The 72089-nt window shown below is 42.5% G+C and overlaps 1 protein-coding gene across 1 annotated transcript; it reads right to left on the bottom strand.

Moving 5' to 3' along the window:
* Positions 1-41598: 41598 nt before the first annotated feature.
* Positions 41599-53706, bottom strand: LOC118558122. Its single transcript, XM_036128587.1, has 2 exons — positions 50609-53706; positions 41599-44261 (listed from the first exon to the last, which is right to left on the bottom strand). The coding sequence occupies exons 1-2, from the start codon at positions 53153-53155 to the stop codon at positions 42177-42179; spliced, it is 4632 nt and encodes a 1543-aa protein (XP_035984480.1). The 5' UTR covers positions 53156-53706; the 3' UTR covers positions 41599-42176.
* Between the last annotated feature and the right edge of the window lie 18383 nt (positions 53707-72089).

The raw sequence follows: 72089 nt of genomic DNA, 5'->3' as shown, positions 1-72089 counted from the left end.
ATGGTTTCTTTATTGATGCACTTAAAGAGCTAGCACAGCTAGCAACAGGATGCACCGTAGACCACCGTAGAACTACAAACAGACAATAAACAAAACAATGAATTTACATCCACACAGTCAGTGGATAAAAACTAAAATAAAGCTGTAGAATTATAGTCTAATTACCACTTTGCCCGCTTGCAGCTCCGAATGGGAGGGGGATCACTTTAGCTTAGAAATAACTTGCCTTTCAACCAACCACGGTAACAACAGCTTCAGTATGTATCATGAAGAGAAAAAAAAGGAAGTCCAAAAGACCAATAACAAAAATGTCAAAAGAAAAGAGGGAGGCCTCAAGTGGTCAAACTAGGTACAGCTGCATTACACAAAAAACTAAATCCACAGCATTTACATTGGTAATAAAAAAAGTTCAACTAGAGTCCAGCTGTCCTCTTTTTACTAGTTCTAGAACTTTCCAATCCCCATACTCTCATCAACATATTTTCAAGGTTTCGAAAGATGGAACATAAATATTTAATCATTGCTTTTTGTTTCTGCTGCTGATTTATTCAACTTCAGAAATAAAAGTCAGTGTTGAGATAAAAACAAAAAAGTGTTTTATTGAAATAAGCAGTTTATTTTTCACAAAAAAAACAAAGTAGAACAGCAGCAAATGTTCAAAAGAAACATTTTACATTTTAATGTAAAAATTCTTTAAAATATAGAAGCCACCAGAAACAGATAATGTTCAACGCTGGAGAAAAACTGGCAACATTTCAATAAAATTTGAGTCATGAAAGTAAAAAACCAAGATAGAAAGTCAACATCCTGATATTCAGAGTGAAGCTTTGACTGGAAACAGGGAGAAAAACATGTGGATCCTTTAAGAGTTTTTCACTGGTCTTTTTTCTCTCCTACTAAGCTGTTTTTTTAAACCCTACTCAGAAGGTAGTAGAGTGGTTGTCAAGTAGAGTAGAAGCCATTCTTGAGCAGACTGCTAGTCAGTGATTGGCCGTGGGTGTGGGCAGTCAGTCAGCCGACAGTGGAGCGAGGGGAGAGGGAAACACCGGATTCAATACATTGAAAGCTGTGAAGTTTTTTCTATAAAGACTGTGGATAAAAAAAGTTCTTTACAGCTGCTAATCTAACCAGTTTTTTGTGTGCGGTAGAGGTCAGAGCTGCTGCTGCTGCCACCTTCTGGTGAGAGAAGCGGCGTAGAATAAGCACAAGCGGTGGTGTGGGGGCAGCTGGTAGACTGATTTACACGGGGCATAAATCAGTCTGGAAAGGATCCATTTCCTCCGGCTTAAAACAGACCGGACCAATCACAGCACGGGAGGTGGGACTTTGCAATGTGTCACTCTCAGTGGCAGAATTACCCATAATCCAGCAGCACTTTTCTGCTACCATAACAGTCAAGATATATTTGGAGATGCCTTGGATGATTAAGAAAGTGAATGTGAGTACAACATTTATCCTATGATTTTTAGACAAAAGTGTGAAAAAATTGCTTATTGGAGAGTTTGTTCGATGGCATGACAGGTTTCACGGACGACAAATTGAAAAACAGAAAATGGTGCTTGGAGTTATTTGGGTCTCATCAGAGACTATAGGATATACCCTTCTGCCACTTTTTAATCGATGGGTGATTAATGACCGTAATCATTTCCGGTCTCCATTGATTTCCGGTCCCCTCTCCCCATTTCCGGTCCCCTCCCCCACTTCCGGAATCCATACCCCTCCCCTATTTCCGGTCCCCTCCCCACTCTAGGAATTTGAAACTGACACAGATTCAACAAATAGGATCTTCTCACCAACATGACAATCAAAAACGGGGCTTACCGCGCAAGTCTGAGATAAGCTCAATATAAAACAACTCCGGTTATTTTTCTGCTTGACGCATGGCGTGACAAGATGATAGCAGAACGGATCTCAATGCTGTTCTGCAACTGTTGCAACTGGAGAGATGTTTTGGGGATCAAGAAAGTGATAGCTTTTTAGACCCGCCCTCCTCACAACAGCCGATACCGCCCCCCCCTTCAACGTTAACCACACCCCTTCTCAGTATTAAAAAAAAAAAACAGGCAGACCTATCGGGACCTCTATCTTCACTGACCAGACTTTTAGCATCTGAAACCATGAACAACTACGCGGTTGAAAGAACTACTCCTTCAGCATCACCGCAGCATGGCTCTCCGGACAGCGACAAATTCTTTCCGGGACCGTACCACCCTCCTTCACCCTCGCCAACCCCTGAATCATCTCACGAAAGTGACAGCGACAGCGAGAGTCTCCTCACATCGCTGCAGAGGCGTATTGACGACTGGGCCAATGCCCCCGGAGGCGTGCAGGTACGGCCCGAGTACTTTGTTTTACGGGATGAGAATTCCACGCTTCCAACCACACTTCCAGCCAGGCTTCTGGCCATGCCATCTCTGTCAGAGACCCAGGAGGAAGATTCACAAGTGCTGAATCTTCCACCCTCCCCTTACTGTTCTCAGTCTGAGTACTCACAGCTCTAGGACTCGCAACTACCCTCCGGCCAAGGAGATCCAGCCTCCCCAGACCCTTCTCAACCCGAGGATACGCAGATTCCATCCGGGGAACCAGACGCTGACACCGGCGCCGATGAATACGACGGATGGATTCGTTTCGGCTTCATCAAAGCTGTAAAAACTGTGGTGCATGCATGATAAGTGGAACGGATGTAGCACGGGCCGTCCTAGTTTGAGTGACCCTGAACGTTGGGAGGATCTTGAGGACGGGTTCTTTGAAAGAAATTACTATCGTGTAATGCCAGTGCTTTGTAACGCACGTTTCATCGATGCCGTACAACAGTTTCTAGCCGCTCGCAACATCCATCAAGACAACGACACAGTCAGCGCGGTTGCACAAGCTTACTTGTACGAATTGACGCTGGTCAAGCAGGTGTATGACCCTATCAATAAGGTGTTTGATCAGGTGATTCAAGAAAGCTCTGAATTCAGAGATCAGCTTCTAGCCGCCTCGCAGTACTGGAGGGGATGCTGAAAACCAGTGCATGCATGTTTTGTCATATCTTTCTCTAAATATATATTAAAGTAGCATTTTCTACAATTAGTTTGTGATATATTAAATGATTGTTTTCTACAACTAGATTGTGATATATTAAATGAGTGTTTTCTACAATTAGTTTGTGACATCGTAACAAAATTAATCTCTTTCTCTAAATATGAAATGAACTTTCTCTACAATTAGTTTGTGATATAATAAATGCATATTAATAATAAAATATATAAAAACATATACAAATACAATACAGACGTCTTTTCCTTCATTTAGCATCACTACGTGCGTGGGAAGGTATGGCTGAAGAAAAGTTAATGAAGCGGGTATATTACACGCCTTCGCACCCCGGCTCTTTCGGCGGGGTAGATAGACTACAGAGAGCTTTGGAAAGTGAAACCGGTGAGAAGGTACCGTTTGAAAAGGTCCGAGACTTTTTATCGGAACAAGATGCTTATTCTTTGCATAAACCCGCAAGAATAAGATTTCCTAGAAATAGAGTGTTTGTCACCGGGCCTCTGAAACAGTTCCAAGCCGATCTTTGTGATATGCAGAGCTTGTCCGAAGAAAACGACGGTTACAATTATTTATTAACCGTTATCGACGTATTTTCCAAAAGAGCCTATGCCAGGGCTTTAAAAAGGAAAACAGCCTCTGACGTCGTAAAAGCTTTTGAATCCATTTTAAAAGAGAGTCAGATTCCAAAGAAACTGCAAACTGATGACGGAAAAGAATTTTTCAACAAATCATTCAAAGCGCTGATGGATAAAAACGGTATTAAACATTTTTCCACGGCTAGTGAAATAAAAGCGTCGGTGGTTGAGAGGTTTAACCGTACGTTAAAATCAAGAATGTGGAGATATTTCACCGCAAACAACACTCTCCGATATCTAAACGTGCTTCAGGATCTGGTCAAAAGCTACAACCACGGTTATCATTCAAGTATTAAAATGGCACCTATCCAAGTCACCGCTAGTAACGCTTGTCAAGTGTTTCAAAATCTGTACGGGACCAATTCCGAACACAGTACAAAAGTCAAGACCACATTTAAACCAGGTGACCATGTCAGAATCTCCAAGCTACGTGGAGTGTTTGACAAGAAATATGAACAGAGTTTCACGGACGAAATCTTTACAGTTACAGAAGTGATACAACGATCTCCACCCATCATCAAACTGAAAGATTTAGACGGGGAGCCCGTCCAAGGTTCTTTTTACGCTGAGGAGCTTCAAAAGGTGAAAATATCAAAACACAAAATGTATCAAGTGGGTGAGATATTAGACAAACGCACCGTGCGGGGGGTCAAACAGGTCTTAGTACGTTGGAAAAACTGGACGGAGAAATTCAACAGCGAGACGTATAAAAGAATACATTGCTCTCTGACGGTTGACAGTGCAACATGGACCACTTAACTCAGGACGAAGGATTTTACCTGACGCTACCCTCCAACGGGGCTGCACAGGGCTGCACAGTGGCGCAGTGGGTAGCGCTGTTGCCTTGCAGCAAGAAGGTCCTGGGTTCAAGTACACCCCTGGGTCTTTCTGCATGGAGTTTGCATGTTCTCCCTGTGCATGCGTGGGTTCTCTCCGGGTACTCCGGCTTCCTCCCACAGTCCAAAAACATGACTGTTAGGTTAATTGGCTTCTCCAAATTGTCCTTAGGTGTAAGTGTGTGTGTGAATGGTTGTTTGTCCTGTTTGTCTCTCTGTGTTGCCCTGCGACAGACTGGCGACCTGTCCAGGGTGTACCCCGCCTCTCGCCCAGTGAACGCTGGAGATAGGCACCAGCACCCCCCGCGACCCCATGAGGGAGTAAGCAGTTTAGAAAATGGATGGATACCCTCCAACGCTAGCCTGGATGTCTTTAAGGATAATAACATATCGAGTTTCCGCGTGGATTTAGCCGAGCATATCAATTTACAAGGAGAATGGCAAGTGGCATTGACGGAGGTTTCTTATCCACACACATGGCATAACGTCCCCTCAGAAAATGCTTTTTTCGAATGGCGGAAAGCGAGCGAGGAACAAGTCCATCGCATACAGATTCGAAACGGATACTACAGTAATATGAATCAGCTTATCAAAGAGATCGAAGCTCATCTGAGAAAGATAGATTCAGATATTTATTTCAAGGTTAACAAACTCGCAAACATACTCACCTACCAGGCCGGCGCTCAGTACCATCTACGTTTTCACGCTCCACTGGCCTACATGCTCGGCGCGGAACCCGGAGAATGGATTAAATTCGACCACTGGCACGCCCCTCACCCTATAGATTATAAAGCAGGTTTCTACCACCTCTATTTTTACAGTGACATATTTACGCCGCAGATAGTGGGGGACGCATACGCACCCCTCTTGCGAACAGTTCAGGTTCAGGGCGTGTTTGGAGATATTATCACGCAAACCTTCCATAACCCCTACTATCTCCCTGTTGCCAAGAAACATATTGAAAATATACAAGTTGAAATTAAAACGGATCAAAACACCCCGGTGAAATTTACATACGGAAAGTGCATCGTGAAACTACATTTCAGACCCGTTGCTTCACGCAGAGCGTTCAGGTGAAACGGCTCATGCTTATAAAAACACACGATTGTGACCGGAATCATTCATAGCTGTGCAACCAGTCACACCGACAACGTTGCAGCGTTCTAAAAACGTGAGGAAGAAGCGACGACAATCAAGAAAACATGGTTTTCTTGAGAGAGGACCCACACCGTTTTATCCCTTACTACCAGAACCAGGTCGGGGGCACTTTACCCGGCTTCTATGGTGCCCCTGTTATGTACGGCCGCGGGATAGGATCCATATTTTCAAAATTATTTCGTTTCGTATCACCCTTATTTAAATCCGGCTTCGCTATTGCTAAACCGCATCTGAAAAAGGCTGCCACAAACATCGCCTCGGACGTCATAGGTAAAGCTATGACGAAAATAAGCGGCTCGCACGAGGGTGTGAATAACCAGGAGGGGTCGGGGGTTATGGTTTTGTCAAGAAGAGCTAGAAAGAGACCTCCGGGGCAACGTGTTGGGCGTTCACAAATAGTTGTGCCGCGCAAAAAGAAGAAATCAGTCGGCAGGAGCAAAGCAAGAGGGAGGAGGTCCGCTGCACGCAAGGATATATTTAGCTGAATTATTATTTTTCAATAACAATAAAACATGGCTCTTTTACACCGCAAATCATCAGAATGTACGCTGGCGGAACTCGACTTATTTTCAGCCCCCATGACATGGTAAATTAATTTACTTGGGTACATACACAGCCGGCCACTGACCAGGGAACATTCCCGTTCTCAGTCTGAAACGATCTGGGCAAGTGGGAGTCAGATCGACGATTAAATACCCGTGAGGTTCTCTGGTGGCGTCTTGAAAACTCTCAATAAAGAACGTTTTCTCTGACGGGAACATCTGACGAGCTAATATATTCAGCTGCAGTTTATCTCTGGGGTTCTTAAACAACACCATATAATTAGTGTTTAAACTGATGGTGCGGCTGTACTTGCCTTGATGAAACACATTCTGAGTCAGCATCATCATGCTCATATTTCTGTGATGTCTGTATTGCGTAAAAATCTTGACCACTTCTGGATGCTCCGAAGCCTGGAAAATTACATCGTCCAATATAACCAGATGATTCTGATCAGGAGGAAACAGATTTTCATCATCAAAAGAATCAGGTAGTCCTTCGATGAATTTAATTTTTTTATTCATTCTCTGCAATTCAGCGTACATGGGTTGAAGAGATGTATAAATCCATACAATATTTACAGGTACAACATCCATAACATGGTTACAATTCTGCAAAACACGTTTAACAAAAAAAGATTTTCCACAACCACTCGGACCCACTATCAGACATGAAAAAGGGGTTTTGAATCTAGGGTCAAATTCAATCTCCTGTGTTTCACCTGAGAGCGACATTGTTCTCGGTTAACCTTTTTAGTAACCAAAAGGGAGAGTTGTTCCGTCAGGAAAAAGCCTTCTCTTGTCATACACCACGCGGAACTTTTACTGAAATGTGGCATTGTTAAGTTGGAAGTTTCTTTTATCCCTCCTGATGGTATGCTGCGGAGCTTCTAAAACCTCCCCTGTAGACCCCTGCAGATAACCTTCTACCAACTCTTTTAAGCTGTCAAAATTCACCCTCTCACTGCATTCCTGAGTTTGAGTGATGCCTTTACATCGCATCAAAACTTTTTTCTGGTTTCTTGTCTGGTAAGCGTAGCTTTTGGGGCCTGTTGAAACAAATTGCTGTATGGTATCACCTCCCAGCTCATCCGTTAAATCCCCCAAATAATTTCCCAGCTCGAGGGAGGTCTGACCCGGTTTAACCACGTAGATCAGGCTGTCTGTGTCAATGTACAAAACGCGCTCCTTAAGTGGTTCGAGACAGGTGAATAAATTCAACCGCGCGTGTGCCGTGGTGAACGCCGCGATAAACACATTATTCACCTTATTGGGTGGAGAGATGCACCGTTTGTTGTATTTCCACTGAATCATACACATGTCGTCGTTCAGAAAGTGAAAGTAACTCACCGTGTATTTACCTGAAAACAGGAAGTTAAAAAACTCATCGGACTCTCTCATAATGGTAGTTTGAGCCAGATCATTTCTCTGCGCAAATTTTCCCCAAAAACTGTTCAAACACAGTTTAGCCACTTGCCTTTTAGCAGGATTGACCTCGATCTTCCGTACATCTAGCTGGATGCCCTGGTTCAGTTTGTAGTCTGCCACATACTTTAACCTGCTCTCCTCATCCGTTGCTTCAGCCGGGAAACCTGAAGCTTCCTGCTCACCCTTGAAAAAAGTGTGAATATACGGTTTAAAGATTGAACTACTCTGGTTCTCAAAATGCCAAACCTCGGTGATGAGTTCCAGAGCTTTGTTGAATTTGAGGGTTACCTATACCCCCGTCAACGCCCTCTCTTTGTCAAAGTGGCTGCAGGGACCTGCCTGGTAGTTCATTTCGGCGCAAGCACGGCAGAGAGTAAACACAAGTTTACCGGTAGATGTCTTGTACGGCAAAATGGGAAAAAACAGACCGCGGGGTGGAAACACAGTCGCCCTGATGAACCCGAAATAGTTACATGGATCGTCAAAATCTTTGCAGATGATTTTGGGGTGGCCGAGAGGATAGGGACAGTTTGCATTCACGTACGGGTACAATGAGGTGAAATCTACATAATGCACCGATTCCTCCTCCCCCGCCGTGTACCGGAGTGTGACGGGGTTCTTAGTTCCTCAAGAATCCAGGCTCAGTCGTGCTAGCGGTGATGGTGCTTTATTGTGCTCCTCAAACCAAAAAAAGGGTGCCAAAGCAAATATATACATATATACAAAGTCCTCTGGAACTCAGCCTCCCTCCAGTTACCAGCCATGTAACAAGGAAAAAGAAATACAAAATGGCCGCCGTTCTTCCCACAGCCCTCATTAAATAGCTTAGGCTCCTCCTCTCAGGCTTAATTAACCCTAATTTCCCCATATAAATCAGTTTTACTCCAATATTATTTCTACATCATACAAATTAATACAGATAAACCACATACATTTTACACTTTCAATCCTTTTCATAGATTAATAGAATCATTCATATACAACCAACTTTTAAACATAAAATAAAAAAAAACATCTGGCAAACATTTCGCAAGTCACATGTTGGTGACGTCACTTCCACCCATTGACAGACCTGGCGTTTTAACTGATGACTGGGCGTTGCCTCGGGTTTGAACACAGCAATGACGCCAACACTGGCAAAATGGTAAGGCACCACAGCGTGCGCACACACGCAAGTACACACACAGACACACACATACACACACACCCACACAAACACCCACAGTATACCCCACTGAAATATTAAGTGTGCACCCTCAATACCCCAGCAGGTAACCAGGCAGCGCTTATGTGTGTCTTATTGAGGAAACTTAACTAGGGCTTTACCGCGAGTGCAACGGTCCTCACAAGAATAGCTCTACGGGCATGTGTGTGTGTGCACGCAAAGTCCGCAAGGTGGCTTTCAGTGACGAGACGGCTTCGTCACACGGAGTCTGAGAGCACAAGTCCTCCCGCCGTACAAAGCTTCTCGCGGGGAAAGAGGCTCCGGTGCGTTGAAAGCCTGTAGAAACCTTTTGAGACCCGGGTGCGACTCCAGTCGTGTTCCCATATAACTTCTAATTGCACGCCGTAAACCGATTGCAATAACCTCGCTCTCTCCATGGTAGCAGAGTGGAATGTTTCAAAGCAAACCTCCCTGAGAGGACAGGTCTGGTCGGGTGGAAAGCAAGTGGGATACCCATGAAAAAAAACACCCGTTGAACTCAAACGCGATTTTCACCCGTTCAACCTCAGGGTATCCATCGACGTGATAAGGGCCGATTTTCTTTTCACCTTTATTGAGCGCATGCTGAATGAAAATGCCACGTTCCTAAGCTACCCATTCTAACCATTGAATAGACGCGTTCGAAAACGTCTTACATTGTCGTCGGTAATCCACCGGGGAGGGGATCGCGAGAGTGTTAGGAGGGAGGAAATTGGATGTGAAAACCTTCATACAAGCTGACGCAATGGTGATTGACTTTAAAGGATCCACGGTTGTCTCTTTAAAGAACTCTTCTCTGAATTTCACACAAGCCTTGAAAAGAATCTCCACATCATTTTGACAATAATAAAGAGCTTCTTTCTGAAAGTCAAAGGGTTGTTTACAAGCCTCGTTGTACCAAATGTAAAACCGTTCCTGTTCGGCGGGATTCATGCGGTCTACCGTGTAGAAGCAAGGGGGAGGAAGCGGACCCACGTAGTTTAAAGTCTTCTCAGAGGAGAACAAGTGAGGGAAAAACCCTTTACAGTGATCGGTGAAGCCTAATGCTTTTGGCATTTGGCTGAGTTTCATAGTATGGAATGAAAGACTGTTGGTGAATTTCAGATCGTAATCAGGCTCTGTAAAACAGAGAACTTTACTTCCCTGTGTTATTAAATGTGGTTTAATGCCCAATTCAACCATCACACTCAGAACCAAGTAAGAGTCAAACCCACGACTGTTGTGAGCTAGGAAAGTGAAACCTCTGTAACGACGTTTTCTGAAATGGAGCAGAAAATCCCTGACACAGTTCAGCCCGTAAGAGTACCAAACATCTCCCGCCAAAGTTTTTGTGTAGACAAGGAATGGGATGTGTCTCCCGGTTTGATCTGTAAAAGTTTCACAATCGTAAAAAAACTGTTTATTTCCGAGTTCAGGGTCTGTCAGTGTGGGTTGAATGTAACACTGATGCTCGTTTAACATTACATCAACACCGCTAGGGACTTTCTGACGACAGACCGTGCATTTTATTGAATACTCGTGAGGCTTGCTACTCCCACCTGCTGCTAGATCATATAGCCTTTTACACACAGAACAGAATTTAGTCGTTTCGCAGTTACTCACATGCTTTCCGAGGTTAGGTCTCAATCTGGGCTGTTTGTGCCTATCGAGGCAGAATGTATTACGACAGATTCGTTTACAATCTGTGCATTGTACAGAGTTGTACTGCTGCAGAGTACATTTCGGATCGAAACAGACTGAACAACGACCCTCACAGTTATGCCTGTTGATGTTTTGGAAACCGGTAAAGCAGTAGCTGCAAATGTAGTTAGAACCGGTGAACCCTGCCAGGCTTTTAATGCCGTAATAATGGTTTTTGAACAGAAGCAGAAAAAGCGGATTTGAACGATCGGAAAAGTCAGTCTGGAATTTACGAAGCATTGCGTTCTTGCCGTCTTTATAGAAAACGACAATTTTTCTGTTGACAATCTTTTCAAATTTTTGCACATCGCTGAAAGTGACGGGGGTTTGCTCTGTGAGGCCCGCTGTGCGTTGCCAAAGTACAGCTTGCTGCACGGCTTGGGCATCTGTAAAAACAGGGTTACACAGGTGGGCAAGACTGATTGAAAAACAAAGCTGATCAGAACGATTGGCGACGATATACAAATGTTGACGTTTTTTACGAATCAGTTCACAGTCCAATGATTTTTCGGCTTTACGTTTGACACCTCCATGAGGGTTTCTTACAACCTGAACAATCATTTCTAAGTTGTTTGGATCCGGCAATTCTGCGTTTGACTGTGTTAGCTCCTCTAAAAATTCCTGAAATGCAGGCAGAATTGAATCACGTTCATCATTTACCTGAACGATGGCGTGATGAGAAAATCCTTCTCCGCTCAATTCTAGCTGAATAATATCGCTACGAGAGGCACGGCGAGCAGCTGACACTGCGAGCTCGGTGAGAATATGATACACTTGTGTGTAAAATTCGGCGGGGTTGGGAGCGTCGCCAGCTCGCGAGGCAATGACGTTGAAAGGACGTCTTATTTCTGTAACACTGAAACCTTCTCGCTCTCTCTGAGTTTGTTGGGTATGTTCAGAGCTGTTTACAACTCGCTCTCCATGACTAGTGCAGGGTTGATTTGCTCGATTGAGTGTGGGGAGGTTGGGTGCAGTGAGGCTTGGCTGAAGAGGCTGGTTGGATGAGGGATTTTGTGAAGCAGGATTCAAAGAACCTGAGAGATTATGTCCACCGTTTGTAGAATTAGGGCTAAATGTTTGAGAGAGAGAAACATTTAATTGATGGATCGCTTGTTCTAACCTGGATGGTGAATGTGGAGCTACATTGAAAGAACCAGGCACATGCTGAACAGGAAGATTTTGAAGATCATTAACCATTTGTGTGATTTCGTGTACAGCGTTTGTAACTTGCTGTTGAAACTCTAAGGAATTATGTTCAAGCGAGTATGGTTGAGAGAAAGAATCGTTTAATCGTTCATCGGCTTGTTCTACAGATAGTAAACGTTCAAGATTCAAATCTGGACCCTGACTTCTGACGGGGGAATTTGGGGTTAGATTGGGAAATTCTGTTGCAGGGTATACAGGGAGATTACAGAGTTCATTCACAGCTTCAACAATTTCATACAATGCATTTCTCATTAGTTGGCTATCCATTTTTACAGAGGTCACGATTTAAAAGGTTAACTGTAGCGTCGAGGCCTTGGCGATTTCGTCCAGCAGACACTTGCAGCTTCTCAGAAGTTCAGAGAATTTCCGGATGCGGAACCCTTCTTTGCGACCGGAAAGTGGAATTTTCTGAACACTCTCCACCGTTTCTGTAATATGAGAAAATAATTATAATTAGGAGAGAATACAACATTGATTTATTATACGCGAAACCAAATTGTAGAACAATAATAATTATAATAATGATAATAATATTAATAATAATAAGTAATAATGATAATAAAAGAAAAGAAAACAGTCATTGATTTATTCCGTCATACACTAACTGTACATACAGGTTTTTAATAAAGAAGGAGGCTGTTTTTTTAATTCATTTTATTAAAGGAAACATAGTTCTTTGAAAGCTTTGAGATTCAGATTTACCTCTGATAATCTTTCGGGCTTTAATTATTGTGGATACGTTTTTGTTGATGACTTCTTGAAACCTCAGGGTGGTAGAATGTAGCTTCACCAAACCGGATAGATGCCTCTTACGTTTTAAAGAGAGTGTTCCCCGTCTGGCAGTTGGGGCTGCAAAAATAAAAAAATATAAATGTATATAGATATAAATAAGTAAATACAGTTAAATAAATTAGTAAAAACAGCATATGGGTGAAAAGTGAGGAGAGGCCTGATTCAAACACACACACACACACACACACACACACACACACACACACACACACACACACACACACACACACACACAAGGAATGGTTAACACTGCAATACTTTGTAAAATGTCCCGATTCCAAAGGTTTAAAACATGTGATGGTCCCCACTAAGACGGTAGAACACGCACACACACACACACACACACACACACAAGGAATGGTTAACACTGCCATACTTTGCAAAATATCCTGACTGGAAAGGTTAAAAACATGTGATGGTCCCCACTAAGATGGTAGAACACGCACACATACACACACATACACACACACAGAGGGAAGGAGGCCTTAGATATTTTTGAACCGTGCAGAAAACTGGTTTAAACTTTAAGACTGTAAATAAAGAAATAATAAATTAATTATGAACTTAATTAATGAAAAAAACTGTATTACTCACCAACTGAAGAGGTTGCTGGCAGATCAGTTTGAGGTGCGTTCGCGGGTTGTATCTCTGTACCTTCAGCACCGTTTTCCCTTAGGAGGGCTGCTTCTGTTAAGAGAGACGGAGCTTTTTAATGGAGCGAATTACACGCATACAATGATTGCAGCAGAAATAAACACACACACACACACACACACACACACACACACACACACACACACACACACACACACTGAAAGAGTGACAAACTGAAACATACATACAGAGGGAGGGAGACACAGATATTTTTGAACCGTGCAAAACAGTAGTTTAAACTTTAAGACTGTAAATAAAGAAATAATAAATTAATTATTAAGTTAATTAATGAAAAAAACTGTATTACTCACCGTCTGAAGAGGTTGCTGGCAGATCAGTTTGAGGTGCGTTAGCGGGTTGTATCTCTGTACCTTCAGCACCGTTTTCCCTCAGGAGGGCTGCTTCTGTTAAGAGAGACAGAGCTTTTAAATGGAGCAAATTACACGCATACAATGATTGCAGCAGAAATAAATACATAAAAAAAGAAAAAAAATGCATCACACCGGGCAATCGAACCCACGTAAAACTAGAGCGGAAACTGTGTGTTAACGTAGCACGCCACATGAATGTCCCACAAATTACCTACCGTATGATGTATTGTCCTGCTCGTCTTGAACTGTCTGAACTAAAGTTTCAACGCTCAATGTGACTGTGAATGGCATACAATGAGAACATGAAACAGGGCTAGTTGAGAAACATAAAATCGATAGTTTCAGAGTTATAAAGAAACTTACGATGCGTATGGTTTGCTGGTGGAATCGTTGCTTGTGGTACATCCGTTTGGACTTGGTTGTTTTGCAAGGTGGGCGTTTGTGCTACAAACAGCTGGCGAGGTTGAATGCCCGCTACCGCCGAGTGGAGGAAGAGAGGTTGGCGAACCGGCGCTGGTGTACGCAGATCAATGACTTTATCTGTTTCTTGTTTAGGGGTAGACGTATTTTGCGAGGCAAAGTCCTGGCGGGTTTTGCTCCGGGACGGGCGGTTTTTCAGTGTAAGTTTGTTCTCTGGCCGAGTTCTTTGCGGCTGAGCCTGGTGAACACCGTGCTGTAGGTATGAATTACCACTCGTCTCATCAAAAAAACCTAAAACAATAAAAATAAAATGGTTAAAACAACGTATTAGTATCTTTAAATACTTTAGATACTTTATCTTTATGAAAGTAAATCCTACCGTAGTTCAACGGTGTTAAAAGTACATTTTCTTGCTCCACACCTGTGAGGTCTGAAAAATAATTAAACATATATTGCTACACCGCCGAAAAGCGTAAGGGGGGATTCCCCAAGTGACATTACTACGGTATCACATGATCAGTAGCGTCATGGGGGGGATTCCCCCACTGTATATTCAACATATAACTTAAAAATCGTTAGAATATATTCATTAGAACTTACCGAAGAAGCGTATGCCATGTTGTGGGTTGGGGCGTGCGTTCTGACCCTCGGGATGGATCTGAGCGTTAGTGAGGACCGAAGCTGAAGAGGTTTCTGGCATGATGCCGAGTGATGATTACCTTGCACCTAATGAGCATCTTTATACATTTCTGGTACTGAGAGGATGCGTTTACCGAGAGAATTGTGACTTCCAGCGGTATACTAAGTTTTACCGAGGCCGGATACCCCGACCTGCGCGGAGCAGTGTCTTATTGAGATAAGTTGAAACGCTTCCTGTTCTGCTGACTAACAATGGCCTGGTGTGTGGCGCACTGAGCGGCGATGGTCACTGGTTTATTGAGATAAGAGGGAGGTTTCCTGTTCGGCTCCCTAGCTGACCAGGAAGTGTAGTGTCCATCCACTGATCTGCGCTGACCAGAAACTCTGTTGATGAAAGTAACAGAGAGGCTTGGTGTTTTTGTTTATTACCTAACAATGAAAGGATGTCATGCTCGTTGAAAGGACGGTTTTGCTGTTGTGTAAAAAATTATAAGATAACACTCTGCACGAATTTGCTGACTGCAAATGCCTGATCGATATTGCTTCCCCCTCCTGCAGTGCCACACATGTGTTTGATACAGCTCCTCCTCTCCTCTACAGATCTCGTGAAACTTGGGTCGTGATCCAAAAACCTGTGGTCAGTAAGAGAGTGAGCAGCTGCATTATGAAGACGCTTTTTGTCGTGCTTCCAAACTGAATTAATCTTTATATCAGGATTAAAGATTAAGGATTCTCTATTTCAGTGCAATCACAACGGTGCGGGACGGAGGTTTTTTCACGTAGGAATCGGTATTCGGCAAAGCTTACGTAGAGTGTGGCTGGTATGCTGCTGAGCGTTAGATTGAGTGCGTATAAGATACATTAATTGCATGTGTATGTAGCATATTTGTAAATATAATATAGTACATTTTAAATCAATGTAAGTGAATAGTGATCATTTGGGTCAATAGGCTAGTTGGATCAGAAACTAGATTCGACTCATGAAGGAGCAGACAGACTGGAAGGTTGCAGTTGCGAGTGCCTTTGTATTTATAGTGTAGAAAGTTATATACATATTTACAACAGTGAAACATTCAAATGGCCATATAAAATGCGCAAAAGAGAAAAACAAAATAAACAGAAAAAAACATTAATCAATTCTACAATTAATGAACCCACACCCTTCAGTTCATTCACCCCAAGCTGGGGTTGGTTAAAGGTCCCAAGCAAGTTCTTTTAAAGTGCTTGGTGCAGTGCAGGTCCTAACTGACGCAAGTCAGATCAGGGTAGAACAGAATTGTTCGTTGGCTGCAAGGAGCCTCCTACCAGCCTGGCAGGAGATCAACAAGTCTTCACGCACGCACGCCAAAGTGCAAATCTTTCTTGGGCTCTAGGCCTGGATCTTCAGCTCGCCATCAAACCTGGCCTGAATAATAAAACAGGAACATTTTCTTAATATATAAATCAAACATTCTAGTGTGCACACAAATTCAATAAATGGCACTCTTTGCACTATAAATAATTCCAATTTTCAGTCAATATGCATATTCAATATAAATATAAAGTTCAATATAAATTACATCCATGAAATCCAATAAATAGGCACTATATAAATTAGTTGACATGAAATGTAAAGAAAACCTTATATAAACAAGTGCTCAAACAAACATTTTAGGCACCCAATTGTTTACATGTGGTTTGTATAAATCTAAAATGGTCGTCCGTTTGTTTAGCTGCTAAACTACTGAGTATACAAACAATGACATCAATGACACTAAGCCACACACAGAAACACTCACCAATTCCAAAGTTTATGCCTCACACAACAGGTTTTTCTCCCCATCTCATCCTGGCAAAGTAGTTAGCTCCTGCAGCTCTGCTTCTCCCAACATGTCCTTATTTTCCTACTTCCTTACTCCAGCTAATATACCTAGCTGATAGGCTGTGGAAGTACAGGTGACCTTGATGCTTGACAGTGATTGGCTATGAAGTAGTGAGGGGATGGAAGTTGAATTTTACACAGGCTTGATCACTGAGATTTACACCCGGGTTACACGTACAACTGAAATAAATAGATATAATTATAAAGTGAATTGTATTATAATTAATATCATGATTTAATAATTTAATATGGGTGGTATGCTGCTGCTAAGCATCAGATTGAGTGTGTATAAAAATTAAATAACTGAATGTGGATAAAAATTAAATCATTGGATGTGTATAAGATAAATTAAATAACTGGATGTGGATAAACTGAATTAAGTAGTTGGATGTGTATTAAAGGAATCATTAGACATACTTAAATAATTACGATAATAAAGTTTATAACTATATTAATAATAATAATATCATATTAATGATAATAATATAATAAGGGTAAGGCAGGAAATCAAGGAGGGGCCGGAAATCAAGAGGGGCCAGAAATCGAGGGAGGCCGGAAATCAAGGGAGGCCGGAAATGGGGAGGGGGGCCGGAAATCAAAGGGGAGACCGGAAATCAATGGGGACCGGAAATGATTAGGGTAATTAATCACCCATCGATTAAAAAGTGGCAGAAGGGTATATCCTATGGTCTCTCTCATCCGTAGTTATCTACTGGGTTCTAACCTTATGACGCTGACCCTGTGAGTCTCGTCTTTGAAATCAAGCTCTACCAGCTCCTTACCAGACAGAGTCCAGGCTAGAATTTAATGTTTTGAGCAGATAAGTCTGTCCTCCCTCTCTGATTTTTATCTCTTTCTCTCACACAGAGACATCAGAGCCTGATCTATGACCTAGATGTTTATCCAATGCATTATTTTATCCTTAAAAACCTTAAAGACTTCAATTCAATTCAATTCAATTTTATTTATATAGCGCCAAATCATGAAACATGTCATCTCAAGGCACTTTACAAAGTCAAGTTCAATCATATTATACAGATTGGGTCAGATTATACAGATTGGTCAAAAATGTCCTATATAAGGAAACCAGTTGATTGCATCAAAGTCCCGACAAGCAGCATTCACTCCTGGGGAAGCGTAGAGCCACAGGAAGAGTCATCTGCATTGTACATGGCTTTGCTGCAATCCCTCATACTGAGCAAGCATGAAGCGACAGTGGGAAGAAAAACCACCCATTAACGGGAAGGAAAAACCTCCGGCAGAACCGGGCTCAGTATGAACGGTCATCTGCCTCGACCGACTGGGGTTACAGAAGACAGAACAGAGACACAACAATAGAAACAAAAAAGCACAGAAGCACACATTGATCTAGTAATCTGTTCTACATTAGATGGTAGTAGCGGGTGAGCCGTCTTCTCTGGATGATGTCACAGTTAACAGAATGCCAGACCAGGTGTACCTACTATGAAGAAAAAGAGAGAGAGCAAAAAGTTAAAAGCTGAAATGACAACAGTCATTTCAATGTAATACAATGCAAAACTGGAGAACAGTAGACTGAAGAACAGTAGAAATCAGTAGAGTGAGAAAATTAGACCCTGATGTCCTCCAGCAGCCTAGGCCTATCACAGCACAACTATAGAGATAGCTCAGGGTATGAGCCACTCTAACTATAAGCTTTGTCAAAAAGGAAAGTTTTAACATTAGTCTTAAAAATAGATAGGGTGTCTGCCTCACGGACCAAAACTGGGAGTTGGTTCCACAGGAGAGGAGCCTGATAGCTAAAGGATCTGCCTCCCATTCTACTTTTAGAGACTCTAGGAACCACCAGCAGACCTGCAGTCTGAGAGCGAAGTGCTCTGTTAGGAACATACGGGGTAATCAGAGCTCTGATATATGATGGAGCTTGATTATTAAGGGCTTTATACGTTAGAAGGAGAATTTTAAATTCTATTCTTGATTTAACAGGAAGCCAATGAAGGGAAGCTAAAATTGGAGACATATGATCCCTCTTGTTGATTTTCATCAGAACTCTTGCCGCAGCATTTTGAATCAGCTGAAGACTTCGAACTGCATTTTGTGGACTTCCTGATAGTAAAGAATTACAATAGTCCAGCCTTGAAGTAACAAATGCATGGACTAGTTTTTCAGCATCACTCCTGGACAGAATGTTTCTAATTTTGGCGATATTCCGGAGGTGAAAAAAGGAAACTCTGGAAACCTGTTTAATATGGGATTTAAATGACATGTCTTGGTCGAAAACAACACCAAGATTTTTAACTTTATTACCAGAGGCCAAGTTAATGCCATCCAGATTAGGGGATTGATTAAAAACTTTATTTTTTGAAGACTCTGGCCCAAAGATTACAACTTCTGTCTTGTCAGAATTTAAAGTCATCCAGCTTTTGATGTCATCAAGACATGACTGCAGTCGAAGTAACTGATTGGATTCATCAGGATTTATGGATAAATATAGCTGAGTGTCATCAGCATAACAGTGGAAATTAATCCCATGCTGTCTGATAATTTTGCCGATCGGAAGCATGTATATAGTAAATAGAATTGGTCCAAGGACTGAACCCTGTGGTACTCCACAAGTGACCCTAGAGTTTGAGGAAGATTTATTATTAACATGAACAAACTGGAGTCTGTCCGACAGATAAGATTTAAACCAGCCTAATGCTTTTCCCTTAATCCCTACAGTATGCTCAAGTCTTTGTAGGAGAGTATTGTGATCAACTGTATCAAATGCAGCACTGAGATCTAGCAGGACAAGTACAGACACAAGTCCATTATCTGAGGCCATGAGAATATCATTGGTGACCTTCACCAGAGCTGTTTCAGTGCTATGATGAGCTCTGAAGCCTGACTGAAACTCCTCAAGTAGGTCATTACTTTGTAAATGTTCACATAGTTGATTAGCAACTACTTTCTCAAGAATTTTAGATAAGAAAAGAAGATTAGATATAGGTCTGTAATTTACTAACTCATCTTGATCAAGAGATCAAGATGAGTCTGGTCCTTCCTTTTTATGAGACCTCTCACCCCTATGTGAACCCCTTCCGGACCCCCCTTCCTGACCCCCCTTCCTGACCCCCACCCTGCACACACACACACACACACACACACACACACACACACACACACACACACACACACACACAAACACACACACACACACACTTCCGGCAGAAACCCCACCCCCGGAAGTCCCCTTCAACCCCGCCCACGACCGCTTCTCTCATGATATAAACCCCTTTTCTCCAGCGTCTATAGTGAATGAATACTTTTCAACATGGCGTCCGGAAGAAGCACCTATGAACCCGTTATCGCTGAGACACCCGTCACGATCTGCCATGATCAGACCGATTTTTGGCGAGCTCAGCATACTCCTCACAAGGCTACGCTGTTTTTATGCAGAACTCAGATGCCTCCGAGCCATCGTCTGCAAGAACAATGGTCTTTGGAGCCCTATGGAGCCCGCGGTAAATGGGGGTACGTCTTCAAATATGAATCTGGGGAAATGTACCTCTATCAAATGGATGATGAAGGTGACGAGCTGCAAACTATCCACTCCTTGGGGATGCTGACATCAAACGATTGGGCTGTTCTGAAACTCATTATGCTTCGGAGACTAGGCCCTGAAGAAGTGAATACGGCAGCAGGCCCTTCGGTGAGACGAAAAACCAGCTTCATTTGACTAAATCCCCAAGAACCTATTCCTGCAGGGTCCTCTGTGAGAGAAGAAGCCGAGGATGGAATCAAGGTCTCCCCCATAGCTAGACGGGGCAAACGGTCACATCAGCAAGCCGAGGAAGGAATCACAGATTCACCCCCTGCTAAACGGGGCAAATGGTCACATCAGCAAGCTGAGGACAGAATCAAGGCCTCACCCGCAGCTAAACGGGGCAAGGGGGCGCGTCAACAAGTCGAGGAAGGAATCAATGATTCACCCGCCGCTAAGCGCTGCAAATGAGTGCTGACCGACCTGAATGAAATTGACAATGATTCAGGAAATAGGATCTTCTCAGCTACTTGGCAGTCGAAGACGGGGGTTAACGGTCGATGGTTTTTCCGTGCAAGTCTCAAAAAGGCTCAAGATAAAACACAGACCGTTATGTTCATGCTGGATTATTATAATTCAGAATGTGGGGTCTTCAGGACATTGCTAACCATCCCCTTTGATGCCTGGCGTGACAAGATGATCGGAATAGCAGACCGGATTTCAACGCTGTTTCGCGACTGCCGCAACTGGAAAGACATTTTGGGGGTCAAGAAAGCGCTAGCTTTTTAGAGCCAGACGGATCAGGCCTCAGCGCCCCCATGGCCACCTGAGGATGACTCAGAGCTCCCCTGCGGTCAGGGAGATCCAGCCTCACCGCCCGCATCGCCATCTGAGAGCCAGGTGGATGCGACCTCAGCACCCCCATCGCAACCTAAGGACACCCAGCCAGACGGTGAGAGCGGTGCCGATGAAAACGATGGGTGGATTCGCTTCGGTTTCATCAGAGCGGTGAAAACTGTGGTGTACCATCTTTTGTACCAAGCCAACAAGTTCATGCATGATAAATGTTATGGGTGTGCTCACGATCGTCCTAGTCAAAAAGAGCATGAATGCTTAGACGATACTGAGGATGGATTCTTTGAAAGCAACTACTATCGTATAATGCCGCTGCTTTGTAATGAGCGTTTCATCGGAGCCATTCAACACTTTCTAGCCGCACGCAACATTCATCAAGACAACGATGCAGTTAATGCTGTCGCACAGGCATATCTGTATGAATTGACGCTGGTCAAGCAGGTGTATGACCCCCGCAATGTTGCATTTGCTCACGCCATTGAAGAAAGCTCAGAATATAGAGATCAGCTTCTAGCCGCCTTTGATTACTGGCTAGGGTCTTGAAACCAATGCATACATGTTTTCTCTTGTCTTTCTCTTTATATATATTAAATTAGCTAGTGACATTGTATAAAAAAAAAGACTGTTTTATTTTCTACATCTTTTCTTTCTTTCTTATATGAAATCAAATGATTGTTTTACAATTAGTTTGTGGTATAATAAATGAGTGTAATTTCTTTCCTGATTATGTTAATAAAATATATAAAAACTTGAATACAGATGTCTTCTCCTTCATTTAGCATCACTACGTGTGTGGAAAGGTATGGCTGAAGCAAAGTTAATGAAGCATGTATATTACACACCTGCTCACCCAGGTTCTTTTGGTGGAGTAGATAGATTACAGAGGGCTATGCAGAGTGAAACCGGGAAAAGGGTTCCGATTGAAATGGTCCGAGACTTTTTATCAGAACAAGATGCATATTCTTTACATAAACCAGCAAGAATAAGATTTCCTAGAAATAGAGTGTTTGTCACCAGGCCTCTGAGACAGTTTCAAGCAGATCTTTGTGATATGCAGAGTTTATCCAAAGAAAACGACGGCTACAATTATTTCTTAACCGTTATCGACGTATTCTCCAAAAGAGCCTACGTCAGAGTTTTAAAAAGGAAAACAGCGTCAGATGTCGTAACAGCTTTCGAGTCTGTTTTAAAGGAGAGTGGGGTTCCAAAGAGACTTCAAACTGACGATGGTAAAGAATTTTTCAACAAATCATTCAAAGCGTTAATGGATAAAAACGGAATTGAACATTTTTCCACAGCTAGTGAAATAAAAGCCTCGGTGGTTGAGAGGTTTAATTGTACGTTAAAATCAAGAATGTGGAGGTATTTCACAGCAAACAACACTTTCCGATATGTAAACGTGCTTCAGGATCTGGTCAAAAGTTACAACCACAGCTATCATTCGAGTATTAAAATGGCCCCTGTGGAAGTCATCGCTACTAACGTTTTTCAGGTATTTCAGAATTTGTACGGGACTAATTCCAAACGCTGCACAAAACTCAAGATGGCGTTTAAGCAGGGTGATCATGTCAGAATATGGAAAGTGTTTGACAAAAAATATGAACAGAGTTTCACAGATGAAATCTTTACAGTTACAGAGGTGATACAGCGATCTCCACCGTCTTCAAGCTGAAAGATTTAGATGGAGAGCCCGTCCGAGGTTCTTTTTATGCTGTGGAGCTTCAAAAGGTGAAAATGTCAAAAAACAAAATGCATCAAGTGGGTGAAATATTAGACAAACGCACAGTCCGGGGGGTCAGACAGGTCTTAGTACGTTGGAAAAATTGGCCGGAGAAATTCAACAGCTGGCTGAGAGCCGATGACCTCCGTGATGTATAAAACGAGGCGCTGCTCTCCGGAGTGGTGACATTGCAACATGGATCGCTTAACTGAGAACCAGGGGTTTTATCTGACGCTGCCGTCCAACGCTAGCCTCAATGTTTTTAAGGATAATAGCATATCGAGTTTCCGTGTGGATTTAGCCAAACCTATTAACTTACAAGGTCAGTGGCAAGTGGCTTTGACGGAGGTTTCTTATCCACATACATGGCATAATGTCCCCTCAGAAAACGCCTATTTCGAATCGCGGAAAGCAGGCCAGGAAAAAGTCCAGCGTGTACAGATAGGAAACGGATACTACACTAATTTGAATCAGCTTATCACAGAGATTGAAGCCCATCTGAGAAAGATAGATTCAGATATTTATTTCAAAGTTAACCGCACTGCTAACATGCTAACTTTTCAAGCAGGTGGCCAGAACCACCTATGTTTTTACGCTCCAATCGCCTTTATGTTAGGCACGGAACCTGGAGAATGGGTCAAATTCGACCACTGGCACGCCCCTTGACCTATAGACTTTAAGGCAGGGTTCTACCATCTGTATTTCTACAGCGACGTTGTTGCCTCTCAAATGGTGGGTGACATTCACGCACCGCTATTGCGAACCGTCCAGGTCCAAGGTGTTTTTGGGGATGTTATAATGGAAACTTTCCATAATCCTTACTATTTACCTGTTGCTAAGAAACACATTGAAAATATACAAGTTGAAATAAAAAAGGTTCAAAACACCCCTGTGAAATTTATCCCCCTAGGGCCAAAACCAAAATTTCCAGGGCGGGCGGGCGAAACGAGACCCTCCATTTCCGTACAGCCCCGTACAGCCCCAATGCCCAGGTATGCGCGGCGGCGTTCCGAAGCTCGCCGCGGCCGGGCCGGCCCCCTTAAAAATCGGCGGGCGGGCCGGGCAGGTGCAGAGCGGATCCCCGCCCGCCACGCCGCCGCCGCCGTCCCGCCGCCGCGCACGGCGGCCGTGCGGCGGCCCCCCAAAGAAGGCCCTTCTCCGCTCGCAGCGCGGGCTCCATCCACAGTGTGGCGCCCGGGGGTAGGGTCGCGAACCGTACGCAGGCGGAGGGTGGGGGGCCGTACAGCCCCGCATTGGCCGAGCCCGCGCGTCCGTCGAAGTGGCGCGATTTTGGGAGGGGCCAGGCGGCCGAAACGTGGACCGGCCGTACAGGACCCACAGATTCCCTTTGCTGCTGGCGTCGGGCCTTCGGCGCCACCAACCTGTCGGAGCGGGGATGGCGCCAGCGTGGCAGGGGGCGGGAAGGGAAAAACGGGAAAGGTTCACGCATTGGCCGAGCCCGCACGTCCGTCAAAGTGGCGCATTTTTGGGAGGGCCAAGCGTCCCAAATGTGGACCGGCCGTACAGGACCCATAGATTCCCTTTGCCGCTGCCGTTGGGCCAGAACTAAAAAAAAATACGCCACTTATTTTAATATAATGTTAAAATTATTATTTAACCCGTTTGCAAATATAGATTCCAGACCCCTAATGTGAAATAAAAAATTAATCTCCCACTTCCAGGCTGGGGGGGTCTTAGTCACAGACCTCTCCCCAGGAAGAGGGCCTTTTGCTGGGTAAGAGTGCTGGAACGATGACCCCCCTGCTGGAGCTCTGACATGCATAAGGCAACATCTCTAAATGTTTGGTAGGACAGGTTACAGTTTGTAACAGTGGTAGCCACATGCTGAACTTCATAAGACAATGTTATATTTATTAAAAATAACCTACCGCGATATGTACACTTTAGATGTACGTACGCTACCGCGTTATGTACACTTTATATGTACGTACGCTACCGCGTTATGTACACTTTATATGTACGTACGCTCCCGCGTTATGTACACTTTATATGTACGTACGCTACCGCGTTATGTACACTTTATATGTACGTACGCTACCGCGTTATGTACACTTTATATGTACGTACGCTAATGCGTTATGTACACTTTATATGTACGTACGCTACCGCGTTATGTACATTTTAGATGTAGGGCAGCTACCGCGTTATGTACGCTTTAGATGTACGGCAGCTACCGCGTTATGTACGCTTTAGATATTACGGCAGCTACCGCGTTATGTACGCTTTAGATGTACGTACGCTACCGCGTTATGTACGCTTTAGATGTACGGCAGCTACCACATTATGTACACTTTATATGTACGTACGCTACCGCGTTATGTACAATTTATATGTACGTACGCTACCGCGTTATGTACACTTTATATGTACGTACGCTACCGCGTTATGTACACTTTATATGTACGTACGCTACCGCGTTATGTACATTTTATATGTACGTACGCTACCGCGTTATGTACATTTTATATGTACGTACGCTACCGCGTTATGTACATTTTAGATGTAGGGCAGCTACCGCGTTATGTACACTTTATATGTACGTACGCTACCGCGTTATGTACAATTTAGATGTACGTACGCTACCGCGTTATGTACATTTTATATGTACGTACGCTACCGCGTTATGTACATTTTAGATGTAGGGCAGCTACCGCGTTATGTACACTTTATATGTACGTACGCTACCGCGTTATGTACACTTTATATGTACGTACGCTACCGCGTTATGTACAATTTAGATGTACGTACACTACCGCGTTAAGTACACTTTAGATGTATGTACGCTACCGCGTTATGTACAATTTAGATGTAGGGCAGCTACCGCGTTATGTACACTTTATATGTACGTACGCTACCGCGTTATGTACAATTTAGATGTACGTACACTACCGCGTTATGTACACTTTAGATGTATGTACGCTACCGCGTTATGTACAATTTAGATGTAGGGCAGCTACCGCGTTATGTACACTTTATATGTACGTACGCTACCGCGTTATGTACATTTAGGACCTAAAAAAAACGCCACTTTTTAAAAGATAATGTTCAAATTATTATTAAATCTGTTAGCAAATATAGCTTCCAGACCCCTAATGTGAAATTAAAAAAAAATTAATCTCCCACTTCCAGGCTGGGGGGGGTCTCAGTCAGAGACCTCTCCCCACGAAGAGTGCCTCTCGCTGGGCTAGAGTGCTTGACTGGACCCCCCTTCTGGAAGTCTGCCTTACCATAGGCATAATTTGAGCTACTCCTGTTAAATTCGTATCCACGCCATGCTGGAGACAGAACTCAAAAAAAAATACGCCACTTATTTTAATATAATGTTAAAATTATTATTTAACCTGTTTGCAAATATAGCTTCCAGACCCCTAATGTGAAATAAAAAAAAAAAAAAATTAATCTCCCACTTCCAGGCAGGGGGGGTCTCAGTCAGAGACCTCTCCCCAGAAAGAGTGCCTCTCGCTGGGCTAGAGTGCTTGACTGGACCCCCCTTCTGGAAGTCTGCCTTACCATAGGCATAATTTGAGCTACTCCTGTTAAATTCGTATCCACGCCATGCTGGAGACAGAACTCAAAAAAACACGCCACTTATTTTAATATAATGTTAAAATTATTATTTAACCCGTTTGCAAATATAGCTTCCAGACCCCTAATGTGAAATTTAAAAAAAAAAAATTAATCTCCCACTTCCAGGCTGGGGGGGTCTCTGTCACACACCTCTCCCCAGGAAGAGTGCCTCTCGCTGGGCTAGAGTGCTGGAACGATGACCCCCCCTGCTGGAGCTCATTCCAGTGAGATGCTGACCGATCTTTGCCCCGGGGCCAGGTGTTGGCAGCATCTCATCCACAAAACCTGCGCTGTTTTGAGAAAACTGTAGGAAATAAATGAGTGATAAGCTAAGTTAAGCTCTTACCACTACTCACAGACATTTTGACACATATTTAAAAATTCCACCTCCAGGCTTGGGGTGGTCTCAGTCACACACCTCTCCCCAGGAAGAGTGCCTCTCGCTGGGCTAGAGTGCTGGAACGATGACCCCCCCCTGCTGGAGCTCATTCCAGTGAGATGCTGACCGATCTTTGCCCCGGGGCCAGGTTTTGGCAGCATCTCATCCACAAAACCTGCGCTGTTTTGAGAAAACTGTAGGAAATAAATGAGTGATAAGCTAAGTTAAGCTCTTACCACTACTCACAGACATTTTGACACATATTTAAAAATTCCACCTCCAGGCTTGGGGGGTCTCAGTCACACACCTCTCCCCAGGAAGAGTGCCTCTCGCTGGGCTAGAGTGCTGGAACGATGACCCCCCCCTGCTGGAGCTCATTCCAGTGAGATGCTAACCGATCTTTGCCCCGGGGCCAGGTTTTGGCAGCATCTCATCCACAAAACCTGCGCTGTTTTGAGAAAACTGTAGGAAATAAATGAGTGATAAGCTAAGTTAAGCTCTTACCACTACTCACAGACATTTTGACACATATTTAAAAATTCCACCTCCAGGCTTGGGGGGTCTCAGTCACACACCTCTCCCCAGGAAGAGTGCCTCTCGCTGGGCTAGAGTGCTGGAACGATGACCCCCCCCTGCTGGAGCTCATTCCAGTGAGATGCTAACCGATCTTTGCCCCGGGGCCAGGTTTTGGCAGCATCTCATCCACAAAACCTGCGCTGTTTTGAGAAAACTGTAGGAAATAAATGAGTGATAAGCTAAGTTAAGCTCTTACCACTACTCACAGACATTTTGACACATATTTAAAAATTCCACCTCCAGGCTTGGGGGGGTCTCAGTCACACATCTCTCCCCAGGAAGAGTGCCTCTCTCTGGGCTAGAGTGCTGGAACGATGACCCCCCCTGCTGGAGCTCTGACATACATCAGGCAACATCTCTAAATGTTTGGTAGAGCAGGTTACAGTTTATATTTATTAAAAATAACCTACTGCGATATGTACACTTTATATGTACGGCAGCTACGCCGTTATGTACACTTTAGATGTACGTCAGCTACCGCATTATGTACATCTAGAACCGAAAAAAAAACGCCACTTTTTAAAAGATAATGTTCAAATTATTATTAAATCTGTTTCCAAATTTCCCTTCCAGAGTCCTATTAAGAAATTAGAAAAATATTTCAAAGTACAAGATGTTTATTTGCTTTAATTTTGTAAATGAAAATATGATGGCTGAGGTGGGATTTGAACCCTGCTCCTCTGGGTGGAAGGCAATGTTGTTATCCACTCTGCTACACCCCTTAGCCCCTATATATAGGGGGCAGAAAACCGTTTTGTACTTCCATGTTGCCTGTACAGCCTCCCTCCTTCTGTACACCTTGGCCCCTCCTTAACCCACATAATTACATAGGCCACGCTCTCAGCCAATAGCAAAAGCTGTTCCCCTCCCCCGGTAGTTGTGGTCGTGTAGTGCAGTTTCAGACACAACAGTGGAGCTTGATTTCCAATGAGTCCCACCTTCAGCCCGTAACCTACCGTGTTATGTACAATTTATATGTACGTCTGCTACCGTGTTATGTACATCTAGGATCGAAAAAAAAAACGCCACTTTTTAAAAGATAATGTTCAAATTATTATTAAATCTGTTTCCAAATTTCCCTTCCAGAGCCCTATTAAGAAATTAGAAAAATATTTCAAGTCTAAATTGTTTATTTACTTTAATGTTGTAAATGAGAATATGATGGCTAAGGTGGGTTTTGAACCCTGCTCCTCTGGGTGGAAGGCAGTGTTGTTATCCACTCTGCTACACCCCTTAGCCCCTATATATAGGGGGCAGAGAACCGTTTTGTACTTCCATGTTGCCTGTACAGCCTCCCTCCTTCTGTACACCTTGGCCCTCTGTGTTGTCCTGCTCTAACTCTACTCCTCAGGTGTGCCTAGTTGGCTGAGGGGGTGTGGCCCACACCTGCAGCTCGTTGCAGGCGGCTTCCTCTGGCTTCTTAAGCAGAGCGCTGACAGATGGAAGACGCCAGAGCCTTAAGCAGTGGTGGTACGACGTGGCCTCTGACCCAACTCCTGAAAACCTGCTGGTGAGTTTTTTCGTTTTTGAACTTTGACTAATTTTGGATCTCCCTGTTTTTGTCACAGTTTTTGGTGCTTCTGGATCCTGCTGGTTCTTCCCTCACTCTGGTCAATCCATCTGTCACCCACTTCTGCCCAGCTTTATGGTAAGCAGTGCAGCTTCTAGTAGTTCTCCTGGTTCACCTTTCAGAGTCACTTACTCTTCTTCTCTTTGCAGTCTCTCCAGCCGTGACGTTCTGACCCTGCCGAGTTGTCCGTAGTCCTGTCCGTTATATCTGCCTGTTTCCTAAATAAACATTTTAAAACTGTGCTTTGCTTCCCGATCGTATCTGCATGTGGGCTCGTCATCTGAAAACCATGACAGTACCAAGTTTGGTACACTTCTTTTTAGGAGGCCCTGATTAAGGCCTCATTAAGGTCAAAAACCAGCTGCTGGAAGACAAAATATAGAGCTAGATGGGCTCCAGTGGGCTTGTTTCGATCGTCTCTATTGACTCTTTCGTTTGGTACCAAGTTTGTGAGGCTACGATGCTCCTTTGCTAAACAGTGGCACATAACACTGCTTTCTAGGAGGCCCGATTGAGGCCTCCTAAGCAAGGTGAAAAACCCAGGTGCTGGGAGACAAAGGAAAAAGCTACATGGGCTCAAGTGGGCTTGTTTCGATCGTCTCTATGTACTCTTTCGTTTGGTACCAAGTTTGTGAGGCTACGATGCTGCTTTGCTAAACAGTGGCACATAACACTGGTTTCTAGGAGGCCCTATTGAGGCCTCCTAAGCAAGGTGAAAAATCCAGCTGCTGGGAGACAAAGGAAAAAGCTATATGGGCTCAAGTGGGCTTGTTTCGATCGTCTTTATGTACTGTTTCATTTGGTACCAAGTTTGTGAGGCTACGATGCTGCTTTGCTAAACAGTGGCCCAGAACACTGGTTTCTAGGAGGCCCTATTGAGGCCTCCTAAGCAAGGTGAAAAACCCAGCTGCTGGGAGACAAAGGAAAAAGCTACATGGGCTCAAGTGGGCTTGTTTCGATCGTCTCTATGTACTCTTTCGTTTGGTACCAAGTTTGTGAGGCTACGTTGCTGCTTTGCTAAACAGTGGCACAGAACACTGGTTTATAGGAGGCCCCATTGAGCCTCCTAAGCAAGGTGAAAAACCCAGCTGCTGGGAGACAAAGGAAAAAGCTACATGGGCTCAAGTGGGCTTGTTTCGATCGTCTCTATTTACTCTTTCGTTTGGTACCAAGTTTGTGAGGCTATGATGCTGCTTTGCTAAACAGTGGCCCAGAACACTGATTTATAGGAGGCCCCATTGAGCCTCCTAAGCAAGGTGAAAAACCCAGCTGCTGGGAGACAAAGGAAAAAGCTACATGGCCTCAAGTGGGCTTGTTTCGATCGTCTCCATTGACTCTTTTGTTTGGTACCAAGTTTGTTACCCTTTGTTGCTCCTATGCTGAACAGTGGCACAAAACACACTGCTTCTCTGTGTTTTGTGCATCTCTTTTTCATACTTCAAACGGTTGCCATTCTTAGACGCAAGCACCCAGAGGCACAAAAATCACAGACGGCGGTTGAGGGGTGAGCTAGAACTCATATCTAAAGTTTGGTATCACTGCGCATAAATAAACCTTTCTTCCTCAGCTTTTGAGACTCAAATACTGTCTTGAACCCTTAGGAAGTTGGCTGAATTTTTTGGGGCAAACAGCTTTTGTTGTTTTTTTCACAGGAGGCTGATTTTCACATATTTTGTAGGTGACCTTATGAGGAGCAGAACCTGTGATTTTGAACTCCCTGGGTGGTTCCACGTGGACACAGTGGGGGTCAAAAGGTGAAAATTTGCAACCTTTGATGGCACACAGCTCACACACGGTTTGTCTGTTCCAGCTCAAACTCGGCATACAGGAGCCCCTTTGAGGCATCTACCAAAGGGTAAGAGCTCATACCTGTATCCCCTTCCTATAGCTACTTCCTTTTAGCAATGAGATAAGAAGATGTGGTTAGTGGCATGTTGTAGAGCACTTCCAGGAAATGAGCATTTACAAGTTTGGTCCAAATCCATGAGCTGCAAAGGCCTCAATTATCAAAAATCAAATATTGCTTGGCTGGTGGGATAGCTCCAGAAACAAAACGGGCCCAGATTTCCACTCTTGGCCATATGCTGCAGTACCATTTCCCACCACCATTGGTGCTATTGATATTTGGACAGGCCTGTACACCATCCCTTCTTCTGTACACCTTCCATTGTAAAGCAATGGAACCAGTTCTGTACAGCCTCCCTCCTTATGTACGCCTTGGACCCTAAAAAACACGCATAATTAAATAAGCCACGGTCTCGGCCAATAGCAGAAGCTTCCCCACTTTTCCCTTCCCGCCCGTAGTTGGTTCGTGCAGTGCTCTTTCCGACACGTTGGTGGCGCTATGCTGGGTGGGCTAATAAGCCATTGTAAAGCAATGGAACCAGTTCCGGACAGCCTCCCTCCTTCTGTACACCTTCCATTGTAAAGCAATGGAACCAGTTCTGTACAGCCTCCCTCCTTATGTACGCCTTGGCCCCTAAAAAACACGCATAATTAATTAAGCCACGGTCTCGGCCAATAGCAGAAGCTTCCCCACTTTTCCCTTCCCGCCCGTAGTTGGTTCGTGCAGTGCTCTTTCCGACACGTTGGTGGCGCTATGCTGGGTGGGCTAATAAGCCATTGTAAAGCAATGGGACCAGTTCCGGACAGCCTCCCTCCTTCTGTACACCTTCCATTGTAAAGCAATGGAAATAGTTCTGTACAGCCTCCCTCCTTATGTACACCTTGGCCGCTAAAAAACACCCATAATTAAATAAGCCACGGTCTCGGCCAATAGCAGAAGCTTCCCCACCCCTCCGTAGTTGTGTTCGTGCAGTGCACTTTCCGACACGTTGGTGGCGCTATCCTGGGCGGTCTAATCCGTTGTAACGTACGGCTATCCTTCCTTTCGTACGCGCCCCCCCCTCCGACACCCCCCGATACGCTAAATCTAGAAGAGAGCACCATCACATGGTGCACGGAAGGCGGCACGCCCGTACGAAACGCCGACTTGGACCAAGCGGGCGAAATGCTGGAGCTTTTATTGCGCGCGTACGTACACTACCTCGTAACGAACACATACATACAGATTGTATGTGTAAATCCGTACGTACGGTATTCAAAATCATTGCGGCTGTACGGCCGAAGGCGTCGTTTCGTACGATTTTCCCTTGACATACGGAAAGTGCATCGTGAAGTTGCATTTCAGACCTGTGACCTCACACCGAGCATTCACGTGAAACAGATTGTGGATATTAAAAAACATGCTCAACTGCGACCGGAATCATTCATAGCCGTGCAATCATTCGCACCAGCAACGTTGCAACATACTAAAACGTGAGAAGGAAAAAAATAAATAATAAATCAAGAAAACATGGTTTTCCTGAGAGAAGACCCACACCGTTTCGTCTCCTATTACCAAAGCCAGGTTGGGGGTGCTTTACCAGGTTTCTATGGCACTCCCTTTATGTACGGGCGGGGGATTGGATCAATTTTTTCAAAACTATTTCGTTTTGTATCGCCCCTAGTTAAATCCGGTTTCGCAATAGCGAAACCCCATCTGAAAAGGGCGGCCACAAACATTGCTTCAGACGTCATAAAGCAATGACCAAAATAACAGGTGTGAATAACCAGGAGGGGTCAGGGGTTATGGTTTTGTCAAAAAGGGCTAGAAAGCGACCTCCGGGGCAACATGTTTGGCGCTCACATAAACTCCCAACGCGGAGGAAGAAGAAGCCAGTTCGCAACAGCAAGCCTAGGAGAAGGAAGTCTGCTGCGAGCAAGGATATATTTAACTGATTTAGTATTTTCATTAAAAATCAATCATGGCTCTTTTACATCAGAAATCATCAGAATGTACCCTGGCCGAACTCGATCTTTTCACGGTCCCTATGACTCAACTATCTGTGGAAGATACGATTTACACCGAAATACTACCTGTGTCAGCTACGGGGCCCATTGAGTTCTTTATCCCCGGAGATGGAGAAAAATACCTGGATTTGAACGACACCTTGCTGCACGTCTGTCTAAAAATTACCAACGCAGACGGGAGCAATCTTGCTAATGATGCAGCTGTCGGACTCATAAATTACCCGTTGAATACAATGTTCAGTCAATGCGACGTTATTCTGGGAGATAGGTTAATTTCACAGAGTAGCGCGACTCATCCTTACAGGGCGATGATTGAAACCTTACTCAATTATTCAGAAGACACTTTAAAGAGTCAATTTAGCGCAGGTCTCTTTTACAAAAATACAGCTGGAGCAATCGATTCTATTGTTACGTCAGACGGTCCTAACTTGGGTATGAACCGCAGAGCTTCATTCAAGGGAATTACACCTGATGGGACCGCTTCGCGCTGATATATTCTTTTGCAAAAGACTCCTATTGAACTCTGTCGACATGAGAGTTAAATTGACCAGAGCTAGCGATGCATTCTCTTTGATGGGACCTCGTGATTCAACCTTCTGACTGAAAATTCTAAGGGCTTCTCTATTTGTGAAAAAAGTTTCAGTCTCCCCGGCTATCCGGTTGGGCCACGCTTCTGCATTAATGAGAGGAAATGCCCTATATCCACTTTCCCGCGTGAACATGAAAACATATTCTATCCCAGAAAATTCCAGGATATGTACACAGGAGAATCTGTTTTTGGGTACCCTACCTAGATACATAGTTTTAGGCTTGGTCAACCACGAAGCCTTCACAGGCATGAGAAGCATGTCCCCTTTCAACTTTAAGCATATGGATGTAGAATATTTAGCTCTCTGTAAAGACGGCAGACAGGTGCCAGCCAAAGCGTTTCAACCTCAATTCAGCGATGGTATTTCAGTGAGGCAATATTACAACATGTTCACCGCTACAGGTCGTCATTTAAAAGACCTTCCTTTGAGCATCGCTCGAGAGGACTTTAACGAAGGTTACTCCCTTTTTGTTTTTAATCTTAACCCGAGCGAGGATGCTGACGCTCTGTCCCCGGTGTGTAATGGGAATTTGAGACTGGAAATGAGGTTCAGAGTTCCTCTGCCTCACACGACCACCCTGATTATGTACGCATGTTACGATTCAATTTTGGAAATCAACTCAAAAAGGCAGGTCTTGGTGGATTTTTATTAAAAACATCAATAACCACGAAATCGAGAATTTGATGCATCATCTCCTGGGGGATTTATTTCACGGCGTCTGGGCATCTGATCAGCTCCCGCTGCTGAAGCGCACGTACAAAGGACCAGCCTATTTCATCGTAAACACTCATTCTTCACACATGCCTGGAGAACACTGGCTAGCTTTGACTTTGGAAGAGAATGATCAAGCCACCTTTTTCGACTCTTATGGATTCAGTCCTGATTTTGAATTTTATCCACCAAGCATAGTGACATTTTTGAAAGATAGATCCTCGAAAATATTATTTCATAATCGTCAACTTCAGGACACTCTATCGGTCGTGTGCGGCCATCATTGTGTTTATTATCTGTGTCATAAAGCCTGTGGGCTTTCAGTGCATGACATATTGGCTACCTACCATGATGATGTTAATGAAAATGATGTCATGGTATATGATTTTGTGAAAAAGTATCATAATTGTAATAAAAATAGGGCCTCGTGTTCGTTTATTCACGGAACCCCCTCTTTACAAATGTTTAAAGATTGTTACAAGTTGTAACCTGTCTAAAATAAAAACACTGTACACATAAATAATTTGAAACATTGAAGTTTTCTTTATTACACATTCATTTCTCCAGTTTTTATTTCATACAGACTTTTAGGGTGAAAATTTCAACCATGCAGGGGTTTTATTGAGTCTTTTGCTTCGAGCACGTCCGTTCTCAGGGGTGGGATGCTCAAAGTCTATTCCGGAGAATTTAGGGGACAACACAATTTTTCCTTTACGTTTCATGACGGGCTTATCTTTGTTCTTCTCCGATACACCCGCTTGCGGATTACTGACTGACGACACGGGGATGTTTAACTCCTTCAGGGTGGCCATGAACGGGGTCCAACCTACAGGTTCCTGACTCTGTGTTTTCCTCCTAATTGGAAGGAGGATGTTTTTCAACAAATCGACCAGATGTGAGCCCCCCATCACACGATCGCGGTAAACAAATTCCCCCTTTCGAAGTTTGCGTTAACCGTTTTAACTTGCGTTAACCTTTTCAGTATGTATTCAGCATTTTTGCGATCTCTGTTAGGCAGAGCTCTTAAAACCTCGATAGCGGTTTCATCCAATTCAACAGGAGACGCTGTAGAAGCAGTAGAAGCAGAGTCCGCCTCGTTATTTTCAGGCACAGGGTCACGTTGCATAGTTAAAGTCACTCGGGGTTCCTTAAGCTGACCTTGTTTCATTAGAGTCAGATATCTCTGCAGCAGAGCGTTGTACCTTTTAATTTTTTCATAAGAACTCAGTCCCGGTTCATTCAGTATCTCTCTCATTTTAGAATCCAAATCCTCTTCAGCGGTCTGTCTGATGGAAGGGTCCGACGGGGTCAAACGTTTGAACTGATGCGTTGAAACCAGATACATCTTTTGCGCAGTCCTAACAGACATTTTTTCTCATGTCCTGATGAGACCTCCCACCAGCTCTCCGATTAAAGGAGCCACAACACTTAACAAGGGCAGAATGAATCCACCTGTTTGATTTTTCAGAAATGAAGCTGAAGGCGCAAGTTCAATCGAAGAAACTCATCGCCTGCCTCCATTCAATCAGAGTCCGATACGCCTCTGATGTGAGCCAATCAGCTACGAACCGCACCTCCATGAAGCCAATCAGCATCCCGCGCTCATCTTAAAAGCAACTTCAAATCCACGTCTCAGCCTGCTAACCAGCAAGCGCAAACGGATTGCATGTTGGATTTCGAATCAGATGTCCGATTCAACCCACCCCCAACCCCTTCTCCACCATCATAGCTGAGTTCATCTAGCTTCCAAGACGTTCCTCCATCCTCAACCCATCAGAGTGTTTTCTCCCTTCAGTCTTCATCACTCCCTATCGCCTGTTATTGGTCCGGCAGAAGACCACCATGTTGGGCCCGGTTCTGCCTGTTCTGAGTTTTTCCTCTCCACAGTCGCTTCAAGCTTGCTCATCATGGACAGTTCATGCAAACCTGTGTTTATCAAGTTGGACATCTATCTTAAACAGATCATCATATGGACTGAACAAACTTCTTCTATCTCCACTCCACCACCAGTTTCAGACCTGGGGGGAACATCCCTGTTCTCATACATCTACTTATGCATATTAAAGTATAATTCAGCATTAATGTTCCTGCCGAGGTCTGAGCGCCAAAGACTTAAAATATTGTATCAATAAAATCCTTCTAATTGCCATTTCTTTCTCTGTGAGTTTTTCAGATTGAACCAACTGCTTGCGTTTTAAGCCAGTTCTTTTATCAGCCAGCAACCTGATGATCTTTTTCTGCTTTTCCAATTTTTTATGCTGAGAATGAGATATTTTTACATTACCTTTTAAGATGTTCAGAGCTATTTCACACAAGGCTTTGAGAAAGTCGGGTGAGCAGTGAGCAAGAATGTCTTTACGCTTCTTTGCTGTGGCTTGATATAGCGCTCTGAATAAGGGAACATTCCTTCTTATGCGAGCTGACATGATAAAATTAATTTAATTTCGGTACATAGATAGCCGGCCACTGACCTGGGAGCATTCCTGTTCTCAGTCTGAAACGATCTGGGCAAGTGGGAGTCAGATCCACGATTAAATATCCGTGAGGATCTCTAGTGGCGTCTTGAAAACTCTCCATGAAGAAAGTTTTTTCTGACGGGAATATTTGACGAGCTAATATATTCAGCTGCAGTTTATCTCTGGAATTCTTAAACAGCACTATATAATTAGCGTTTAAACTAATGGTTCGGCTATACTTCCCTTTATGAAAAATATTCTGGGTTAACATTATAACACTCATATTTTTATGATGTCTGTATTGAGTGAAAATTTTCACCACTTCCGGATGGTCTGAAGCCTGGAAAATCACATCGTCTAAAATAACCAAATGATTTTGATCAGGAGGAAACAACTCGGCCCTGCTATTAGAAGTGAAAAGGGAGTTTTGAATCTAGGATCAAATTCGACCTCCTGTGTTTCACGGGAGAGAGACATTTTATTTAGATTTTTTATTTTTCTCAGTTAACCTTTAATAACCAAACGGAAGAGTTGTACCGTCAGAAAAAAGCCTTCTCTTGTCATACACCACACGGAGCGTTTTCTGAAATGTGGCATTTTGAAGCTGGAAGTTTCTTTTATGCCTTCTGATGGTGTGCTGTGGAGCTTGTAAAACATCCCCTGTAGAACCTTGCAAATAACCTTCAACCAGCTCTTTTACACTGTCAAAATTCACTCTCTCACAGCATTCACGAGTCAGAGTGATACCTTTAAATTTCATCACAACCTGTTTCTGGCTTCTGGTCCGGTAGGCGTAGCTTTTGGGACCTGCGGAAACATATTTGTCTATCAAATCACCTGAAAGTTCATCAGTCAAGTCACCAAGTAAGTGTTTAACCACGTAGATCAGACTGTCCGTGTCAATGCACAGAACTCGCTCTTTAAGTCTTTCGAGACAGGTGTACAATTTCAGACGCGCATGGGCAGTTGTAAAGGCAGTGATGAAGATATTATTCACCTTGTTGGGTGGAGAGACGCATCGTTTGCTGTATTTCCACTGAACCATACACATTTCATCGTTCAGGAAGTGAACGCAGCTTACTGTGTATTTACCGGAAAATAGAAAGCTAAAAAACTCTTCGGGCTCGCCGACAATGCTTGTCTGAGCCAAATCATTTCTCTGTGCAAATTTGCCCCAAAAACTGTTCAGACACAATTTTGCCACCTGCCTTTTAGCCGGATTCACCTCAATCTTCCGTACATCTAGCTGGATGCCTTGCTCACGTTTGTAGTCTGCCACATATTTCATACGACTTTCCTCGTCCGTAGCTTCAGCCGGGAAACCTGAAGCCTCCTGTTTACCCTTGAGAAATGTGTGGATATACGGTTTAAAGATTGAACTGCTCTGTTTTTCAAAATGCCAAACCTCAGTGATATTAGTAAGCCAATAACCCTGCTCAAGAGCCTTGTTGAATTCCACACTTATCCATACACCTGTTAACGCTCTCTCTTCATCAGAGTGAGTGCAAGGACCCGACTGGTAGTACATCTCGGCGCAAGCCCGGCACAGTGTGAACACCAGTTTACCGGTAGATGTCTTGTATGGCAGAACGGGGAAAAACAGACCACAAGGCGGGTACACGGTCACCCTGATGAAGCCGAAATAGTTATAAGGATCATCAAAATCTTTGCAAATGATTTTGGGATGGCCTAACGGATAGCTGCAGTTGGCATTCACAAATGGATACAAAGATGTGAAATCTACATAACGTACAGACTCATTCTCTCCGGCCGTGTACCTGAGCCTAAGAGCACAAGTTCGACCCCCACCAAACCATCTCGAGGGCGAAGAGGTACAGGCGCGCTGAAACAGTCCAGAAACCTTTTGAGACCCGAGTGTGACGCCTTCATCAAACTCCAAGTATGTTCCCACATCATCTCCATATGTACCCCATAAACCGATTCAAACACCCTGGCTCTCTCCATGGTAGCATAATGGAAAGTCTCAAAACAGACTCCTCTGATCGGGCATTTCTGGTCAGCTGGAAAACAGGTGGGACAACCATGATAAAAACATCCATTGAACTCAAACACAGTCTTTACTCCTCGAATCTCTGCAAATCCATCCACATAATAAGGCCCCACTTTCATTTCACCTCGATTAAGAGAATGTTGAATGAAAATGCCCCGTTCAGCAGCTACCCACTCTAACCACTGAATGGACGCATCCAAAAAAGTCTTGCACTGCCAACGGTAATCCACGGGGGAAGGTATGGCTAAAGTGGTAGGGAGCAGGAAATTTGAAGTAAAAGCTTTAATACAAGCAGATGCTATTGTTATGGACTTTAATGGATATACATTTGTCTCTTTAAAGAACTCTTCTCTGAATTTCACACAAGCCCTGAAAAGAATCTCCACGTCATTTTTGCAATAATAAAGAGCCTCTTTCTGAAAGTCAAAGGGGTGCTTACAGGCCTCGTTGTACCAGCTGGAAAAACGTTCCTGCTCGGCGGGGTTCATGTGTTCCACAGCGTAGAAACTAGGTGGACGAAGCGGACCTACGTAGTTTAAAGTCTTCTCAGAGGAGAACAAGTGGGGAAAAAAACCTTTAGAGTGATCAGTGAAGCCTAATGCTTTTGGCATCTGGCTGAATTTCATAGTAAGGAATGAGAGACTGTCTATGAATTTAAGACTGTAGTCCCACTCGGTAACACAAAGAACTTTACTTCCCTGCGTTATTAAATGTGGTTTTATACCCAACTGAACCATCACACTCAGAATCAAGTAAGAGTCAAATCCTCGGCTGTTGTGAGCTAGAAAAGTATAACCTCTATAACAAGGTCTCCGAAAATGGAGCAGAAGCTCGTTGACACAGTTCAATCCATAGGAATACCAAGTTTCCTGCTTCAAAGTTTTTGCGCAAGCAAGATATGGGATGTGTGAACCAGACTTATCTGTAAAAGTTTCGAGATCGTAGAAAACCAATTTGTCATTGAGTTCAGCATCAGTCAGACTTGGCTGAATATAACACTGATGATCGTTTAACGTTAAATCAGCACCGGCAGGCACTTTCGTGAGGTTTGCTCTCTTTGCCGGCTGACAAATCATATAGCTTTTTACAAACAGGACAGAATTTAGTGGTGTCACAGCTACTCACATGCTTGTTGAGTTTGGGCTTCAATCTGGGCACCTTGTGGCTATTAAAACATTACAGATTACGACATATGCGCTTACAGTCTATGCATTGCACAGAACTGTACGGCTGCATCGTACAGTTTGGATCAAGGCAAACCGCACAGCGACCTTCACAGTTATGTCTGTTGATGTTTTGGAAGCCGCTAAAGCAGTAGCTGCAGATGTAATTAGAGCCTGTGAATGCTGTGAGACTTTTAATTCCATAGTAATGATTTTTGAACAGAAACAAAAAAATTGGATTTGAACGATCTGAAAAGTCAGTTTGGAAATTATGAAGCAGTGCATCCTTGCTGTCTTTATAGAAAACAACAATTTTCCTGTTGAGAATATTTTCAAATTTGTGCACATCACCGAAAGTTACTGGAGTCTGCTCGGTCAGACCTGCCATATGCTGCCAAATTGTCCCTTGGTGGACGGCTTCACTGTCTGTAAAAGCCGGATTAAAGAGATGTGCTAGACTTGTTGCAAAACAAAGTTGATTAGAAGAATTTTCAACAATATATAGATGCCGCCGTTTTTTATGGATCAGTTCACAGTCTAACGTTTTAACAACCTTACGTTTTGCACCCCCGCTTGGCGTTCTTACAACCTGAAGGACAATTTCTACATTGTCGGTTAATTCCTCGTTAGATTGTGTTAAGTCGTCTAAAAATTTGTGAAATGCAGGCAAAATTGAATCGCCTTTGTCATCGACTTGTACGATGGTATGATGAGAAAACCCCTGCCCGCTTAATTCAAGTTGAATAATGTCGTTACGAGAGGTAAGAGGTATAACAGATTCTGCAAAGTCAGCCAGAACATCATAAACCTGTGTGTAAAATTCTACGGGATTAGGAATCTCACCAGGCTGCATAGCGGTGATTTTTAAAGAGCGTCTTATTTCTGTGACATTGTAGCGGTCGCGCTGGATGCTGGATGTAGAGGACTGCTGAGTGTGCTCAGAGCTGTTTACAGCTGACTGGCTGGTGCAGGGTTGATCCTGCAGGCCCTACATGTCTGGCAGTTGATGCGTGCTGGAGGTGGGGTTTTGCAAAACTGTATTAGAAGAACCAGACTACCCCCATGCTGCTGCAGGTGGTGATGAGGAGACTGTTCACCTGCAGGATTAGGGTTAAATGGCTGAGAGGAGGATGCGTTTAATTGATGGAGGGCTTCTTCTAGCAACGATGAACGTTCAAAATTCCAACCCTGGCCGGCGTGAACCTGTTGTCTATCCGGTGAACCATTACCTTCATGTAAATTAGCAGCCCCAGACGTATCCTGAACAGGTATATTTTGAAGCTCGTCAACCATTTGCGTGATTTAATTTAAAACATCTGTAACTTGCATCTCAAAGTGTAACGAATAATTTTCCGGGGAGGAGAGTTGAGAGAATGAAACGTTTAATTGTTGGAGGGCTTGTTCTAACTGAGAGGGTGAAGCATTAGGTAGATTCAGAACCCCAGACGTATCATGAACAGGTATATTTTGTAATTCGTTTACAGCTTTCAACATTTCATTTAATGCATTTCTCATTTGCTGGCTACCCATGTTTACAGAGGTCACAATTTTACTTGATTACACTGAGTGGAGTGTTGATGACTGGAACAGCTGTTCGAGCTGGATCTGGCAGGATCTCACAAGTTCTCCAGCCTGCATGCAGTAGAGCTGTGCTCCGTCTCCTGACGACGGAATTTGCTCAATAATCACTGAGGTTTCTGTGATACAAATAAAAAATAGAATATAATTAGATTTTTTAATGTAATCAGGGTTGAATACATTTAATATATCACAAACTAATTCTATGAAAGCTTTGAAATGAAATAATACCCAGAATAATCGTTTTCACTGCACGAGCTTTGATGAATATTCGACCGATGTCTTGTTGCAGCTTCAGGACAGATGAATGGAGGCTGATCAAGCAAGGATGTCTCTGTTCACTTGCTGTACGATGCAATGCAGGCGGCCGGAACAGTTGATCCAGCTGGATCTGGCAGGATCTCACAAGTTCTCCAGCCTGCATGCAGTAGAGCTGTGCTCCGTCTCCTGACGGCGGAATTTGCTCAATAACCTTTGAGGTTTCTGTGATACAAATAAAAAATAGAATATCATTAAGATTTTTTACGTAATCAGGATTGAATACAATTAATATATCACAAACTAACTCTATGAACGCTGTTACGACCTGTCTAGGGTTGGCCAGACCATAACATATTAAAGAGTTGATCCATCCTCTTCCCATCCCAAGCAGCTCACAAATACAAAGTTGTATATGGTTAGAAAGTAATTTATTTACAAAAAGGAAAATAGTTTTAAAGTAACACAAATGGAGCAAACAACTTCAGAGAGAGCTATGTGCCGAAAATAACAAACAAAAGGCAACTGTCTAAAAAAAGAAATAAACCAACTTACCTACTGCAACATAAGTAAACAAATAACAGTCACCTTACCTCCCTAACTAAGAAAACAGGAGAAAACTTAAGTAACAGAAACGGCAGCTCACTCCTACAAGCTCCAGAACAGAGTGCTAAAGGTGTGGCTGATTGGGAAGAGTGGAGGACGGACCCAGGAAGTCCACATCAGCAGTCTTTTATTGTTGTCACTTCCAGGAAGGCACCAATGGGATGTCACGTCGTCACCGTCCTGGAACCAATCAGCAACTGGAACCTGCACACTTAGATTTACATAAAAACTTACAATGCCAATCGTAACACCCCCATTCACAAAAATTAAACACACCTTTGAGTGTTTAATTCACTTTAGTTAAAACTCCTAGACAAAGCATCAGCTAAGACGTTATCCTTCCCCTTTTTATAATTAATCTGCAAGTTAAAGTCTTGCAGCAGCAGAGACCAGCGCATCAGCCGATGGTTGGAGTTTCGCATCTGGGAGATGAACACGAGCGGGTTATGGTCAGTGAATACCTGTACGGGTTGTGCGCTAGAACCAATATACACTTCGAAGTGCTGTAAAGCCAACAACAAAGCCAGAGCTTCCTTCTCAATTGTGCTGTAATGAACCTGATGTTTATAAAATTTTTTCGAGAAGTAGCAGACAGGATGCTCTATGCCTTCCTCATCCTCTTGTAGAAGCACAGCTCCAGCACCACACAAACTTGCATCAACGTCAAGTTTAAAAGGACGCTCAAAACTAGGTGCAGCCAGTACTGGTGCACTGCACAGCAATGCTTTGGCAGATTCAAACGCAACCTGACAAGACGAAGACCAAACAAAAGACTTCAGCGGACTAACGAGTTCAGTCAGTGGACTAACCACATCTGAAAATTTTTTACAAAACCCGCGATAAAAACCACACATTCCCAAAAATCGCCGCAAATCTCTTTTGTTCTGCGGAACAGGGAAATCAATTATTGCTTGCACTTTAGCAGCAATAGGGCGCACCTGTTCTTGACCAACCTGCTTTCCTAAATACGTAATTGTAGCTTTCCCAAACTCACATTTTGACAGGTTCAAGGTAAGTGAAGCATCACAAAAACGACCGAACACCTCTGAAAGAGTGTCTAGGTGTTCTGACCAAGTACCAGAATAAATGACTACATCATCCAAATATGCTTCACAGTTTTTCACTCCAAACAATACCTGTTTCATTAACCGTTGGAACGTAGCAGGTGCGTTACGCAACCCAAAAGGCATAACGGTATATTGAAGGAAATTATCAGGAGTGACAAAAGCGGAAATTTCAGAAGCTCTTGGTGTTAACGGAACTTGCCAGTAACCTTTTAACAGGTCCAACTTTGTGACAAACTTAGCGGAGCCGACACGATCAATACAATCTTCCATTCTAGGAAGTGGAAAAGAATCAGGTTTGGTGACAGCATTAATTTTTCTATAATCTGTACAAAACCTAGCCGTGTTGTCTGGTTTCGGAACTAGAATACAGGGCGAGCTCCACGCACTGTTACTGGGTACGGCTAAACCCTGCTCAACCAGATAAGCTACTTCTTGTTGTATTAAAACACGCTTTGTTGGATTTACCCTATAGGCATGTTGTTTAATTGGCTTCTCAACCTCCACCTCAATATCATGGCACAGCACGGATGTTTGGTGTGGATGGTCTGAGAAAAGCAACAAGTTAGCATCAATCAGGTCAATGATATCTTTTTGGGCAGGCTGTGACAAATGAGATAGGAAAGATTCCAAATTTCCCAACACTTCTGAATTTCGCAAGCGAGCCATAGGCATGCAACCAGTGTTCTCCCTCAAATTATCATCTGCTAAATGATAGGGTGGGGATGAAGAACAAACCAAAGCAGTAGCAACTGAAGAGCTTTTATCTGCAACACCTTCCCTGGAAATGTATTGTTTGAGCATGTTAATATGACAAACTCTTGTTTTTCGTTTTCGATCAGGAGTCTTAATCACATAGTTTGTTTCATTAATTTTTCTGTCCACCTCATAAGGTCCAGAAAATTGAGCACGAAGACTCGAACCACTCAAAGGAAGTAACACCAGAACTTTTTCACCTGGAGTGAAACTTCTTCTTACAGCTTTTTTATCATATCGAGCTTTCATTTTTTTCTGAGCTTTAGCTAAGTTTTCTTGGGCCAACTGACATACATGAAATAGTCGGTCTCTAAAACTACTAACGTAGTCCAACACATTATGTTCAGTTTGAAACGACTCTGACAACCATTTTTCCTTAACAAGTTGGAGTGGACCACGAACAGTGTGTCCAAACACTAAATCTGCCGGACTGAATCCAAGGGATTCCTGAATCGTTTCTCTAACGGCAAATAATAGAAGTGGAAGACCCTCGTCCCAACTTCTACCAGATTCAAGGCAGTACTTGCGCAACATTGTTTTTAAAGTTTGATGAAACCTCTCCAGCTGTTATGGGAGTTTTGGGTGGAATATTAAACAATAGTAACTGAGTTCCCATCTTTACTAAATGACGAGACGGTGGTATAACGTTCCAGCACCTTTATTGAGAAACAGAGCAGAGATTCACATAGATGGAAAGTAATCGCACCCCACGGTTCCGCTGCAGTCTCTGTCTGCCCTGTCTCTGTCTGTGTCGCTTTTCGGGCTTCCCCTAATACTGCACAGTGGCCTTCCCATGAGACGAAACAAAGACAGTCTATCGTAAACAATCAGTATCCCTCAGCAGCTGCAGCATTTGGCCTTGCAATCAGAAAACAGTGGATCTTATACACAGACATCAGGTCTCCAGGCCTCCTCTGTCCGAGTGGTGTGAGGCCATAGTGACTTCAGAATAATAATTCTTATAACATTCCTCTCTTTTTTTTTTGATGATGGCGTCGTCAGCATCAAGACAAAACAAGATGACCCATCACTTGAAAATGTGAACAAAGCACAGAGGAACCATTTCTGTAAACTCGTAAAGTGGGACCCAAAGGGTTCCCGTGTTGGAACCGGGTAGTGCTGGAACTTTTAATACAGATCAACATGAATGCTTCATAGAGCTTTAACACACAAGATCAAAGATTTAGCTTTTGTCCACAATTTAGGATTCATCTAATTAGGTAAGGCCTGTTTTAGGTACCTATGCGCACATTATTTTAAAATTACATTAGACTATGGTAAGCTAAACCCTGTTCATTAACCAAGGTCGAATCCGTCTACTCTGACCCACCCTGAATACCCTCCTACTCCTTTCTCCACTCACCCCTACGATGGACAATAATCCACCACTCCAAACTTATAACACCAGGAGCAAAGGCAGGAGAGGTTCAGTGCGTGCAGGGGAAACGCCAGAAAAAGCTACCCCCCTAGGGGGCAGTAAAAACTGGCAAGCCCCCCTCCCAGGGAAATCTGCTCTCGGCCAATCTGAGCCTGAAAACCCTGTATTGAATCTAAGTGTTATCATTACCAGCTAATATTAAAGGGATCTTTAGAGCCAATCCGATCCTGGTTCTTCCTATATCAAATCAAAAGGTGCATAAACCATAAATCCTTGTGTGTCTGAAGCAAACAGTTTCCATTTTTTACCCCATAAAACCATATTGATCAACATGATGTAATATTAAAGTGTAGATCTCATAACACAAAAAAATCAAACATGTGAGTCAGTGGAACAGAGCAGTTAAACAAACAGCAACACAATATATGAGAAGAGTCCTAAACGTCAAGAACGCAAAGTTAAGAAAGCCTTCAGGCCATTCAGGCACAAGGCAGAAAATAATCTAATCGCGCTTAGGGTCTCTTCAGGCAACTCCTCCCGTTGAAGAATAAGGAAACAGAGTTCTCTGGCTTCTTCATCCCCAGTCCTCTTCTTGGTTCCCCCTCTCAGGCTGAATGATTGAGCTGGATGGTAATAAGCGTTCAGTTCTGGATGGGCACTGAGCATTTTATTTTGCATTTCTCTCTAATAAAACACTTTGTGAAGATGGTCTGCAGACACGAGTCCTTGTTCCCACTAGAGAACAGAAACAAGGTGTAATTAGTGTTCTTATCAAAACCCCTTTCATGTGTCATTTATTAAAACATTCTTCAAGCACTTTCACATTCAAGATATTTCTGTGCACAATTATTTAGCTTTCAGAATTCTGCAATTTTAATTATTAATTAAAATAGTAATCTTTAAGTTCAAGTGTATCTGCAGTAAATTCATAATAATTCTTAACAGAATGCTTTTAATGTGTGTCTTAACTGTTGTTGTCTGACAGTTGAAGTTCTCTGCAACATAATTTCATCAACATATTCGTTTCATGACATTTCCCATTTATTTTGAAAACCCAACTGAGAAAAATAAAGCCTTTCCATGTGAAAGCCTTTTCCCTCTCTCCCTCTTTTTTTTTTTAAAAGAAAGCGAGGTGCTGTTCTGCACCGAAAAGACAAAATATTTATACCATGCTGCTACTGTTCAAGGACGCCAAGGTTCTACAAACAAAGCAATGAGAGAGAACAGGAGCTTTTGAAAACGCTCTAACATTGTAGAACAACTAAAGCTACTTAAGCAAATCAGAATTAGTTCCCAAATTAATCCTAAAATAAAGTAAACCATACATGTGATTAGTTATTTTCTTAAACTGAGGATTAAGGACTTTGATTAAGAAGTTCTTGGGTGAACGCATCTCTGCGTTCCTATTTGTCTAGGCCTCCGCAATCTGATCTATGATCTATGTATTCTGAGTGCCTGGTCAGGAAGGGTTAAGGTTCTCCGAAGCTTTCTGTTTTCAGCAACCCTGAAAACCCAGAACCCTTTACAGTCAGTGTAAGGTGTCAGATGACATGTGGGACCACCTTGTCGTCCCTCTGGTTCCACCAGCTTTGTCAAGTCCACAGCAGCTCGTCCTGGGTGCCATGCCCCAGGGGTCTCCACACCCCCCTGTGTGGAACGCCTCTTATTGTAAGGATCTCACCTTACGTCCCATTCAAAACAGGAGTTCCAATGTGGGGTGTCTTTGCTGCTTTAATGTTCCTCAGAGAAAAACCTTCATTCATTGATACCACCTTCAAGCTGTTACCCTTTTATCATCACAGCCCCCCAACCATCCTGACCAGATCCAAAATGTCCCCATAATCTAATCTAATTAAATTAATCTTACTTCTTTTCTGTATGTAAGAGGATAACCATTAAATTATCCTGATCTAAAAGCCTTCAGGTTAACAATTAGCTAACCTCTGTTTTATGTGTTCTTCCCCTTAGGATGTTTTAACAACCAGTTAAACTATTGAGTTATTTGTTCTAGTCGAGAGATACTAAATCTCCATAAATATTGTAACCATTTTACACTGATGCTTTAATCCTAAATCTACCCATGTTAGTTAGTAGGATGTGTCATTATGCTAATTCTATTGCAACCTTATCCATTTTATCCAGTAACCTTTTGTTACTGTTTTATTGATGCCTGCCGGAGTAGCAGAAATCAGCTTACACTAAGATGTTCATTAAATGAAATGCTATTTAAAAGTTCAGATTACTCTACCTATATAGTGAAAACTAATTCATTCATTTATTTATTAAACTGTTGATATAATACCCACTTAATTTATTAAGTTGCTCCATGATTCCATCAAGGTGCTTCTTTAAAAGTCTTCACCTTTACATAATCTTTATGTGTTTTGTAATGTGTGTTTTGTTTTAATTGTGTACAACAAAATCTGAAGTGAAATGCATGAAGTCGTGTCTGCAGAACTCATCTGTGTTTGTTGTCGAAGGTTGTCCGATGCCTCAGTCATAGTCCTTCATTGTCCATTTCCAGTCCAATGTCTAAATTCAGCAGCCCAACATTCTCCTTCTCATCAAGAGTCCATCCTCCAGTCCTCACGCCTGCAAACAGAATGAATTCTGCCAGCATTTTTTGCCAAAGAAAACGCTCCATAGGTTGAAAAGAAATTACAGCAAAACAGTCACAAACATTTTAACTACAGTGTTCCCTCTAACATGACAAACATAAAAGAAACAAAAGGATAAAAAATAAATCAAACTTTGTCTCTGACAAAATAAAACTCAAAACTGGATCAGGCTGAAGTCAATGACATCACCTTTAGTCCTTGTCCCAAGGATCAGCCCCCAGGCCAGAACACACAGACCCAGCCTCGCCATAAACATTCAGATGTTTAAATCATGGTCAGAGTTGTTTATCATATGTATTGTCCTTCTCAGGTTATACTGTCCCTCTGAGGATCGCCTCAGCTCAGCATAACTAATAACATCAGATGATTTCGTAACTGATGACGCGTGTAACGTGGCCTTCTGATATTTTGACGCTTTTCAAAATTTCTCATTAGTTGCATTCAAATCCCAAGTAAAAAGAAATAAAATAAATGAATAGAAAACCCTTAGAAAAGCAACCATATTTAGTTCCATACAGTTTGTTCAAAGCACAGTTTTCCCTCATCTATTTAAATCAAAAATCTTGTATATCTAAACTTCTTTCAACTGGACTGGTTTGTGATGAATCATTGAATATTACAAGCAATGAGATCTCAGTAATTTTAAATTACTTTAGGGCTAAAAAACAAGTGATAGGATCTCAGCCTAAATTTGTAAAACAGTAAACTTAACAAGCTTATGTAACGCTTATTTCCAATTTCTAACAAAGCTAAAATATTTCCGTTCAAGCCATGTTAATCTCTCCGTGTATCAATTTAATTTGGTCCTGATATTTAATGTTAAAAAACAAACTTTGTTATTTAAATCTCTCTTTTACTGTACCTCTATTGTTAACATAGTCCATGCTTAAAATGTCATTTGAATTACGGAGCTGCAGTTCTCCCAAAACAAATGAACATTCTGAAACCATGAACATTACTTTTACCCCGAATTAATTCACACAGACGAACGTTTAGTTACATAGATACATACATACGTACGGTTACATACAAACGATGACATTCAGACAGACAAACACGTGCAGGCCTGCTTTTTCACCATCTTAAATAGTTCTATGTTTTTCATAATTTTTTAAACGTCAACGCCGAAAGATGTTTTCAACGCGTTAAGTTCCCGCTTAGTTTAAAAGGTGGAGAGCGTGCGCTGGTTACGACCCCCCGAATATTTCGTCCACACGCGGTTTTACGCTTCAGTCCCGCAAGGATACAACTCTGTGTCTCGCAGACACTTGGACGCTTACCCATTTTTGAAAGTTATACGTCGCTATTAGCAGTTTAGACCCATTTTATCCACAACGGAAGTGCCTAATCGGTCCCCACGTAAACGCTTCCCCGGTGCAACGCCTTTTTAGTTTCGTTTCCGTTTCCTTGTTTTTATCCATTTTATTCAATTTTCGCTTTTCTTTTTTCTCTTAATTTTATTTTTATTATTTAGTAGCAGTACTGCAATAAAATAAAATAATAGTAATAATAATAATCCCTATGTGAGAAATCTGCATGTTTAATCAAATCATTTCAAATCATTTATGCATGTCATGCGTCTGGGCCCCTACGTTTTTTCAGCATGAAATCGAACGTCTCACCCTGGGGCTAGGCTTGACCCTGAAAAACCTCTGCCTTTCCCCCATTACACTGACTCTTCTGCATCCAGACTTTTTTATTTTATTTTATTTATTTTATCCTTTTTTTGTGTTTTTTATTATTATTTTTTACGTCCTTAGCACGATCGACCAACTAAATGAAAGGCCTCACATCCGATGGTCGCCTTTTTGGTATAATGGTCGGGGTCCCCACTTATCAAAGCTGCAAACGTCTTCGCAACAGTCAAGGACTTAAGCATCCCTGCCGCTTTCATCCACAACAGAAGTGGACAGCCTCTTGCACAAACCCAAGACAAGAGGACTTTAATGGACCAGCTGCAAACTGCTCAGCCGGTCACCTGTTCTCCAGGTGAAAATCACTCTGCCACTCCTCCCCCCTTGTGGGAAAGTCCGTATTTCAGCTGAAAACGTATTCTAATTAAATTTTGAATTTTAGTTTAATGTTTAAACCTTAGTCACCGTTCGGTATTGCGAACCCTGTTTTATTTGCCTTAAGGATTAAATATAATTCATTATTTCTACCGGCTTTTACTTTTACTACCTTTTAGGTTTACAGTTTTTAATTTTAAAATTTCTTGAGGTATACTTTAAAATGGGGTTTAAAATTTAAAAGCTTGCAAGCATTTTTTGACCAATTGCGTTTGTTTTTAAAAGAGCTGGAAAATAATCCCCTTACCGTCTCATCAAAGAAAGGTTCGGATCTTCGCGCCGACGCCCAGAGACGCTCCGAGACCAGGAGCTCCTCCACATCCCTTGAAAATCCATTCGGGGTACCAGAGGCCGGATAACCTCTCCGGGTTGGCCAAAGCAGCTCCTGTCCCCGGACTCCCTCGCTCGTCGGTCGGAGATCTTGTTCGTTTACGCCAAATTGTTGTGGGAGTTTTGGGTGGAATATTAAACAATAGTAACTGAGTTCCCATCTTTACTAAATGACGAGACGGTGGTATAACGTTCCAGCACCTTTATTGAGAAACAGAGCAGAGATTCACATAGATGGAAAGTAATCGCACCCCACGGTTCCGCTGCAGTCTCTGTCTGCCCTGTCTCTGTCTGTGTCGCTTTTCGGGCTTCCCCTAATACTGCACAGTGGCCTTCCCATGAGACGAAACAAAGACAGTCTATCGTAAACAATCAGTATCCCTCAGCAGCTGCAGCATTTGGCCTTGCAATCAGAAAACAGTGGATCTTATACACAGACATCAGGTCTCCAGGCCTCCTCTGTCCGAGTGGTGTGAGGCCATAGTGACTTCAGAATAATAATTCTTATAACACCAGCGCACCCTGAGACTCTGGATGATAAGGGCTGGAGGTTTGATGTTTAATTTTCATTTCCTTCAAAACCTGAGCAAACACTTTTGACATAAAATTTGTCCCTTGATCTGTCTGAACAACTTTTGGCAGACCAAAAGTTGAGAAGAAAGTTATAAGAGCTTTCACAATGTTCTTTGCCTTTAACGTGCGTAATGGAATAGCTTCCGGAAAACGAGTGGCAGCACACATTATTGTTAAGATGTACTGATAACCTGACTTAGTTTTTGGCAGAGGCCCCACACAATCCAATAAAACTCGCTCAAATGGTTCACCAAGCACTGGAATGGGATGAAGAGGTGCTGGTGAAATCGGTTTATTTGGCTTTCCCACTAACTGGCATGTATGACATGATCTACAATAATTCACCACATCTGACTTTAACTTAGGCCAAAAAAAATTACGCAACACACGATGATAAGTTTTCTTGACACCAAGATGTCCAGCCAAGCTGGCATCATGTGCAAGACTCAGAATCTGATACCTGTAATCTTTTGGCACAACCACCTGATTTATTCTTTGCAGATCACCTGAATCTGGAGACCAAGACCTCATCAACACACCATTTTCAACAAAATAGGTCACCGGGGCTTTAGATTCGCTGTTATCTGCAATAGAAAAACAAGAACTCAGTGATGGATCATTCTGCTGTGCTTTAATCAACATTTCCCTAGTAATGTTCAAACTCAAAGTTTCATCTTTGGGAATAAGTTCAGGAGCGTCACATTTTGACCTTTTTACAGAGTCACTTAAATCAAAGCCATCTTCATCAAGTGTAGCCATGAAAGACCCAGATAAATCTATGACGTCACCCATTTTACGAGCTTGCGCACGTGTAACTGCACATGCAGGAAACACATTCAAAGTGGCAGCTGAGTCAGTCACAGAAGTAAGCGAAACTGGGACATCAACAACTTCTGGTGCCGGAAACACTTGTCCACCAGCTAAGTCGTTACCAAGGATGAAGGAAACTCCTTCAATAGGTAATCGTGGACGCACGGCTACTTTAACACGTCCCGAAACTAATGGTGAACATAAGTGCACCATATGCAAAGGGGCTTTGATTACACTCATTTTTATTCCCCACACAAGAATATCTGAACCACAAGATGATTGGTCAGATAAAGGCAGCACGGATTCTAACAAGAAAGAGTGATGAGCACCTGTATCTCTAAGGATTGTAATTGGAACTTTATCCTTTTCCTCACCCGTCAAAGAAACAAAGCCCTGCGAGATAAATGGCAAAAACTGTGGATCAACATCAACTTTGGGTTTTTGTTGAATGTCACAGCGTACATTCGGCCGGGAAGTTGACTTTATTAATCCCACACCTGCAGGAGTTTTCATGTTTTTAACACCTTTTTTCTTCAAGACTGGGCACGCAGCAATTAAATGTCCAGGTGCGTGGCAATAAAAGCAATCACGATTGTTTGCTTTTGAAGCAACTGATGGCACATTTCGACTCACTGACCTCACGAATGCATTTTGTCGTTCGGATACATTTTCCGAAACTGAATTCTGTGAAGGAAATACACTTTTGTGAGTCAAAATAAATTCATCAGCCAAAAGTGCAGCATTTGCCAATGATAATGCTTTCTGTTCATTTAAATAAGTTACAATCCGTTCAGGTAAACACTTCTTAAACTCTTCCATCAGAATTAGTGATTTCAAGTCGTCAATAGTTTTAACTTTACACGAATAACACCACTTATCAAACAAAACGTTCTTCTCTCGTGCAAACTCAACAAATGTCTGATTAGCAGTTTTACTAAGACTTCTGAATTTCTGCCGATATGCTTCAGGGACAAGTTCATAAGCTTGCAAAACAGTTTTCTTAAGAATATCATAATCTAAACTGTGTTCAATTGACAAGCTTGAACACACTTCTTGGGCTTTTCCAACAAGCTTACACTGCAACAACAGTGACCAGAATTCTTTCGGCCATTTTAAAGCAACTGCTATGCGCTCAAATGCGCCAAAATAAGAGTCAACCTCAGACTCACGAAATGGCGGAACCAATGTGATGTGTTTGCTAATGTCAAAAGGAACAGAAACAGAAGAACCTGTGCTTGGTGGTTGTGGTGAAACTGCAGATGCACCGTTTTGGAGTTCAAGAGCTCTGATTCGAAGACGCATGGCTTCCACTTCCAGCTCTTTGGTATGGTTCTCCACCTCCCTAATATGGAGTGTGAGACGCAGATCCTCAGACGACATACCTTCAAGAGATTTGGTGCTGGGTTCTGAGCTTGCAGCAGGCACATCAGCCAGTGCTGCATCACCAACTGCTCCAAGTGCAGTGTCTTCGACTTCCTTCACTGCAGCTGTTTGCAACACACCTTTTTCCACCAGTTTTTCACACAGTATTCCCTTCAGTTCTGACTTTCGATCACTGGAAGACACCTTAACATCATAATGGTCAGCCAACATAAGCAGATCACTTTTTCTACATTTTTCCAATTTTGTCCAAGAAGGTGAACTAACAAAATCCTCAAGAGAAAATCCCTTCTCCATAAGTGCCCCGTGTGCAAAATAAAACTGCTAATCAGAAGAATGTGCGAACACTTACCAAACACAGAACGAGAGAAGAAACGGACGAGCCCCCAATTTAATATGTTACGACCTGTCTAGGGTTGGCCAGACCATAACATATTAAAGAGTTGATCCATCCTCTTCCCATCCCAAGCAGCTCACAAATACAAAGTTGTATATGGTTAGAAAGTAATTTATTTACAAAAAGGAAAATAGTTTTAAAGTAACACAAATGGAGCAAACAACTTCAGAGAGAGCTATGTGCCGAAAATAACAAACAAAAGGCAACTGTCTAAAAAAAGAAATAAACCAACTTACCTACTGCAACATAAGTAAACAAATAACAGTCACCTTACCTCCCTAACTAAGAAAACAGGAGAAAACTTAAGTAACAGAAACGGCAGCTCACTCCTACAAGCTCCAGAACAGAGTGCTAAAGGTGTGGCTGATTGGGAAGAGTGGAGGACGGACCCAGGAAGTCCACATCAGCAGTCTTTTATTGTTGTCACTTCCAGGAAGGCACCAATGGGATGTCACGTTGTCACCGTCCTGGAACCAATCAGCAACTGGAACCTGCACACTTAGATTTACATAAAAACTTACAATGCCAATCGTAACAACGCTTTGAAATTAAATAATACCCAGAATAATTATTTTCACAGCACAAGCTTTGGTGATTATCCGACGGATGTCTTGTTGCAGCTTCAGGACAGATGAACGCTGATCAAGCTAGGGGTGGCTCGAGTTACTGCAAACATGAGCATACAGAATAAATTAATAAATAAATAAAATATAACTACAGAACAAAAATAACAATGACCAATTGAGAGCTTACAGCTGGGCTGAGGAGCTGCTGCTGGTGGTGGAGTCTGCTCTGGTATGCTTGCCCTGGAAGCTGCTCGCGGAGGGGTGAGATACTCTGCACGGGCAGCAGCTGAAGAAATTTTATTTATAAAGTTAAATATAAATACTGGATAAAATAGTAACAAACTGCTATTCATTTACCTTCCGGCTGAGGGGTTGAGGTGTGGGAAGGAACGTCTGCAACTAACAGAGATTCAGCCGGTGTATTCTGGGTTACTGAAGGAATCATAAACATACAAAGAGATACTTTAAAAACATTCTCTACACGAGGAAAAAAAAAAAAAAAAAAAAAAAAGTTCATTTACCGTCCGGCCGGTTAAATCCGGCTAAGGGTAGCTGAATTCCCGCTGTAAACGCTGCTTCAACGAGAATGTCTCGGTGGTTTGTTACTGTCGGGTAAATAAGCAAATACAGTAAACGAACCGAGATACTTTGGAAATGTACAATCAGGGTTAGATTCAGAGTTAAAATAGTTAACTTACGCGTCGCGTGTAAGTCCTGGACGGTTTGATCCGGTGAATTCACAACGTTTTGAACGGGAGACTCAAGCGGGCTGATCACAATGTATGTAGCTTCAAGTTCTCCGATCCTCTGACGCCCAGAGCCCGAGGCGTTGTGAAACCCTATTTCACGTCTCCTCTGGCGGCGCAGTTGATTTTGACGTTGCGTTCGCTGTGTGTCCGGTTGAGGTTGAATGGCCGCTAATTCTCCGTGGTACACATTAGGATTGACCCGGTTCGAAGAGCTGGGATATTCGTCTATATAATCATGACCGCTAAAATCTAAAATACAGGAAATAAAATGAAAAAATTGTTACATATATAGTGTCAGGGTTAAAATAAAATCAACATAAACTTGAAAGATATCTCACCATAGTCGGTTTGAGTAAATTGTATTCCTTCCAAATCTCGAGGCGTAGGCGCTGAAAAATATTATTTTTAAATATATTGTACTAATGCAGATGGAACAGATATTGCTCTATGTAACGTTGGAAAGCTTGGTAAACTCCAGCGCTCCTCAACGTCTCACCGGTAAAAACCCCTGCGTCATTTCGCTAGCGTCACAGGGAAACCCGGAAAAAGTCTACAGAGAACTGAACTAGCAAGCTTGCAATCTAAGAGCTAAAAAGTAGCTATTGGTTGTAGATAAAAATAAAACATTTAAACGTTTACTCACGGGCGAAAATGCAGTTATACTCCTGGGATTCAGTCACTCCATCGCAATGTATCTCCGCTGTCGCTGCGTATGTTGAAGATCCGTGAGACATGTAGCAATCAGCTATGCGTCGCGTTGAGACTAGATTGAGACTGATAGTTTTTAAAACGTTCTTTAAAGGTAAACCCGTCCGCCTCCTGAGGGGGTGTCGCGTCCAGAATTCAATTCAATTCAATTCAATTTATTTATATAGCGCCAAATCATGAAACATGTCATCTCAAGGCACTTTACAAAATCAAGTTCAATCATATTATACAGATTGGGTCAGATTATAGAGATTGGTCAAAAATGTCCTATATAAGGAAACCAGTTGATTGCATCAAAGTCCCGACAAGCAGCATTCACTCCTGGGGAACCGTAGAGCCACATGGAGAGTCGTCTGCATTGTACATGGCTTTGCTGCAATCCCTCATACTGAGCAAGCATGAAGCGACAGTGGGAAGAAAAACCTCCGGCAGAACCGGGCTCAGTATGAACGGTCATCTGCCTCGACCGACTGGGGTTACAGAAGACAGAACAGAGACACAACAAGAGAGACAAAAAAGCACAGAAGCACACATTGATCTAGTAATCTGTTCTACATTAGATGGTAGTAGCGGGTGAGCCGTCTTCTCTGGATGATGTCACAGTTAATAGAACGCCAGACCAGGTGTACCTACTATGAAGAAAAAGAGAGAGAGCAAAAGTTAAAAGCTGAAATGACGACAGTCATTTCAATGTAATACAATGCAAAACTGGAGAACAGTAGACTGAAGAACAGAAGAAATCAGTAGAGTGAGAAAATTAGACCCTGATGTCCTCCAGCAGCCTAGGCCTATCACAGCACAATTATAGAGATAGCTCAGGGTAACATGAGCCACTCTAACTATAAGCTTTGTCAAAAAGGAAAGTTTTAAGATTAGTCTTAAAAATAGATAGGGTGTCTGCCTCACGGACCAAAACTGGGAGTTGGTTCCACAGGAGAGGAGCCTGATAGCTAAAGGATCTGCCTCCCATTCTACTTTTAGAGACTCTAGGAACCACCAGCAGACCTGCAGTCTGAGAGCGAAGTGCTCTGTTAGGAACATACGGGGTAATCAGAGCTCTGATATATGATGGAGTTTGATTATTAAGGGTTTTATACGTTAGAAGGAGAATTTTAAATTATATTCTTGATTTAACAGGAAGCCAATGAAGGGAAGCTAAAATTGGAAAAATATGATCCCTCTGGTTGATTTTCATCAGAACTCTTGCCGCAGCATTTTGAATCAGCTGAAGACTTCGAACTGCATTTTGTGGACTTCCTGATAGTAAAGAATTACAATAGTCCAGCCTTGAAGTAACAAATGCATGGACTAGTTTTTCAGCATCACCCCTGGACAGAATGTTTCTAATTTTGGCGATATTCCGGAGGTGAAAAAAGGAAACTCTGGAAACCTGTTTAATATGAGATTTAAATTACATGTCTTGGTCGAAAACAACACCAAGATTTTTAACTTTATTACCAGAGGCTAAGTTAATGCCATCGAGATTAAGTGATTGATTAAAAACTTTATTTTTTGAAGACTCTGGCCCAAAGATTACAACTTCTGTCTTGTCAGAATTTAAATGCAGGAAATTTAAAGTCATCCAACTTTTGATGTCATCAAAACATGACTGCAGTCGAAGTAACTGATTGGATTCATCAGGATTTATGGCTAAATATAGCTGAGTGTCATCAGCATAACAGTGGAAATTAATCCCATGCTGTCTGAATATTTTTTCCAATGGGAAGCATATATATAGTAAATAGAATTGGTCCAAGGACTGAACCCTGTGGTACTCCACAGGTGTCCCTAGAGTTTGAGGAAGATTTATTATTAACATGGACAAACTGGAATCTGTCCGACAGATAAGATTTAAACCAGCCTAATGCTTTTCCCTTAATCCCTACAGTATGCTCAAGTCTTTGTAGGAGAATATTGTGATCAACTGTATCAAATGCAGCACTGAGATCTAACAGGACAAGTATAGACACAAGTCCATTATCTGAGGCCATGAGAATGTCATTGGTGACCTTCACCAGAGCTGTTTCAGTGCTATGATGAGCTCTAAAGCCTGACTGAAACTCCTCAAGTAGGTCATTACTTTGTAAATGTTCACATAGTTGATTAGCAACTACTTTCTCAAGAATTTTAGATAAGAAAAGAAGATTAGATATAGGTCTGTAATTTACTAACTCATCTTGATCAAGAGATGGTTTCTTAAGTAAAGGTTTAATAACAGCTACTTTAAAAGCCTGTGGTACATATCCATTTACCAAGGATAGATTAATCATGTCTAAAATAGGACCACTGATCAGAGGGAATACCTCCTTAAACAACTTGGTTGGGATTGGGTCTAACATACAGGTAGAAGGTTTAGATTAAGCTAAAATTTTAGATAGGTCAGAAAGCTCTACTGCTTTTAAACAGTTCAGACACTGCACAGGTTCTACGGATTCCTCCAATGCTGCCTCACTTACTGAGGACGATGTAATCATGTTTGGGAGGATGCCAATTATTTTATTTTTAATGGAATCAATTTTATTTATGAAGAATCCCATAAAATCATTACTGCTCAGAGCTAAGGGTATGGATGGATCAACAGAGCTGTGGCTGTGGGTAAGTTTGGCAACTGTACTGAAGAGAAATCTAGGATTATTCTTATTCTCCTCAATTAATGATGAAAAATATGCTGCTCTAACTCTGCGAAGGGTCTTGTTATACAACAATAGACTGTCCCTCCAGATTAGGTAGGATTCATCTTGGTGTGTAGAGCGCCATTTTCTCTCCAATTTCCTAACATTGTGCTTCAAGGAACGCAGCTCTGAATTAAACCAAGGAGCCAGCTTCCTGTGAATAATCACCTTCTTTTTCAAGGGAGCTACATTGTCTAATGCAGAACGCAATGACAAAGTCATACCGTTTACAAAGACATCTATTTGTGAATTGGAAGAAACAACATTGCTGCCATCTACAGGGCATTTCTGCAATAGGGTGGATATTTAAAAGACAGACTGTTTAAGTTTTGATACAGCATTATCCGATAAGGATCTACTATAATGGAACCCTCTTTTGGAGGTGGAGAACTCAGTTAGATTACACTCAAATGTAATTAAAAAATGATCAGATAGGACAGGGTTGTGAGGAAATACTATTAATTCTTCACAATCAATGCCATATGTCAGCACAAGGTCTAAAGTATGGAGCCAAGAGTGCGTCGGTTTATGCACATTTTGAGCAAAACCAATAGAATCTAGGATAGTTTTAAAGGCTACACTAAGGTTATCACATTCAGTGTCAACATGGATGTTAAAATAACCCACTATAATAACCTTATCAGTATTTAACACCAAATCAGATAAGAAATCTGACAACTCATCCAAAAACTGAGTGTAAGGGCCTGGTGGACGATACAAAACAACAAACAGAAGAGGTTTTATTGCTTTGCAGTTTGGATGAGGGAAACTGAGGGTTAAATGTTCAAAAGAACTGTAATTATTAATTGGCCTGGGACTAATTAATAAATCAGACTGAAAGATGGTTGCCACTCCTCCTCCTCTTCCCACAGGTCTGGGAATGTGGAAATTTGAATAATTGGAGGGAGTTGACTCATTTATACTAATGTAGTCCTCTTGTAGCCAGGTTTCTGTGAGACAAAACAAATCAATCTGTTTATCAGAAATCAATTCGTTAACTAACAAAGTCTTTGGAGGGAGAGACCTTATATTTAATAGACTACATTTAATTGTTTTATTTTTAGGTTCAAGGTGAACCGTATTGATTTTTATTAGGTTTTTATGATTTGTTCCTTTTAGATCAGTTTTTGATCTGTTAAGTTTTGGCCGTGGGAAAGACACCGTCTCAATGGGATAATGGGGTGGATAACAGTATAGAAGTTGTAGAGAGGTGTGTTAAACTTCGGCTCTGCTTCCTGGTCTGGCTCCTGGGTTGTCAGCATTTAGGAGAACTAATAAATCCGGCCAGATTCCTGGAAATAAGAGCTGCACCATCCAAAGTGGGATGGATGCCGTCTCTCCTGATCAGACCAGGTTTTCCCCAGAAAGTTCTCCAGTTATTAATTTAGCCCACGTCGTTTTCTGGACACCACCTAGACAACCAGCGGTTGAATGATGACATGCGGCTAAACATGTCATTACTGGTCAGATCAGGCAAGGGACCAGAGAAAATTACGGAGTCTGACATTGCTTTAGCAAACTCACACCGAAGCAACACCAACTTTGGTGATCTTTGATCGGCGTGACCAAGTGTCATTACCGCCAGTGTGAATAACAATCTAACTGTATTTACGCTTATCTTTAGCCAGCAGTTTCAGGTAGGATTTGAAGTTGCCCGTTCTGGCCCCTGGCAGGCATTTAACTATGGTCCCTGGTTTCTTTAGTGCCACATTTCTCACTATTAAGCTGCCAATAATTAAGATCAGCTCCTCAGCGGCTGCGTCGCTGAGTGGTGAAAATTTATTAGAAACGCATTGAGCTTTATTAAAAGCAGAATTTATAATATACACAAGGGGATCTGTCAAAGGAAATCAGGTAAAAAATGTCACACCATTAATTTGAAAAGAAATTGATTAACTAGGCACTCATTAAGAATTTTGTTGATTTTTAACAACAATGATTTATTAAAAAAAGTCATATTACTAAATAACAATAGTTATTTGGATAAATAGCTCAATAACAAAAAAATCTTTCTAAAAGTAATTTTGTTTAATTCCAAACACTTATTTGAATCAGCACACACCTCAAAAAATGAAAATCCAAAATTGTCCGATCTTTTTATTTTTAAGAATAATGTCCGTAACAGAGTTCCATATCCTCCAAAACCAAAACAAAAGCCTTGGAAATGTTTTTCCCCTGTGAGTCCAAAGTCCCATTTCAAAAGGAAAAAATCCAAACGTCAAAACCCGAACCAAAAAAAGATAAGAAAAAAGTGTGGTACCACCAAAAATCCCCAAAAAGAAAAATAAAGTCCAGATCTCACCAGCCGTGTCTTTCTTCCCCTCGGTAGCGTCTTTTGCCTCGGGCGGCGTCCTTTTGCACCGGGTTGCGTCTTCTGGCACCAAACTCCGATCAGGTTTCTGGATACTTTGCCACGGTCTCAATATTTTCTACAATATAATAAAATATGTTCTACATTTTCTATTACTTTACATTCTATGCATTAATCTGTTTCACTTTTCTTTAATAAAAAGAATGTTTTATTTAACCCAGTATGATCAAATCTTAATCTAGTTAAAATAGTCTCCTCTCTTCGATTTTTCCAAGTCACACCCTTGGCATTAATAGATTTCTGTATCATATAATAATTTCTTCCACTTTTATCCATGTTCCATCTATCCCGCCATTTTTTCTTAATTTCGTTTTTAATTATTGCCTTAGCTTCTCCTTTCCCATACGGTATATTTATAATATTATTTGTTCTAATTGATTTTTTAGCTATTTGGTCCGCTCTTTCATTTCCATTTAATCCTACATGGGCTGGAACCCAACAGAATGTTACATTTATATAAAGTTTTTGTATTCTGAATAAACTTTGATGAATTTCTAATACATAATCTTCTCTTTCTGATTTCATATTTTGGATACTGCAAAGGGCTGCCAAAAAATCAACACAACAAACTACTGGTTTTATTTCCTCTATCCATTGTAATCCTATAATTATTGCCATCATTTCTGCTGTATATACTGACATCTGATCAGGTAATTTCCTCCCAATACTTATCTTCATCAATGGAATGTATATTCCTATACCTACTTTTCCTTTATCATCTTTAGATCCATCTGTATATAAATCTAAATAGCTATAATATTTGGTTTTTATATAATGATTTGCCATTTGACCTTTCCTACTATCTACCCACTCTTTTTATAATTCCCTTATATTAAAATCTATCTCGACATTTGTAAATAACCAAATAGGTATATTACTTATAGGTGTAGGTGAATTAAACCATTTATTTCCAATTTTATATTCTTCTATTTTATCTTTTATTATCCATCCAAAACCCTTACCTTTAAAATAATTATATTCTCAACACTCCTTTATAACACTTTTTGTTATTGTCAGGATGCAGCTTGTAGGCTGTTGTCTGAGCCTCGCTGCCTCTCTCCCTTCCCTGCTCAGAATGATTGATTCCACCTGTCAGGCTGCAATCAACCTCCAACTGTTCCCACCTGTTTCCACCCCTATTTATACTCACCTCAGTCTGTTCTTGCTCGCCGGTCTGTAGAGTTCTTCTCCTGCTCAGTCTCTGCCAGAACACTGTATCAGCTCAGTTTTCCTGTTTTGGTCCGTCAGAAGACTTCACTTCAGCTTTATTCCAGCCAGCCTCAACCCTAGACATGCTTCTGTTCCAACTCAGTTCTCTTCTCCTGTTCACGTCTACTGGGTTCCGTTCTGCTCAAGTTCTGCAGCTGTTCCACGGTCTCAAGTTCTGCAGCAGTTCCATGGTCTCAAGTTTCGCAGCTGTTCTGCGGTCTCAAGTTCTGCAGCTGTTCCACGGTCTCAAGTTCTGCAGCTGTTCCACAGTCTCAAGTTCTGCAGCTGTTCCACAGTCTCAAGTTCTGAAGCTGTTCCACGGTCTCAAGTTCCGCAGCTGTTCCACGGTCCCAAGTCCTTGGCTCCAGAGTTCCTTCCTGGTCAGTTCCCCCACACTCCTCCTGTCGGGCAGCTTCTGCACCCTTCATCTCCGTCCGTAAAAGACTCTGGTTCCTCTCATCATCTATCTTCCATTCTGTTCAATAAAGTTACTTAAGAATTAGCTCTGTGTGTGCTGTGTCCGGGTTCATCCAAAGACAAAGCATGACATTACGGACCGGCCAAAAGGATGAACCCGAGCACGCACAGAGCTTGGTGCAGAAGCTGGCAGGATCTGCTCCGCCTCTGCTCGGGGTCTTCGTGGATGCCCCGCTTCCGGTTCGTCTTACCCGGGTTGCTGTGTGGCAACGCCCTGCCTCTGTCTGTGTTTTCCGGGATCGCTCTCCGCTGCCCAGCATTTTAAGACGGCACTTCCAGTCGTCGCTGCCAGCTTAACTGTTGCTGCTGTCCAGCATGTTTAGACTATGCTGCCCAGCGTTTTCTAGTTTCTGTTTTTGTTTTGAGTTATTTTCAGCCCTGGTGTTTTGAGTTACTTAACATTCTTTGGTTTTAGAGTATTTCAGTGTTCCTTAGATTACTTAGAGTTCTTTCATTTCGGTTTGTTGTGTGTTCAAGTTCTGCTTAGATTACTTGAGTTTCTGTTTTGCTTTGGGTTTTATTTCTTTTCAGCTCTGTTCTATTGTTCTAGGTTTGCCTTTAGTCTTTCGAATTTTGCTTCTGAATTCTAGTTTTTACATTAGACTTCCTGTTGCTTATGTTCTTATTTCTTGCTTTAGATATCTAATTTTTCATTAGTTTAGCTGTACCTGCCCTCGTCTCCCTGTTTTGCTTTGTTTTATAGTTTTGCTTTAGGTTTTGGCCCCTTTCCTAGTGTTCTGGTTTGTTTCGGTTTTCTAGCTTTAGCCCCTATAGTTCATGCCTAGCTCCTGTAGTTTCTGTTTAGCCTGTAGTACCTGTCTGGCCCTGTGGATTCCTGTCTAGTGCTGTATTAGTATTTTAGTCCCTGTCAAGTTTGTTAATTCTGGTCTTAGTTCTGTATTTGTTTTTCTAAGTTTTTGTTGTTTTATCCCCTTAATGTCTGTGTGTTTGGGTTCCTGCGCTGTCTGGGTTCCTGCGCTGGATAGGTTCCAGCGCTCTTAAAGGTCCCTGCGCTCTTTAAGGTCCCTGCACTTTTCAAGGTCCCTACGCTTTACTTCTCCTGTTTTTTTATCTTAGTTTTGCCCTGTTAGGTTAGTCTAATCCTCTCTAGCCTTCCGTAGTTTTAATTTTGCTTGTTTCCCCTGGTGTCTCTGTTCTGTTCCCCTGTTTCATGTCTTTCCCTGTTGTTAGTCGCCAGAGTTCTCCGGCACTTGGGCCGCTGTGTGTGCCCTCTGGCGCGCCTGGCCTGCTGCTGCCTAGCCCTTTGTTATAGTCCCCTGGCATGTTACGATGCCCCCTGTCTCCTAGTATTCAGCTTGCGTGTTCCCGGCGTGTTAAGATGCCCTCTGATTCCTGGTATTTTAGAATTTCCCCTCACGCCCCGGCGAACTTCTCCCTTGCTCCCCGGCGTTTCCCTCACGCCCTGGTGATCCTTTTCCCTTGCGCCCCGGCGTTTCCCTCAGGCCCCGGCGAACTTCTCCCTTGCGTCTCGCCGTTTTCCTCACGCCCTGGCGATCTGGTCCCTTGGGCCCCAGCTTTTGCGTCTCTGTTTTCACTAGTAGTGCTCCAGCGTTTTTGTACGCTGTTGAGCCCTAGTGTTTCAGTACGCCCGTTTTTTTCCCTTGGCGTTCCCGTACGCCCAGTCCTTTCCCTTGGCGTTTCCGTACGCCCGGTCCTTCCCTTGGCGTTTCCATATACCTGGTCCTTCCCCCTGGCATTTCCGTACGCCTGGTCCTTTCCCTTGGCGTTTCCGTATGCCTGGTCCTTTCCCTTGGCGTTTCCGTACGCCCGTTCCTTCCCTTGGCGTTTCCATACGCCCGTTCCTTCCCCTTGGCGTTTCTATATGCCCGTTCCTTCCCTTGGCGTTTCCGTACGCCCGGTCCTTCCCCCTGGCGTTTCCGTACGCCCGTTCTTTCCCCCGGCGTTTCTGTACGCTAGTTGTGCCCCAGCGTTTCCATACACTGTTGAGCCCTAGCATATCAGTCCGCCTGTCCTTCCCCCTGGCATTTCCACACGCCCGTTCCTTCCTCTGGCGTTTCTATATGCCCGTTCCTTCCCTTGGCGTTTCCGTACGCCCGGTCCTTCCCCCTGGCGTTTCCGTACGCCCGGTCCTTTTCCTTGGCGTTTCCCTACGCCTGGTCCTTTTCCTTGGCGTTTCCGTACGCCCGGTCCTTTCTCTTGGCGTTTCCGTGCGCCTGTTCCTTCCTTTGGCGTTTCCATATGTCCGGTCTTTTCCCCTTGGTGTTTCCGTACGCCCATACTTTCCCCTGGCGTTTCCGTACACCTGTTCCTTCCCATGGCGTTTCCATACGCCCGTTCCTTCCCTTTGGCGCTGTCGCGCGCCCGTTCCTTTCCTTCTGGTGCTGTCGCGCAGCCGTTCCTTTCCTTCTGGTGCTGTCGCGCGCCCGTTCCTTCCCTTTGCCGCTTTCGTGCACCAGTTCCTTTCCTTTGGCGCTGTCATGCGGCCGTTCCTTCCTTTGGCGCTGTCGTGCGCACGTTCTTTCTCTAGCCTTTTGGTTCCCCGTGTTTTCAGCCTTAGACTCCCCATGTTCTCTAGCCTTCGGTTCCCCGTGTTCGCTGGCACTTTGGTCCCCAGTGTTCAGTCTGATTCTTGCCTACCTTCCTGGGCCCCTCCGCTCACCCAGTGTGGGAAGTTCTGGGCCGTCCGGTGTCCAGCCTTGGGGGTACTGTCAGGATGCAGCTTGTAGGCTGCAGTCTGAGCCTCACTGCCTCTCTCCCTTCCCTGCTCAGAATGATTGATTCCACCTGTCAGGCTGCAATCAACCTCCAACTGTTCCCACCTGTTTTCACCCCTATTTATACTCACCTCAGTCTGTTCTTGCTCGCCGGTCCGTAGTGTTCTTCTCCTGCTCAGTCTCTGCCAGAACCCTGTATCAGCTCGGTTTTCCTGTTTTGGTCCGTCAGAAGACTTCACTTCAGCTTTATTACAGCCAGCCTCAACCCTAGACACGCTTCTGTTCCAACTCAGTTCTCTTCTCCTGTTCACATCTCCTGGGTTCCGTTCTGCTCAAGTTCTGCAGCTGTTCCACGATCTCAAGTTCTTCAGCAGTTCCACGGTCTCAAGTTCTGCAGCTGTTCCACGGTCTCAAGTTTCGCAGCTGTTCCACTGTCTCAAGTTTTGCAGCTGTTCCACGGTCTCAAGTTCTGCAGCTGTTCCGCGGTCTCAAGTTCCGCAGCTGTTCCACGGTCTCAAGTCCTCCACTCCAGAGTTCCCTCCTGGTCAGTCACCCCACACTCCTCCTGTCGGCCAGCTTCTGCACCCTTCATCTCCGTCCGTAAAAGACTCTGATTCCTCTCGTCATCTATCTTCCATCCTGTTCAATAAACTCACTTAAGAACTAGCTCTGTGTGTGCTGTGTCCGGGTTCATCCAAAGACAAATCATGACAGTTATATTTTCATTTCCACATCCATATAAACGACACCAATATGTAACCATGAGCTGATATTTCCTTAAATCTAAAGGCACTTCTTCTAACTCTACCTGCATTGCTTTAGTTGCTGTCGATCTTATTGCACCAGTACAAATTCTCATTGCTTTATTAATTACTCTTTCTATTTTCATTAAATTTGTTTTAGCTGCTGCTCCATATACATAACACCTATAATTAGTGATGGGTCCGGCAACACCGATGCGTCGGCGCATGTGTCGGTCTCATAGAGCGAAACCCGTGTCGATGTGTGTATTGCTACGGAAAAGTCACGTGACCGATACAGGAACTGTTTCGGTCACGTGACCAATACAGCACCTGTTTCGAACTGACTGACGCGCCAAACTGTTTCTGTTCCCTCTAAGCTGCACGCGTGTGCATTCGCGCACAGCAGCGCGCACAGCAGAGCAATGCTGCGCAGTAAAGAAAATCCAAGCTGAACTGTAAACAAAATAACGGTTAATAATGGTTAATTTTTTAACTATTTTGCAACTCTGGTGTGATGGTGTTGTACCACAGTCTCGCTCTGTGAGCGCCAGGTGCTGATCGGAGCGCACCACTGATGGATGGGTTCTGCAACGCTTTTTTGGTTGGGCGGGTTGCGCTGTGCGTCTTTGTTCTGAGCGTCGTTTCAGAAAAAAACGGCTGATCTACACTGAGTAGAAAGTTGCTACTCTGAGTAGTTTTTCCTCCCTTTGTCATACTCAGCATGTCCGATTTCAGAACAGATGATATCAGTCAGGTAACTAAACACAGAGCCCGATCAACCATTTGTAAAAAAAATAAAAAAGCCAGTCCACAAGCATCCTCCTTCACATTATTTATTGACTGTATCTAAAAAAAATCAAATATATGTTTAATTCAAATGAAAATATAAAATAATACAATGCAACATACAATGATTTAAATTGTATTGCGTATACTTGGTCATCAAATCAGTGTCAGTTAACTCTGTCAACCAGGTTGCCTGTAGTGATTTTTAAGGTCCAGCAGGTGTCAGTATTCAGTGACACAGTATCGGCACAGTATCGGCACAGAGTTGCAATGTGTCGAAACGTTTCATGACGCCTCATCGACCCATCACTACCTATAATCTATTGTTGATCTCATTAACGCCTTATAAATATGCACCAATGCTTGCTTACTTGCTCCCCAATCTTTTCCTGCTACTGCTCTCATGAGATTTATGATTTTCTTACATTTCGTCTCTACTTTTTCTATATGTGTTCTCCAAGTTCCTTTTTGATCTAGCCATATACCCAGATATTTAAAATGACTTACTGTCTCCATTTTGTGACCATATAGTTCCAAACTCTGTTCATCTATCTTTTTCTTTTTTGTACATATTATATGACAAGATTTACTTGACGAGAACTTAAAACCCCATTTATATGACCATTTTTCAATTTCTACTATAGTCTCCTTTATTCTATTTCTTACTATTATGGGATCTCGTCCTCTTGTCCAAATGGCCCCGTCATCAGCATACAAAGCTGATCCAATCCTTCTATCTAATTTCATAAAATATCATTAATCATTATATTAAACAATACTGGACTAATAACACTTCCTTGTGGAATTCCATTATTTATTTCAAATTGCTCTGAGTTTCAGATCCTACTTTAACTCTAATTGTTCTTTCTGTTAAAAAATCTACAACCCAATTATAAAATCTACCTCTAATTCCCATCATATTTAATTTAATTAATAATCCTTCCCTCCACATTAAATCATAAGCCTTTTCTATATCTAAGAAAACAATGCTCATTATTTCTTTCATTTTAAATGCTTTTTCCATTTCATTACTTTATTTCACTACAGCATCCATAGTAGAACGGCCCTTTCTAAACCCACTTTGATAAGGTGTGTATATTCCTTGTTTTTCAAGAGTATAATTTAGTCTTCTTACCAGTATTTCTTCCATCCATTTACATAAATGCGATGTTAGGGCAATAGGTCTATAATTTCCAACTTTATTAGAATTTTTCCCAGGCTTATTAAATGGCAATATCAACGCACTGTTCCACCTTTTTGGCATTTGACCTTCTTTCCAAATTTTATTAAATAAATATAATATAATCTCAAATACTTTCTCAGGTAATTTCTGAAACATCATATAACTTAACTTCTCTTTTCCTGTTGCACTATTTCTGACACCTTTTAACACAATTTTTAATTCATTCATATTGATTTCTGTATCTAATGCATTTTCCTCACTTTCTTTGTGACTAAATATATCTCTATTTTCAACTAGTATCTTCTCCATATTCTGTCTATGATTATTATCTAAATGGTCTCCGTTATGCACACTAGCAAACTTCTTCCCCAAAGTATTAGCTTTTTCCTTATCTGTTATTGCAATTATTCCATCATCCTCTAATACTGGTATTTTAACAAATACTCCCACTCATTTTCTTTAACATTGACCAAACCTCGCGTATTCTAACTTCACCTCCTATTGCAGAACAATAACTTCTCCATTTATTCCTCTTGCTGTTCTTTCTACTCTACGAACTTGAGCTCTTTTCCTCTGATAATGAATAAAATTTTCTTGACTCAAATTTTTCTTTAACACTCCAAATGCTTTATTACGTTCTTTAATTGCTTATGTACATTCATCATTCCACAAAGGTATTCCTTTTTCTTTTCTGCCAATTGTTTTATACGGTATACTCTTCAATGCTGCATTTAAAATTATCTGAGTGATTTTAGAAGAGCATTCCTCAATATCTTCCTTCATTGAAATTGATTCTACTGATTTGCTACATATTTCTTTAAATTTTTCCCAATCTGCTTTTTCAAACTTCCATTTCTCATGAATATGCCTTTCTTATTATTGGATAATGATCACTTCCAGTACTTGTGTTTTCCTCCACATTCCACTCACATGAATTTGCCAGTCTATCTGATACTAAAGTGAGATCAATACATGTGATTGTATTAGAATATATATCTATTCAAGTCCCTTTCCCATTATTTATACATACTAATTGTCTAACATCCATTACGTTTTCTACTACTTCTCCATTACTATCAGTATGCTTATGTCATGATTTGGGTTTTGTTTTTGTTTATGTTTATCATTTGATCAGCTAGGGTCCGTTCTTCGTACGTTGCTTAAAACATCCAAGATCAAATGAGACATCCAAGATGATTTCATCCGGCTAATCATGATCCGGCTAATTGGGTTCTTCGAACACACCTGTTGTTTACGATTAGTGTCACTGGATTGAGTTATCTGAGACAACTGCGCGTTCATGGGTTTGTTTAAAAGGGGAAATGTATCGATAGTAGAAACATTGATCAGCAGCGCTGCTATTGGCTGTTCAGCATGGCCAAAGAACGCCCACAGTTTCTCTCCCAGCAGAACACGAGCTTGGAAGGTTATGGCGAATTTGAGTCATTAATTAAAACACCTCAAAATCTGTTAAAGCCAGGAGAGAGGGCTGGCAAAAAGCAGCAGACAAATTAATGTGTAAATACTGTCCATGGTAGATGTTTCTATCACTTTCTACAGTATTAATTTTTGCATTTTAATAATTTGATATTATTTGTTCTTTTATATCAGAGCCTCCACGGGACCCACTAGAACATGGGGAAAAGTAAAAGTGAAATACAACAATATTCTACAAAATGGTAGCCTTTAATTATTATACTTTATTTTAAAAAGCCACTTGTTATGTCAAGAGATCCAAATTTCAGTGTCATTCCTTAGACACTGGAAGTGAAGGACACGTGCAAACTGGGAATTTTAATAAAAAAAAATCTTTATCCATAAAAAATTAAAATCTTCCTTTTCCAAGTCATCCACAGTTTACACGGTAAAACTGTATTGCTCCGTGGCTAGATAATCCACCCATAGTTTTTTTCTAATACAATATACGGCTCGACAGGAAGCAAGCCTTTCAAAGTAAACTAAACTTCACAATAAAATGGCCTGAACAAATCTTCTTACTATAGGATAAAAATAAAAAGCAAACCATCATACAAATAACTTAAATATTTTAGATTTATGGCTCCAACACCACTTTTTCCTCTTTAAAAGCCACTGTTAAATGATGTGTGTGTCTGTTTATAACAGCCACCAAGAAAAATCTCTCTACAATTACACTGTCGCGCTGCGCTAAAGGATCCTGTCTATTGCGCAATACGCAATTAATTCAAAAAGCTCTGAAATTATTCTTGCACCTTCCGCAACAGGTTGCTCTCGTAAAAATGGACATGGTTACGACAGACTTCCCCATCTCCTCCGCTTATACAGCCGTGATCTAATCTTGTTTACATGAAATAAGCCTGCTCTCGAGCAGGCTTAAGCTGGCGAACATGTTGCTATGACAACAAGTGCAGGAAGTCTTTCGAAGAACCAAACGATCCAAGATCATGCCAAATCGTCAACAATGAAATCCTGCTAACTGAGTTAGCGACGTACGAAGAACGGACCCCTAGTCTTGTCTTCCACCTCAGGTTTTGTTTCTGTTCTGTCTGGTTTTAGATTCTTCAGCTTCTGTACTGTTTTAATTTATCCGGTCTTTGTATTTAGTTCTGATCTCCCTTCGGTGCTCTGTGTAGTCTTAGTTTATCTTCTATCTTAGGTTCGTTCTTCATGGTTATTTATGTTCTAGGGTTGGTCTAGTGTCTGTTCCTTTCCACGTGTTTTCTGTCAGCTTGTTTCCTCCTGCAGCCTCTTTCCCCCCTCTGATTACATCCACCTGTTTATGGTTAAATGGCTCACTCTCTCTCCTTTGTTCTCCTGCCTTTTTAAGCCTCCCTCCTCTGCCACTTCCCTGCCAGTTCATCGCCAATTCTAGTCATGTCAATTGTGTCTTTCCATGTCAAGTCTCCGGTGAGTTTAAGTTCCACATTTTTTCCTGTACTGTCTACTTCTGGATCATTTAAGTTTGCCACCTCCCGGTATGAGTTTTTTGGACTGCCTTTGTTTGTATCATTTTTGGATTAGGATTTTGACCTCTGTTTTGCCTTAATTTAATCATTAAATCCTGCTTGATCTCAAACCTCTTTGTCTGGTTGAATTCTGGGTCTTCCTGTCTCTGAGCTTCATAACAGAATGAACTGGCCATACCAGACCCTTTCCCAGACAATCCAGTAGAGGTTTTTTTTTTTTTTGTCTCTCTCCTCTTTTTCTTTTTTTTTCCCCCACCATGAACCCGACACCAAGTTTGCTGTCTGGACTCAAAATTATGATGGACACTTGGGCTTTGTTTGGGACAGAGGAGGATGTCAGGCGCTTACCTGAGGTCGTCTTGGGAGCCTCGTTTAAGGGATCACGGCTGGCATTCTGCCCTCCCGGTGTCGGTCCCAGACGCAACCACCTCTGCAGCAGTACAGCCCCGCAGCAGCCCCGCCGCCAGAGACGCAGGCGAGCAGCTGGTCCGGTTATCGCCTCCGTTCCTGGTCCTGCCTCTGTAAGCTTGGTCTTAAGCTCTTCTGGCCGGCGATCAGTCGGGTCAGCTCAGCAACGACCGGCCCCTATCCCCGAGGGGTCCCTGGAGGGTCCGCCTCTGCGCAAGTCTCCAGAGGGGGCCCTGGAGGGTCCGTCTCTGCCCAAGTCTCCAGAGGGGGCCCTGGAGGGTCCGCCTCTGCCCAAGTCTCCAGAGGGGGCCCTGGAGGGTCCGCCTCTGCCCAAGTCTCCAGAGGGGGCCCTGGAGGGTCCGCCGCCAGCGGGCGTCTTGGAGACCCAGACGCCTATTTTTATGTTTTCTAATGTTTCTAGTTTTAATAGTTTACAAGGGTTATATAGATTGATTACCGTTAATTTTGTATCTGTGTTATATATTTCAATTATTACACATTCTATTTCTGTTGAGTTTACTATCCTTCGAAATGGTATTTCTTCCCTTACAAATGTTGCACATCCATCACCCTGCTGACCATCTCTATCTAATCTAACAGATTCATATCCAGGTATAATAAAATCAAGATGAGGTTTTAGCCATGTTTCTTGTACACAAATAACATCAGGTTTCACTTCGGAATCTATTATATATATTTTTTAAATTCTTGTCCATTTGCAATCAGATATCTGGTATTCCATTGTAAGAAATGGAATACCATTATAAGTTTAATTAATACTTTGAGACCCATCATCATTATTGATACTTAGCATTGCATGAATATCTTCAGCTTTAATGTCTTTGATATCTAGAAACTCCATGGCAGCTTCTACCACTGTTTTGATTCTGTCACTTTTCCTTTGTTGTCTTGATGTAACATTGATGACTTTGCACATGAAAGCTATAAAGCCCTTCTTTTCTGCAATCATTGAATTTTCTCCCACTATACATTTATGGCTACATGTCTGCTGTGGAATCTGTATTCTTTCTGGTTGAACTCTCCTTGTGCTTATTCTCTGGGGTAGTCCTTCTTCCTGTGTCATACCATTATTTAATTGATATTCTATTAATCTGTTTTCTTCCATATCACCAACGTTTCGTACAGCCTCTGCATATGACACTTTGTTTAAGATTTTATATTTCTGTACTTCTTTTGCTGTTTTCTGAACCTCACATCCACCATAAGCAGCACTATGTTCTCCCCCACAATTACAGCATTTTAATCTAGCATCCTTATTACATTTGCCATACTCATGTTCTCCCCCACATTTCTCACACCT

The sequence above is a fragment of the Fundulus heteroclitus genome, unplaced genomic scaffold, assembly GCF_011125445.2.
Source record: "Fundulus heteroclitus isolate FHET01 unplaced genomic scaffold, MU-UCD_Fhet_4.1 scaffold_101, whole genome shotgun sequence".
NCBI lineage: Eukaryota > Metazoa > Chordata > Actinopteri > Cyprinodontiformes > Fundulidae > Fundulus > Fundulus heteroclitus.
This window is presented reverse-complemented; position numbering and strand designations above follow the sequence as displayed.

What these genes read in the sequence shown, in the direction of transcription:
- LOC118558122 (XM_036128587.1), bottom strand. Translation starts at nt 53,155, where the DNA reads ATGGAGAAGGGATTTTCTCTTGAGGATTTTGTTAGTTCACCTTCTTGG. An exon ending in CAGAGTCTCAGGGTGCGCTG is followed by an intron (nt 44,262 to 50,608) that starts GTGTTATAAGAA and finishes CCATAACAGCTG; the next exon opens with GAGAGGTTTCATCAAACTTT.